The 72,089-nt window shown below is 40.7% G+C and overlaps 1 protein-coding gene across 1 annotated transcript; it reads left to right on the top strand.

The window, feature by feature from the left end:
- Nucleotides 1-47,800: 47,800 nt before the first annotated feature.
- On the top strand, nt 47,801-55,588 carry LOC113172081 (Krueppel-like factor 6). Its single transcript, XM_026374900.1, has 4 exons — nt 47,801-48,112; nt 50,265-50,838; nt 51,898-52,021; nt 52,680-55,588. Exons 1-4 carry the CDS (start codon nt 48,011-48,013, stop codon nt 52,729-52,731), a joined length of 852 nt encoding a protein of 283 aa, XP_026230685.1. The 5' UTR covers nt 47,801-48,010; the 3' UTR covers nt 52,732-55,588.
- The last annotated feature ends 16,501 nt before the right edge of the window (nt 55,589-72,089 follow it).

Raw genomic sequence — 72,089 nt, 5'->3', positions numbered from 1 at the left:
AGAAAAGCTGGTGGGTGGTGCTGATCCTCATAATTCGCACCTCAAGTGACGTGGATTGGCTTTGAAGTTGTTATTTCAAAGCTCCAATGCTGTTTGTCCATGCCAGGGGTCAAGGTTCAGAAATTGTTCATTTATACCCGTGTTTGAGTTTTGAGTTATGCACACACTAAAACGAGAGCACAAAAGCCTTTTATGAGCCACAGGTCTTAAAAATGAGACTTTATTTGTGCAAACAAAAGACGGAGGGCGGAGTCGAGGCTCCCAGCAATAAAGGACACTGTTTTATTACAAAAGACCAGGTGAATTATGTCAGACGTACTGTATAAATACATAATGTCATATTAGTGAAATGTAAAAGGTTCATATGTCCTGACTTTCGACAGTCAATAGACTTAAATATAATAATTAAGTATGGTGCTAACATTGATCTCTGGGGAACACCAGAAGATGTTTTAAAACTGTGAGAGTTTAATCAAAGTGAAATACTACACACATTGTTACTTGCATCCTTTTTCTAATGTATGCATTAACTGTGTCCTCCCACTGATATGCTAATGACCTGCTTTTCTTGTCATTCTCTACTTTCGACACTCATGTTGTTGTTGTTGTTGTTGTTGTTGTTGTTGGCTGACATGTCAGAGCAGATTTCAAGGCAAACTGATCTGTGCTTCTGTTCCCCTAGTGCAGAGGGTCCCTTTGCACTGTGGTGATCGCAACTCAAATGGACCTTTTGTTTTTTGCTTACAATGTGAGAAGGATTTCCCTTCTTTCAAAGCAGCAGCCCAGGTGCTCATCCACCGTGCCATCATACATGTTGCTACCCCTTTTCCATAAAAAAGTCTAAACCAGGGAAGGCATCTTTCAACCATGTCATATCTGTTAAAAGAATAAGCAAACAACAATAAAATCTGAAAAGATAAATTCACCTTTCAGTAGATTCGATAAGGCTAAGGTTTGACACTATGAATATGTTTGAGTCTGCACCAAAAAAGATATTGGTACTTAGTACACAATCTTAATTCCTCTTCAGGTCATTGACTCTTATATAATATCAATTTCAAGGGCAGTTTTGCTTCTCTCAAAATGGCAAATGAAAATTTTCCAAGGCCTGTTGAATCTCTGGTTTACACTGAGAAGGCAGGGCGATATAAATGCTAAGAGGGATTTTCCCTGCATGTGGGAGGTCACAAGTTCCAAGTCTTGCAACAGTCAATCTGTCCATTCACAGCCATGAAGTGTCTTTGTGTGAGACACTGAGCTTCTCCCTGAGAGCATCTCTGGATAAGACTGTCAGCTGAATGCCTGTGTCTTGTTAGCAAACAGCTTTACTGAGGTGTTTGTTGCTCCCACCTCCTCAGCTGGGGCCAATGCCCTTTTTTCTACTTTTTGCTCTTTTGCATATAATTCCCTGCGCTGGCAGCTGTAAAGTCAGTCACTGTAGAAGCAAGGCCCATCTGTGCATCCCGTGTTGAGGATATGACCAAACAAACAATAGCAGCAGTAAAGTGGCTTTTGACTGTGCCATATGTTTTCCATATTCATACTCTAAATCAACACTGCAAAGGAAATTCTGTTTTCGTTTGAGACGGCATGTTATGAAACAAAAGCACATGCTGAGGATAAAAATGCTACCACTGCTGAAAAATGTGCTATGAAGCAACCCCCTGCCTCCACATACGTCTTAGAAAAATGGAACTGGCTTTCACATGGTTTACATTCCACATAAGAACACAGGATTAAAGCAGGATTTCTTAATTCTTAGCAGGGGCAATTGCACCATTAAACTAATTTATTTGTTTATTTTTTTATCTCGATTCTTGACACATCAGCATTTGGCAAATAAACATTTTGCAAATTGCAAGAAGAATTATAAGAACTTTGAATGTAAAGGAAAAACCGCTGATAGAGCGTGTTCAGATATAAAGGCCTTTAAGGAGCCCTGTTCAAAGTTAGTCATGTCTATAAATAATGTATGCTCTATATGTAGGCCAGTGTAGGCCCAGTAATTAATACATCTTATGAACAGTCACAAAAGGAAATTCATTGTAGGGAAGAAGAGCTTTCACATTTTAAACTGGTACTTGTTACTTTAATAGTGTAAGAGTTTGCTGCTAGTCAATAATATGACAAAATGATAATTCATATTTAAAATCAAATGAATTCATATACTGTCAATGGAAACATAAGGTACGCCCCATAGTGTGGCTATCACTGATTTTTGTACTTGGGGCTTTGAAACACCAAGCCTACATTAAAGAACTAGAAGCACTTAAGTCTGACTCCTTCATTTCCGCAAGTCATCGTCATCTGGGCCTAAAAGTGGCGCTAGGAAAAACTTAGTAAACCAATAGTGGGTAGCCGACGGCATGTGTCATTTAAAAAGAGAACGCAGAAGAGGAGCTACCGTAGGACTGCAGATACAGTATGCACAGCGTAAACAAAGAAGCACTTGGTATTTGTACCAGACAGTTTTTAGCTACTTGAAAAGTTGTAAATGGGACAGGAGTCCATTTCTCTTGCTATTTAGTGGCTTCACTAACCAGGGGGTTTGAGAAATCTGTATTCTGTAAGGTCTTAAACCTTACACTGTAAATTTGGAGCTTTATAAATAAACTGCCACAGATTCACCTCATTGAATTGGCTGAAAATCAACTGAAGGAGGTTCGAGTAGTGCAAATGTCATGGGACATGTCCTCAAGCCATGAGCCTGTGCTGTAACTGTACAGTCGAAGCTACAAAACAAACATTTTGCAAACTGACATCCTGCAAAACTAAAAATGTAAGATGAGATTCCTGCCCCAGTTTTCAGTGAAACTCTTAGTTTGTACAAAGGTAGACAACATGGAGGTGGTTGTGTTGGTATTTGGGGTTGTGGGCCAAAGAGGGAGGCACCAAAGTGTATCTATGTGTGTGTGATAGGGCTCAGCCTAGAGGTGTCATATTTGGTGTCATTCCTGCACTGTTCTAACCTGCAGGAGGTGCATTATGTAACTGTGCATTCTCACATCACTCTGCTCGCTGAAAGAAAATTTCCACTCAATTTATGCCTGGGGTCTTCGGGGAAGAGCTTAGAGCAGAGGCCAACGTGCTTGTGCAATTGGAAAAGGGAAAAAATGCAGAAAACAGAGAAAGCCATGGGAGAGGAACAATAGACATGAGGGATCTGCAACAGTCTTTTTGTGGCCTCTCAAAGCAGATCAGATTATGTTATCTGTTATGTTGAAATAACCCTGCTGTTGAACAATACATGGCAAAAAGCCACGCTACACCCTGATACAACACTTAACACCATGTGACTCACCTCTGAGATGATTTAAATCTTTAGCTAATACATGTCTGGACACTACAGAGCCATTTAATACCCTACAACATTTCCTAAATGTTTTGTTTTGCTTCTCCGTCAGTGGTTTGTAATAAGGGCTGGTCGTTCCAAATCTGAAGCCAGTATCAGATACTGTTATTGGATTGGAATCCTTTTAAATCCCTCATGACCTAATGTGAAAACTAATACCCAGAAGGCTTCGAAAACTAAAACTCAGATTCTATCAAAACGGTTTGTCACATTTGTTGAGGTTAAATAATTTGTTTTAAAGGTTTCATTTGCTAATTCACACTAAACACCCGCTGTACAAATCACAGGATAACCAAACTACTATAAGTACAATTCAGCCCGAGGGGAAAATGAATGTCAGCACCAAATTTAATTAAAATCAATGCAATTGTTGTCTAAACAAATCACATTTATCATCTCAGTCAGGGAGATGTTGCTTTATTTTATAGAGATATAACAGCATTAACATCAGATCATCCTCTGCAGACTTTGAATAAGGACTTTTAAATTTTGAGGCAATCCATCTAAAAGTAGTAAGGTTACTCTGGACCGACTCACCAACTACAGACCTGCTGATAACGTGTTTTTTTTGTTTTTTTTTTTGGCTAAACAAAACATATTTTTCTAACTTCAAGCTTAAATTCAGTACGAATATAAAACTCTGACATGAAGCGATGCATTTTTATGTTGATGGTTTGTTCAAGATGAACAGAGAGTTCACCCCAGTGAAATTACAGTTTTCAGAACCATATTTCGATTCATTCTCCTCAGTGGATAGAAATCTAAAAATATACATCACAAGATTCATCAGCCCACTAATGCTGTCAAACTGTAACTTCAGATTGCATACTGGTATTTTCCCAACCCTGCAGCCAATTCCTGCCCCTAGAACCCTGAACCCCCATGTAGTCCAGAGTTGTACTTCTAACGTGCCAAATCCATGTGCAGACCGTGATCCTCTTTGTGCGTTAAGCTGAAAAAAGAACAAGATGATTCATTCTAAGTGATGACTCACTGACAAAGGATGATGATTGTGATCGTGATTGTGGTCATGGTATGGATACAGCCTATTAGGACAGTTCTCATTATACATCTCAGACAGACCTCGAAGTTTTACAGTACATCACACTTAACAAGCAGATGGCAACTGTGGCTAACAAGCAAAACATTACTACTGACAAACGTTGACACCAACACACAGATTCACTCCCTGTGTGTAACAGTTTGGAACTGTTGCACAAAGAATCACAAACGACACGAACATCTGGTAAAAGATTAAAACCTGGTATGGTCCTCAAGAGGAAATAAGTATAAATAAAGAAAGTAGTTCAGGCTATGTTTAATTTAATTTCTTACCTTCCCACACTAGTGACGTGGGCTTCGTGAGTGTGAGTCAAAGGTTTATAGGAGTCAGGAGGTAAACATCCAGAACGACTATGAAACCAAAACACAGAGGAGAAGAGAGCGAGGGCTCTTTGGGCAAAAGTTACATAACTTGTCCAGGCGTACAGCGGCACCAGTAATAAACACGCTCCATTTCCATCACATAGTTAAATTACAGAACTAATGACCCTGACCCACGCAGTAATAATCCTTCGTGATTTGCTGCTGGATATTTCTTTTGAAGATCAGTTACCGGTCAGATCCAGGTCTCTATAGATCTGTCATATCGGTTGTGTCTTTGATTTTTATCACAACTGACCTCCTGTTATAGGTAGCCTCATTCCTCCATGTACACTGTTGAACTTTATTCTCCTGACCTTTACTTTCAGCTTTGTGTAACTGAGACTGAAACACAGAGACATTCAATTTACAGTGCATACTGCATCTTACCACTTTACTGTGTTCCCGACTGGAGGGTAAAACAAGCAACTGGAAGATTTCATCTGAGGGTATTTAATTTTCATTATAACATGCTGTGAACATTTAATACAAAACATAGGTTTCAACAATTCATACAGTGTGAAAAAGTTTAGTTTGTTTATTGCTGAAATTATGAAGTTAACAGTTTAACAGCCACAAGAAAGTGTGAGACAGAAACGGAGAAGAGTCTGTCTATGTGAACATAAGGGACAGTGGTTCAGCTTCTGTCCGGGCTGCTTGCCTTTGTCATTTCCCCTGTAACTATCAATCCAAATTTTTCTCAGCTTATTCCACTACAGCTCATGGAAAGATATATTTTATGCTGAGCATTGCAGATGCAGTAGATGGGAACACAAGTATTAAGCAATTTGAAAATGTCCTTCAGAGTTTCATCAATCAATGTATTTGTCAAGTCAAATATGCGGGAATTTGTCTTGCAGCGCTGTCACGTAAGCAGACTGACAGTTTACGCACAGAAACTGACTGAAGACTTGACTGTGGGTGAGTCAGACATGGAAATACAGTAGATCACAAAGTGAGTGACACCTGAGCGGCTGCACATCTGGTTTTGGGAGTGAACCTCCTCCCCAGGCCACACATGGTTTTTATTGGGGCTACACACTACAGGGTTGACCCCTGCCTGTAAGGCGAAAACCCAAGACGGCAACTCCCCCCAGGCTCCACTTGACCCACTTTCATCCCTGGTAGTTGTTTTGGTTCTTTTTCCTTCTTTCTTTTTGGTTCAGCTGCAAACTCGGCTCGCTCTGGGTCATTTTAATGTCGAGCACAAACAGCATGGTGTAATACTGTTGATTTAATTCTAAGATTAGATTCAGATTACATGAGAAACCACGTAAATTTCAGTAAATAATGGTATTACTCTGCAACATGAGTCATGTTGTTAACCAGACCCAAGAAATGCAACGAAAATAAACTGACAAAAGTCTCATAGGAGCAGTTCTGCACTGCCACACTAGTCTCACCACATTAAAACAAGAGTTGAGACAATTTAAGCCAGTTAGTTATGGTCCGGTCTGGGGATTTGGTTGCGGTTGAATAACAGAGGACAAAGCTGAAAATGAATATGAAGTAAATAAAAAATAAATGTCTGTTATTTCTTTCTACTGCACTGCCTTGGTGTCATATCTCCTCCAGCTAATGCATTAACCTCAGGAAAATCTGAGGACATTTCTGCTTCTCATTTACTGTCTTGCACAAGAAAACCAAAAAAACATTGCTCTCATGGATAAACCAGTCATTTTTTATAAGTGTGAGAGGTAAAAACATATCCCTGCACAATTATGCCAAAGCACACGTCTTTTACAGCCAAAGATGTATGAGCAATTAGTCCCCCCTGCTGAGCTTCTAAAACCAGTGTGGCTGTTTGTACTTAACGTGCCAGTGTGTTAATGTATGACTCCTATTTGTCATAAGTGGAGTTTGTGTGGTCCTTCCAAGACGCTCCAACATAAGATATATAGCTCAGGATTGCACTTAGCATCCGCATTAAAGCACAGCTGAATGCACGTGACAGTGATTAATCCACTTGCTGTTTCACGTTTGACCTCAACATTAAACAAACACAATCACACTTGACATTTTTTTTCCAACCTGATTGTTCCAGTGCATTAATAGGTCGGCTGTAATTTTTCAACCTTTTTTAAGCCAGTGAATTATCCACCGCGATCATTTATCAGCTGAATATTTCCGTACGTGTAGGTGACACTTGCATGGTTTTTAACATACCGTACATTTTGGGGTGCACTGGAACGTTTGTGTCATTCATTGTGTTCCCCTCAACAATGAAGATACAACGTTTGGTTTATTACAGCATGTTCATTGAATTCCCAAGGCTGTTGTTTTTGTGTAAAGAAAGGAGACCACCCAAAACAATGAAATGCTCTGTTGAATCTGTCATCAAGCATAAGTCCACAAAACCTTCACATTCTTCTCTTGGATTTGTAATAATCAAGGTATGTAGGTCTTCAGATTCCTGCTCATGTAATTCTGTTTTTATTCAGGTTTAATCACATTTAAGTCAACCTAGAAAACATTTAGGCTATTGGCAATGCTGCTTCTTGCACCAACAAGTACAGTGCTCTCTGTGCGAAACATAAAATAATGCAGCATGCCTGGAGGTGAAGAGGATTCCCAAGTTCATCAAAGTATCCTACAGGGCAATGTCAGTGTGGATGTTCACCAGCTGTAATCAATTGTGTTTTATTTTTTTGGAGTTGTCCCTTTAGAAGTTACACCACAATGAAATGAGCACCGAGCTGTTCACACCACACGTCTGTCTATATATAGGAATATTACAGAATGAGAATGGTCTCTAATTCCTCCTGAATGTTGTGCACTTGTTTAAGGTTATTATTGCCAAAGGAAGTTCAACCAGTTAAGAAACCCAAAGGCTCACTTACTTTTTCCATCAGCACTTTGAATGTTTGATGGGTGTGTTCAGGAAAGACAGGATGGATTTCAATTGTTTGTGTTATCAGATTAATCACAGTGTTTGTCTGTTATATATAAGATGAATGAATAATCACAACTTCCCATAGTTACTCTTACAATTGTAAAACAGGAAGTCTGAAGCTGCTATTAACGTGTTTGTAAGTGTAACCTGAATGTGATGTTTTATACCAAGCTGTCAGTGCAGGATGTGTTTGATTTGAACTTGTTATTATGCAGGTGACTATAGTTTAACAGCATTAAACAACGATTTCCTTCAAATATTATTATTATTGTTAGAATTTTTTAAATTGTTATAAAACAGACTTTTCCATGGTTGACCCCAGGATATAATGAGGTAAAACTGAATAAGTTGAACTCTTTCTGCTTTATTGATGATATAATTATTAACTAATACTATAGATATTACTATTAGATATTCACCAACATCACTAAGAGCTGCATTATGTATGTTAACACTGGCAGCTGGAGCTGCCAAACAGAGAAGCCACAGAAATCCTGTTACATCATCAGTAAACTGTACACAGTGCAGACAGTACGCCCATGTTTGCCAACCCTGCTGCTCTGTGATGCTTAAGCTAAGACAAAAAGGATATGATAATGGGGAGTCCAGCTTTCTCTGGCTCGAGAGCTCACGTCCTGCTGTTCAAGACACCGTTTGGATATTAAGTGGTTTTAATGAACAACACCTCGTTTCACTCATATCTGTGTTTAGTAAATCATCTTTGGTTGAGGCCGAGTTAACGGAAGGCACCTACAACACTTGGTTAAGGGAATTGGTCTGGGACTAATTTCCCCAGTGCATCACTTCCTGCACAGACAGTAATGTAAATATTGGGACCAATATGAATGTGACAGTATTTTTTTTATTTTAACGTGCACTGACTCGTCATCCTGTGTGGACGCTCCACACTGCCCTCCCCACCCTCTCCTTCCTTCGCTGCTCTCCGTGGGAGCGAGCCCCCTCTCGAGCCCTTCACCCTGGCTCTGGGCCAGCTGCTATTTGGCTGTGGAGCATTATTTGGAATTCACACGTATTTCAAGGGGACGCGGCGGGGGCAATTTCTCAGCACGTTGGGGGGATGTTCTCACTGGTTGGGGAGAGGTTGCGAGGGGGGGTTGGGATAGCTTGGCCACTGGTAGCTCTCAGAGGGAGCGCTTGGCAAATCATAGATCTTAGTAGAAGGAAATTGCAGCACAGACACATTTGTGAATGTTCTGATTGTTACTAACTCACAACATGGCTTGGTGATCGTCAGAGGGGGTCTTTGACAGTCGGAGGGAGGAGTAAAGGGCATCTCAGGCTTTTATTCATCTTTCACTGGTTCGCAGACTAAAAGGGAAAGAATGATTTCATTTAGGACGGTGGGGACATTTTTCTGTGAGCACTGCCTGAAATTGTACAAGCCCCAGTGGGGAAACGAGGGGGACGACAATAGCTGCACAGTCTGACGGCTTCTCTGACAAAAGGATGTAGCGTGGATGGGAGCTTTGAGGCATGAATGCAATGCTTGTGTCATGTGTCAGATATGTTCCAAGATAGAAAATGGAAGTTGTTTAAAGCTCAGTGCTGGTTCGTTTCAGAAGACGACAGGCTGTGCAGCTACATTAGATATAAAAAATCATCACTGCTGTTGGTGTTGCAGTACAGCTTAAGACAGTCGTGTCTTTATACTGATCTTACTAGTCAAGTTTGATTCAAAAGGTTTTTGGCACATTTCAGTTGAATTTATGTGCAAAAAGCAACAGTAAAGAACATTTCTTACATGTTTTTGTCTTTTACATTTGTAAAACACTGTGTGTATAAACGCAGGTAGACTGTTGGAGGGACTGTAATGTCTGCTGTAGTGTTCTGTTCCCTATAGAATGAGCTAATATAACTGCTACTGGCTCCGACGGGTGCAAAGCACTGCTGGACAAATTATTACTGAGATCAAGAGACGAGAACATGACCCCCCTCTATGGGCACCTTGCCCTGGCTCCCTGTTGGGTTTTTGCATTGACTTAAAAATTCTACAACAGACTTTTAAAGCTTTTAATAGTCAAGTTCCAGAAATCATCACTTGTCTTCTCTCGACACCTTCTGTGTCTGTGCAATGAAAGACAGAAATGAACTCACTGACACCAAAATGAACAATAGACCCCCAAAATCCAAAGCAAGATAAGAAACGGTTTCTAAGTGGAATGAAGCCGTCTGGCTCCAGTGGTGAGGATGATGGACAGATGAGAGCACGAGCAGGAGGGATGAAGATGAAGGAGGCTGGTGGGAAGGACGGGGACTGAAGACGGATGTGTAGACAGACAGAAGGAGCGGAGCTGCTCTGTGAAGCCTCGCTGTGTCTTCCTGTAAGAATGCACCTCTGAACTGGACGACACGACACAGACAAAACAATCTGTGTGTCGCTGTGTATCCTCCCTGAATCTCACATGAGAACACAGATGATTACATGACACGTTACTGTGGCAGTAGATGTGCTCTCATCTGTGCAGGGCTGAGCAAGCTCTACTCAGCATGTCCTCCAAACACCAAACAAAAGCGTCTAAAGTGGCTAAACGGGGGCTGAAACCATGCAATTTTGATGAAATACATCTTCACGACCCAGTGCCTTCTTTTAGCAGCGCTCGGGGTGATTCTGTAGATGATACACTGTCAGCGTGGATGTGCGTGCACGTTGTGTCGTGGCACTAAGTCATTCTTTGGCTTGTTTTCTTCCTCCCCTCTGCCCCTTTTGAACGGTTCCACTGAAGCAATAGATCCATTGTGTTAAAAAGCAGGGCCGGATATGGGCCTCTTGTGTCAGCCAGTGCACAAGCCACATCCTTGTTTGTGTGTGTGTGGTAGCAGGTGGGTTTGTTGGTGACACAGCCACAAGAAAAGAAGCCTTGAGACATGTTTGTGTATTTTTCTTAATAAAGCACATAGCAACAGCATAATTTTCTGACACCTGAGAAACAGGAGTTGGTTTCAATTTAGGTCTGATTTAATAACAGATTTTCCATCAACTGCATGATAGCGAGCAGTAATAGGGATTTAGATAAATGTAGCTATCATCCAGAGCTATTATAGCTTACTGCCTTGTTCTTTGTTCTACTTTTTTTTTGCTGATTTAAATATGCCTCAAAGAATCCACTTCATGGGAAACATTTTTCAGTCTTTTCATAATTGTTTAATTAAGAAGAAGTGAAAGTCAATTTACTGTGAAGAGTATTTGTCAGCTCATCATACAAAGAACAATGAAAATGAAAATGTCACTTTCTATTTCTACTTAACTGCTTATTTGCTGTGTAACTTGTAGAAATTCCCATTTCTTGAACTAAAGGTACAATAGTACGGTTAATTATATGTAAATATTAGTGGTACTAATGTGGTAGCAGAGTACCAGTAGCAGTCTTTATGTAGGGAGCAACATCATGCACATATTTATCAGTCTTATCCAATTATTGTTGGATTAAACAGTGACCAGTGTATCTATGAATTGTCTTACAGCAAAGTAAACATGCTACTGTAGTACTGGTAAGATTAGAGGAACTACAGTGAGTAGCCCCAGTGATAGCCACAGTATGCAAAACTACTAAACTACTAAACTACAGCAGTAGTTTGAGTGGTGTTTGCAGTAACAGAGATTTCTTTGGGGTTTAGCAGAGTATCACAATAAGGACAGAAACTGATATTTGATTCCCAGTGGAGGGCAGGACACAGACTGTAGACAAACACTGCCGGTCTGGACAAACACTAACAGAGTGCTTTAATAAGATCTCCAAATAAAGCACACAACCATATAAGAGCCCTGCCCACACCTCAATAATGCAGCTATGCTATGGAAACACTGGCGTATTAACCTCAACCTCACAGAGACCCCCCCCTTCTCCTGCAGCCAGTCCACGTTGAATCAATGTTGAACACGTCCCGACCAGCACCCCATTCATTACTCGACATTATAAGTAACGTTATACCTCGGCTTTAAACATGGCCATCGACCTGGGGGCCAGTTAATGATAGAAAAATGATATCATTTGCAGCAATGTTCCTTTGTAAGCTGACCCAGAAAACCACACGGGGGTGTCTTCATCTTGACCACGTCGGCCATCGATTTCCACTGAGGATAATGACTTTTTATGTCTGTAATATATGAGGGGATGTTTGATGTAGGCTGATCTGTTTGCTCACTGTGGCCCGCTTTCATTGCCATTGTCAGGGGAGTCATACCATAGAAAGCTAGAAGCAATATATATCAGAAGACACTCTGTGGACATAGCTTGGGAGGTTTTCGTCTCTCATTTTACTGAGCGGCTTACATGTCTGGGGCACGGCTCTCTGCTAAACATTTACAGTGTTTGAGGCATAATGTACAATTTATTCTTGTTAATTGCAAAACATTGATTCCAAAGTTTGGTTTGTCTAGCATCATAATTGGAGCTACTGGGCGTGGGCTGCTAAAAAAATATATAATAAGAGGAGAGTTTGACTGTGTTTAATTACATTTCTGTAGTGAGTTTTGCAATTCAATCTTTTTTATACACAGGTAACCGTGAAAGTAAAATTACTGAACATAAAATCAGAAATAATTACGTTTTTGAATGGAGATTGTTTCATAATGTGTTTCATAGTTTCACATTAAATTCTAGCTTAATGAAGTGCTTTTGAAAAGGTGTAGGTAACCTTACAAACACGGATTTTGAATCTTTTTAACTGTTAATTTCAGGGTTATGTGTTTGATTATTCTCTTTGAAATGTGTGTGTACATATGTTTGAGTTCACACTTCACAATTTTAAAGTTAACTAGTTCATTGTCATAGTTCAGGTTTAAAAAATGGAACTAAGATATTCAACAGTTCACTTTCATTTCTCAGACATGCCCTACACGGCTGCATCTAAAACACAACTGACCTACACTCTGTATGATCCTTGAACACATCATACAAACACCAAATCACGTCTGATCTGCTGACGTTCACGTTCTTTAGTTCAAACTGATTTGTTTCTGTCTCTTAGCAAAATTGCACATTGATAAAAATAAGGATGGATTTGGTTCATCTGTGTCTGTGTGCTGTGACCTTTGACCAATTCAATTCAATGCAGTTTATTTATATAGCACCAAATCACAAGCAAAGGTCATCTCAGGTTCAAGACCTTTAAGAATACAACATATGGTGACCACCTGACTGATGGTTGACTGTAGTTTTGGTGATCTTTGGATTGAATGCTGTTGTACTTTTTTCAAGTTAGAGCTTTTACTAAATGGACTGATGTGTGAGTATATATCATGTATCAGTATTTGAAAATGTGTAAAGCATTATTATCTGCTGCTGTGGGATGAGAACGTGCTGAACATGAACCAGAGGACAAAACTATATTTAAGCCTTGAGAAATCTCAGACAATTGTCCTTCCAAAATTGCTTTTGACCCCGGTAATCTCCAATAATCAGATGGTTAGTACAGAGAAACTCGGCAGGGGCTGCAAAAGTTTCAGAGCCCTGGTGTTATCCATGCTGGTTTTAGTGACTAGTGCACCTAAATGGAACAGAACCATCATTAAAGTTTTCACACCCGTGTTTTCCTGCTGTGACAAGTCAACATATCTACTTGGACCTGCTATGAATATTTTTAAACTAGATCCAGAGAACGTCTGCTGTCTGGTTCATGTTGGCTGATGAGGCTTTTAGACACTGGTGCAGCCCAGAAGCATCCTTAAGGTCATGTGATGGCGCCCTGTATAAAGGAAGGCAGCCTGAGGAGAGAAACGAGCTCAAGCAGCATATGGATAATGACCTTGCAGTCTGGCTCAGCACCCACAATCTAACAAGAAAAAAAAAACATAGACCACCTGCCCCTCCCTCACATAGTTAATGGACGCATGGATTTTTCTCTTTTTTTGCCATCCAATTTATCTCATTCTTATTGGCATTACCCTTTTGCCTTGGTGATCCAGCAGGGAGGAGGGCAGGCCGAGCGAAATACGAGACAGTAATGAGATTTCGCAGACGTTGCACCATGTACAATTTCTGATGATCATATTACATTTAGTCGATAACCAACAGAATGTATTAAATCAAGGCTTCTCCGTGCAGCACTAGATCCAGTGGCATGATTACATGACCCACATTTTTATGTGCTTTGTTAAAGTGGAGATATACGCATTTGACCCTTTTTTTCTCCAATCAGCCATAAGATTAAACTGTCAGTAGAGCATCACTCAATGCTATCATCTCATCAATGAACATAATATGGTAAAGATGGAGAGAAACGACAGAAATATTTGAATTAAGTCGGATCCTAAAGGTGCCTTGTCATTTTCCTTTCACGTTTTCGTGGTCAAATTCCCTCCAACTCATGATCCCAGTGATGTCATTTAGATAAAAGAAGGGCAGGCATGAATACCTTTGCTGGCTACACATATTGCATGTGCCTAAACAAATATTGAAATGTTATCAACACAAGAATAATATTAGCTTTTATGTTATCTAATAAAGTGAGGCATGTATATTGCATTCTCAGTGGAAAGTGAAGCAGTCAGCTCCTGAGGGACAACACTATTTAAATTAAACAGAGCTCTTAATGGTGACCTTCATAATAAAATAATCATAAGAAACACAGGCTATATTCAGTGTCAGTGTTTTCTTTCTGTAGGTTCAGTTAATATATCTGAAGATTAAACACAAGTCTTCACTTGTTGGTGAAGCTCCAGCATCAGACCTACTTACCTCTTAATAATGTCTTTGTCTATTAAATATATTTGGGCCTCAATATGGCGTCTTTAAATTGACTGCTGATTTTTTATTGACATGGTTTTTAGGCAGCTATCAGTCGCCTACCAGACACACTGAAATAAGCAGGTAATATCTAGTGGCTTTTTACAGGCACATTAGTGTAATAATCCTGGAGTGCTGTGTATTGTTGAGTGGAGTGTTGTTCTGCTCATATTGCTCCCTGCTCTAATTTGACAAAACCACTTAGGCTCCTCCATGTTCAGTCATTTCCACTTGGCCTGGAGTGGATTTAAAGCCACTGGAAATTTAGTGTGTAGGGTGACATCATCTTGCTGCTTCTGTGTGTGCCTGTGTGTGTGTTCATGTTCTGTCTGAAAGATGTGAATTCATGTGTGAATACAATATGTGTGTGTGTGTGTGTTTTTTTTTTTTTTTTTTAGTGGAGCTGAGGCTCTTTTAGTGGCCAACTTCATGACATCATGACAGATTAGTTAATCATATCAAAATTTCATTGGGTGAGTCACATGAGTACTAAAACCTGCAGGGATTCCCACACTGAGAGAGCTAGTGTGTCATGTTTGGTTTAGATTTATGCTGTATTAGAAGCAGGCTCACTACAAAAGAAAGACATGTACAAAGTGCAGTGGAGACGGCTTAGATAGGACTACATGCTACATGGTAGTTTTCATGAATCCTTTTGATTTAACCTTTACACAGTGTAAAAAAAATAGATTCACACAGACAGGAGAAAGTTGAGAAAAGTTTAACTTTAAGCAAATATATTTTTTAATTGTGTTTAACACATGACGTAATGTAAGTTACAGTAAAAAGAACGACTTGTAAAAACAAATCGATGACATTATTGGTGAATCTGGCAGTGACGGAAACAACCAGTCATGATGTAGCATGTAAAAAACAACTCACCTTCACAGCTACAGTTTCAATAGAAGCCAGAGATTAGTCGTTGGTATCATGTCCCATAAGGCTGTTGGCGCCCAGAAAGGGATGCACTACCGTACCTGATCGTTAGTATCGGTGTTCTAAGGCTGTGTTATGTGTTTTTATTGTGGGTATCATCTCTGTTTATCTCTTATTTTTTCTTTGGGATGAAAAGTAGAAACACCAACTTCATCGACATAAAAGACGGTGAGATGTAAAGTGGCCTCGCTTCAGTTGCTGCTGTCAAACTGCTGTTGGTCTCCAAACACATTAGTTTATGTTGCCACCATGAGACCAATTCACTCTTAATTGGAAAGTGGATGTATTGAGCTCCATTACATCATATAACAACAGCAGTTATTGCTGGACTGTGTTAACGTGATTGAACATGGACTTGTTTTACTTTTATCTGACACTGAGACTTGGTTTTGGTGTTGAACCATGTGAATCAGTCAGGGTCCTTACATGTACACCTTTATTTTAGGTAGATAAACCTTTATTTCACTGCAGAGAGAACCCACCGACCAGGTCAGTGAGTTTAAAAACAGGTAGATAAACCTTTTAACACACTTCAGTCGGTCAGAAGCTGAAAGAAACCATTTCTGTGCTGTAGTCATCTCTCTATTACACTGTTATTACTTACTTTAACAGATATTTCTGTCTGAAGACTCCTCATTGGTTACAACAGCAATGCAACGTCCCACTGTTAGTAACGTTTCTTTGGCTGTGTCCGTCTTCACATCCCGCAGCACCGTTAATGCAAACAGAATAATCTAGGTAGCAGAATGTTTTTTAGACCAACCGTTGGGCATGTGGAGATGGAAGAAGCATCCATCTCCTATCCACACTCTATCCAACTGAATTTATTTGCACACCTGGTATGAAATCCACCTCTGTAGACGGTTATCATATTTACTGTGCTTCTGTCCCCCACAGATCGTAACAAAATCACTTCCTCTCATCTTATGTATTTTAAATCTCTTTCTGGATTTTGCCTCCATCCTGCTAACAATCCAATTTTACACCGACATTATTCTTACAAACACTTCTTTTGACAGCAGGGTATCTCAAACAAGTCGGAATATATTTCCATGAAATTTAGTGGTAGAAGTTACATGTTCTGCTGAAAAAGGAAATAAGCAACAGAAGTGATGTGTTAACGCTTTCTGTGCCTGAGAATCAGACACTGTACTCTGACGCTCATGTGGTAGCGTTTGTTTCAGTATAATTTATGGGTTTGAATTATTGGATGCTAAACGAACTAATCACGTGCTGAAATACTACAGTTTATTTTACTTTTATTGGATATCTTCATGGGGATCAGCTCCTCAAACAATGAACAAGTTAAACGTAACAGATTCAGAACATCTGATCTCTCTGGTCTGAGCTTCACTGGCATGAAAACAAACCCTTCACAATTTACACTCTGCAATGTCCTGACCCTGCATTACTTACTCTATCCAGCCGGCATCTGCTGCTCAGTGAGTCAGCTTCCTATCAGCTGGTGCGGCCCGAGTCACTCTGGCATCCAGGAAAGAGTGTTAGGCAGAGATCCCCCCCCTAAGCTTAGCAAGAACTGCTGATCTCATCCAGCTACAGTTTTGTTTCCAGTAACAGTGGAGATAGTGTGGTTCAGTTTCCCTGGGTGACTGCAAAAGCTGTGTGTGTGTGTGTGTGTGTGTGTGTGTGTGTGTGTGTGTGTGTGTGTGTGTGTGTGTGTGTTCACCCTCCCTGTTAAATTCATCCAACGTTAGCTGGGAGTGAAAGGAAGATAAGCTTCCATAGAAGTTTCACTAAAATTAATAGTCACGTCACAACTTGCATTACAGCTTGACATTTGTTTTGAAGTATTTACAGTTTCTAAAGCCCAAACCTGCTTTATTTCATTTTATCTTATCATTTTTATGTGCGTAAAGGCTGAATGCAGCACAGCCTCGCAAAGCTGCCTTTTACAAAAGGTACATGCTTAGTAAAAGGCTGAAAAGCTGTAGTACTCAACAGGTTCAAGGGATTGAAATGCCACAAGAGATTAATCAGCACTGTGAGAGGCAGAAGAAGAGTCTGTTCCAACAGATGCTTTAAAAAAAAGGGATTGTGTGAAATTATAATGCAAAAATTGAACAAATATTCCAAATCTAAGAGAGAAAAGAGGTACTCTGAGCTAAGGAGGCCACTAACCACAACACAGTTACAGGCATTTTCACCCTCGGTGACCAATAATCACGCCCCGATAAACACTGATTGAACAGAGTATCAGATACGATGGACGATGGCAGAAGAAAAAGACAAAGAAGAGCACGTTTGAAACCATTAAAGAAGAACTGCTGTGGTTGTACTGTGGATCAAACCAGGGGCTCTTTTAAAAAACCTCCAAACCAAAAAGCAGAATTTAGAATTAGAAATAGATCTTATTTATCCTGCTGAAGGTTTTAACACAGAGCATCTTGGACATAAAGGCAGTTCTTCACCATATAACCAGCACACAACTTGAAAATAGAGACTTAATTAAAGGGACAACAAACATCTGCAGCATGTGAAAGATAGAAAATGTGTGCGTAAACAAAACAGGGATGCCGTACAACAGCAATTCAGAAGCAGTGTTTCTGTGGTTTGCTGCTTAGTATTCTGGGTTGGCAGCGGAAAGAAATCCTCAGTGCCTTGTCCTGACTCTAACTCGGCTACACAGTAAGTTTCGTCATGTAACCATTAAGCTGTGCGGAGCCTCACAAACTGCCAGCAGTGAACAGCGATGTAAAACACCAGAGGCAGAGTGAGTCTGGGTCAGTGAGTCTCTCTCCATGCTGCAGTTACTATAAGCATGACTAAATCCCTACCAGAGAGATACCAACAGTGAGTCCCCTCAGCCCATCTTTGCAGCAACAACTCCCCAAAGGCTTCCACTCCTCACCCTGGGCTTCAGACATGTGTAATTAGGTATAAAATACAGCTGTGTGGAGGGAGGGGTGGGCTCAGGCCACTGTAATACTGAGCAGAGTCGGGTCTCAGGGCCGTAGAGCCTTGAGCTGCCAGCGCATAGAGACAATTAGGTCCAAATGAAAAATTGATTTCCACTCATACTGAATGGATGTTAAAACAAAGCACGTAATAAATACCATCTGGTGACAGGCAGGAGTGCTGGCCACAGCAGACGAAGCTCCTTGTTAGCCTCGGCAGCGCCAGCGTATCGATCGCTCACGGTGACAAAGGCAACTCTAAACGGGGCCAAGAAGATATATAATTCAATAAACATCTCACAGGGCCTGAGATTGTATGTGGCAACACGGGCACACGGGTGCCATCTTAATATGTTCTTGTTGGCCGGTCTGTTGGTAGCTTGTCGATGATTGATGGAGAGAACATGAAGTTTGCATGGATCAAAACACAGAGTTATCAGCAAGGTTGTGCTGGATTCTTGAAGCAGACGCTGGATTAAGGCACCAGTGTCTTTGGGGACATTTGTTTGAGTCTGATGAATATTATTATTATGTTTGTGTGTTTTGTTTCTTTGTGAATTAGTTCTGATTTAAATTCACAATGAATATTCTGTGTATTCTTCAGCACATTGTTTATGTATATTCAGTGCTAATATTTAGTGTCAATAGGCCTTTTTCCCACAGCAAACCTTTGACTTGTCATGATAAGAAATGTGTGTTCAACAGCATTAAGTGTGCAAAATAGTCCATGACAGTGAGCCAGCATGCCCAGTGAAACACAGGACCCTGAAACCAAAGCAGTTCATTAATAGCATTACTTACACCTGTGCTTTTCCAACTGTGGCATGTCAAAATGTGTTTCCCATACAGAACGTAAAGAAAGGTGACCTTTACAATGTGCAGTGAAAAGGTAGAAAGCTGGAGCAGACTCTCACAGGTGCTGCCAGTTAGTCTCATTAATTAGACCTCTGCTCAGGTAGAAAGTGGGAATGAGGTCGCCGTGTGCCAGAGGTGAGATGAAAAGATCCTAATCAGGCGAATAAGAGAAAACTGAGGGTTTAATCATGTTTCCAGGTGATTAATACAGGAACACATTTAAACAACAGTGGTGCTGAATGTCCAGGAATGTCTGATGTAGCCTGAATATCAGTGTAAGAGCAGGACAGAGAAGGTATTAAATGAATTTACCTTCATATAGCAGGTCAAGGTCTCCTGCAGTTAATAAAAAGACAGTTTGTTTTTTGAACAGTCATTTCTATTCTATGTGTAATGTTTAACTTAAAAAGCTCCTGTGATTGTGCAAATGCTCTGCTGGCGTGCTGTAAATTGAAGAGGGTCTTCCTTTAAGAATCCACCCTCCACTGAACCTGAGAAGGGATTTCTCTTTTCAAGTGATGCAGAAAAGTGTGATAGTCACTAATCTGGGTCTCGATTTACTGAGGTATACTACGTGCATACAAAAGCGTCTGAGCACAGATCTTCAGAGACAGATGGAGAGAGATAGAGGCAGAGAAACAGACAGATGGGAGGACGGAGACGGGGGGACACGATGGAGCAAGGAAGGAACAGACTAAAAGAAAGATTAAAGATGTGGTAGAGAAAGAGAGAAAAGCAATTAGACAGCAACGAGGAAAATTATAGTTCAAATGCTAATTACAAAATGGGCAGAAACATAATAATAAATAAATAAATAAATGTGGCCAGATTTGAAGCAAAGCATCTGAAAAGTCTGCATGACGACTAGTGAGAGATTCAACGACAATATTAATAAAGATAAATGTAACAAAACATTTCTATTTTAGGATTTTAATACACTCAAGTGAGTGCTGAAGTAATGTGTCTTCATGCTGGCACAATAATAGGTGAAGCAGAAATGAAAGACTACAAACACAGAGGAAAAGAAACTAATTAATACAGATGAGATAAAAATCCCACAAGCCTATGAAACGTCTCACCTCAAAACAAACACAGAACAGGAAGTACCGTCTTGTATCTAATTAAATATTTTGTTTCTTTGCTTGAATCTGCTCCACAGTGAAACCACACTCCTTTTTTTAAGCGTGTCTTTTTAGGGCAGAGCCTTTCATCAGGCCCTTTGAGGGTCCGTCCATTTTACTTGTAGTATTTGCTTTGTTTTCGTTGATTAATATTTGTGAAGCAAACAGCTCCTACACCTACTATTTTTAATTGTACTCTTTGAGACGGGAACTAAGACAAAACAGTTTGTTTTTACGGCGCGCTGCATTAAAAAGCTTTTTAAGAGCTAAAAAGGTAATGCACTTACACAAACATTCTCTCAGAGAAATAATCTCATTAGTTGAAGTAAATCTCAGTGGCCTGAGCCAAACAGCCGAACACTGTTTCTGGCTACTGTTTGACTGAAGCAAAGTGACAGACGCAGGAGCTACAGAGAAAAACAGGAAGGAAGCACTTGCCAAGTTGTGTTGCAACCAACTTTAAAAGGCAGTCAAGCCGTACTCCAAACTCCCAGAAACTGGATGAAATTGCAAGCATAAGCACAAACTTGGGCCACCATCACACGTGGGAGTGACACAATATCTGTATTTCTGGCATCCAGAGGTAGAAGTATCAGTGTGGCTAAAACCAGATGGAGTCTGCAGCCAGCAAACAAAGGATTTGCAATGTTACAATGACAGGATTTGTGCAAGTTTAACTGTCTCTCTTATCTTTTCAGATCGTCCCAGTTCTGAATAAAAATGTCAAAATGGGAGTCACTGTTTTTTTTCCCCAACAAATGCAGTTTGATTGGTGCAGATTAGGCTGCAACAGCCCTCTCTAATAAATCACCCATGTGTTTTACAGGACTGTGCTAATGCTACATGACATTGCTGCAAACATACAGTGATTATAAGTAATTTTGTTCTGTTTTAGCAAAACTAAATATCATAATTATTGTACATTTAACTGCATTCAGTTTTGTTTTTGCTGCAAAATCCTGGGGGTGTGATTATTAGTAGTAGAAGTGAAGCTCTACAAGCAGCAGGAGTCAACATTTCTTTCCTTTTAAAAGCAGCAGACTATTTGTTATATTGTGTGTATATATATATTTATTATTGTGGCTTCAACGTTTAGTTGAATCACAACTGTAGAAAAATAGTGCAACACATATTTCATCTTCAATTTGTGACATTTCCAGCTTTTGAGTTTTTATCATTGTCAGATTGATCAGCACTGATTCCTCTGATTGCCTTAGAGACACCTGACGTAACGGTCACAGGGGGTGAAGATGGGGTGTACATAACCCAATAAATTAGATCAGCTATCTGCCTCCAAACTATTTATGTGTCTGTGCATTTATTTGGATTTATTGGATATTTAATAACACATTTTATTAATTCTTGTGGGAGAAATGTGGGTGTAGTCAGCTTGAGAATGACATCAACTCAACCTCCTCCCTGCATGATTCTTAATTTTATGTGGCCAACACACAGTGGTCACTCACCAAAGCCCTCCAGAGGCTCCAGATGATTTGGATCACCTAATGATTAAGGGCCCACAGCTGTGAATTGGTGGGTGGGGCATGAATAACGACACCAAGTGTGAAGATGTGGACCCTGATGAAGAAGTTATATGAAGCTGACGTGTTTGAGCAACTTTCAGGTTCCTTGCTGCTAAAAATCAAGACTACAACAAGACTCCTCTGACCCCCTCTGTGGAGCTTCTCCCTGTGCTACATCTTTCCTAGTCACTTTTCTTTATATCTTTGTGGTAACTTTCATTAAGACACTATTGGAGCTTTGAGTTAGTTCAGTGTGTTTGACAAATATTTCTCATAATCACTCTATTCTTTGGCATTATCTATTTTGAGGCTTACTACCCCATCTCTTAAGCTCAGACATGTTTAGTCTAAAAAAAAAACTGCCATCTCCCTACGAACACTACACTTGTAATAGTTCATCCACATGTCATCTCATGGGAAGACAAATCCCCCATGATGAACCTGTATGGTTGGCGGAAGAAGCCAGGGATGCCCTCGGGACTAAAGGGAGTGATACCGAGTATAGAATAGCATGTCTGTGAGGGATTGACAGACAGGAGTGAGGGCCAAGAGGAAAAACCCCAACGAGTCTTTGTATGAAACCTGTTATTAACCTGAAAAAGAAACAGTTGCATTTCTCAATGCTTGAACATTAAATAAAGCAACGGAAGGAAAATACCCTTATGGACTGAATTTAATTCTTAACCTGCTCTGAGTCTTTAGTTCCACTTTCATATTTTTAAACCCTTTTGGTTTCAAGGTAGACTCACTTTTTCTGAATCACAGTGATCCTGCCAAGAGGAAACTCCTGCATGTGGCAATTTGAGGTTGTATATAGAGTTTTCTAAATTGCCAGGAAATGATCAAACACCAGAGAGCTCCAACCGCATGTGAATGCAGATCTCTAAGAAGTTAATTACAGTAGGTTGTGGGGGCATCATGGGAAAATGTCCCTAGTGATATTCAGCGGTTGTCTGCAACACACAAGACAATTGCATCCCATTATGGCTGCACTGAGATGTGTTTGAACTTGTAGTTTTGGCACCCGTACAGCCAGTGGGTGTGTGGTGTGGGGGAGTAGTGGATTCTTGCTAATTTCTGACTTGCATCATGTTAAAACAAAACAAAGGATTTCTTAAGAATTATGCTGTTTACAAAGAGTCTGTTTCATTTGCGCCTCTGTTCCAGACACTGTCTAATGGAAAAGTCATCAACAGAAGTCATGTTGTTGTGGGAGTGTCACTATGTCACCGACGTATCTGTATTGCTTGGAAGTTAGCTCAGTGCCATTAGAGTCAGTCTAAGTAATTGCAGATATTGGATATGACCAAAGGAGGAGTGATACTCCCAGGGCGATATTAGTACATTGTTCAATCCTCAGCCAGGAATCAATGGAAAACAGTTCTGCTATGCATCTTAACACAACATCCTTAAATAGCTTGTTCCACCCTCCCACAGAACAGTGTTGGTGTGGGAATAGTTAACAATGCGTTCATTTGATGTGCACTGATCAAAATGTATGAACTTCAGGGGCAACAGCACCAGAGGCAGGTTGAATCTCATGGGATACATTTGAAACAGGGTTTATCATCACGCTTTTTTACTTTCATATTTTTAATGCCTCCTAATTCATAAAAAGAAAGTTGCTCTGTATAGACATTTGGTGATTATTGTGTTTGTACAACATGTGAATGGGTGCAGTGGAAAGCAGCACATGTTGCTTCCATGAACTACACAAAAATCGTGTTTATGCTTTTATAACAAGTTGGGTTTTTTTTTTCGTTTTTTTTTTCACAACAGAGATGCAAAGAGTTAATTAGGGTAGATGGCGGATTTACAAAGGACTAGCCCATTCTCTTTCCCATAATGCTGCTTTGTCCAGTTCTTTAGTGTCTCATAACTAACTTCCAGTCGAGTACAATATGAACCCAGGTGCATCAATATTTGATGTCTCCAGCAAAGACGTGTTATATTAAGCTAAGACTTTCCCACAGGAGTCCAGTCAGTAAACAATCCTTTATAATTCACTTACCCAAACCCTAATGTTTTGGTGCCTAGCCCTGACTCCATAGTCTTTGTAGCTCGAACTCAAACCGACAACTGTAGTCGGGAATTTAAGACTATTATAAAAAGAAGCTATTATAACTGTATTGAAGTGAATTTAAAATACTGTATGGTTCCAAACCTCTGAAGTGCTGTCTGCCCATTGGCAGTGATACCAAACTTTACACTGCATGATGTTTGTTAAATAAATAAAAGTAGCACGAAGAATAAAAATTGGCAAACAGAACAGTTAAACCAAAGGTGGGAACTCAAACTGTTCATGAAATGCGGATGGGTTTGTGTATTCATTGGCAATTTACAGGTCATTCTGAAATTAAATATTCAGTGAATTCATCTGAGAGACAGATATGTGTCTAGAGGTCTTCAAGCCCCTATAGACCCAGTATTCACCCTGTCATCACTGCCAGCTACTTCTTGAACCAAAACCAAACATGACTGTCAGCTGATACAGGCTCAGTCAGCAGTGTGATTCAGTTCTTTTAAAAGCATGTACTGTTTGCCTATGAGGCCGTCACTCTTCTTTTAAAAGTGCATGTCTAACTGTGTTTACTGTCCGGTCAGAGAGGTTGTTACATTCCTGAAATCCACAAACTCAAAGGAGGTTCATGGAGTTGCGTTCTCACCAGATATTATTTAGACTTCCTTAGGATATAGTCAATGCATAGGCCTTATGTCTGGCAATAACTGAATAGATATTGATGTCGATCCAGATCTGAGGTTCCTGCCAGCAGAAATGATCTTTTTATAGTACTAATTATGAAACTGAGAACAATAAAGATGGAGGTTTAATCCAACTTCAGAGAGGAGGTTTGCAATCTGCAGAAATCAGTGTGGATAAAAAATAATAAATTATAAAAAAATAATTTATAAGAATCTTGTTGTGGAACAGTGGCAGAGAGATTTCTTTCTTTACTTCTGTTTTTCATCTACTGTGTTTTTCTGTGTGTGTGTTTGTGCATTTGTATAAAAGTCATGAATCAACTCTGGACAATTCTTTATTTTAATTATGTTCTTTAGTCTTGCAGCCTGTTCCTATTGCATCACCATTGTACCCATAATCAGAGTAAGGAATGTACTCTCAGGTATTATTAGAACATAGCTGGCAGCAAAAAACAAACATAAGTACAGACAATGTGGAAAAAAAAAAAAAGCTGCAGCTCAAACCCTGCCTGCAAATCTAAATTCCCTGCAGGACAACAGGTAACATACAACTGAATAGAACAAACAAACTGATTGGGGAATACATGCATGCACACACATCATCTCCCCTTCAAGCATGACTACGTGCATTCATAAGAGGGGGAGGCTGCAGGATGGTGAGAAGTGCTGACAGCACCGGCAGAAACGCCTGCAGCGCTCTGTACATGAATTAGCTTGCCTCACAAGTCTGCACAGGAGACCCGGCTCGCACTATCGCAGTCAGGACAACCCCCGAGGTGACAAGTTGATTTGTTTCACACAATTCAAATGACCTGTTTTACTTTATTCCCACTCACAAATGCACCCTCCACCATTCAGTGGTTTGTGTTTTTGATAAGAAGGCGATGAAGAGGTTTGATTTAGTTGCGTCCAATTTCATAACCGGTTCACCAGGTGTTCAGTATCATAGAGTCATTGGACACCAATAAAGGTGTGTAGTCTTGCATGGGTCCACCTCTGCCAATCTGCACCTGCAAATCTTGGAATCCAGAACCAGCCTGGATGCTTAACATTAATTATGCACGTGCAGTCACTCATCTGAAACTAATTCAGATAATATTTAAAAAAGGCTGGTCTTACGTTATCTGCTGCTCTTGTAATGTAGCTACTATTGCTTTCAGATGTGCACTTGCTCAGTCAGCAGCCATTTAGCTTGTTAACATGTTTATGTCATGCAAAGTGATTTGAGGATCTGTCCATATATCCAGGTCTGCAGTCTGGATTTAGTTCACTCTTACCTGTGAACAAATGTTTCTTGTTCCCTATTTAAATACATGTTTACTGACGGGCGCTCAGTCCTGTGCAGGACTGTTGTCCTTGTCACTTTGCAATGTGCCACTTGACAACATTGCTGTGCAGCAGTGTAGACGAACTGTTCTCACTCTGCAGTACTCAGACACTCATCTAATTGTGGCTAGTTGGAAAAGCTGAACATTTTTCAGGGGGAGTGAGAGCACAAGACGCCAAGTGCAACACTAAATCGGCCAAACAATAAAAGGGACAAAAGCAGATTGATTGTGACAGATCTTGTGCATGTCAGAGAAGCAGTGGCATGTCAGCTCTTGCACATTTTTTTCTCTCACAGTAACACCTCCTCTAGAGTTTCTCAGGGACAGGCATGCAGGCACTGACAAGCCCACATTACACCATCGCTAATAACAGAAGCTGGAATCAGGCCATGGGAAAAATAAATCTGTAACACTTTATTGTGGCTGTATTCCTGCCAGCCAGCATGTGCATGAAGTAATCATTCCAATGCTCATAAAGGGCATATCTGCTCTGGTCTCTCAATTATCTGCTGTAATACAATAGGGATTTACTATACAGCAGAGTTAGCAACAAGAAGTGCCACTGCTTAAATTGCTATTTAAAGCACCACCTACAAAAATTGCAACACTAGAAAATGAGGAAAATGTAGTGTCTTCTGATTTCAAACTAAATCTAACAGACCACTATAATTATTATACATTTTTACGCTTTTCATTAAAATTCAGAGTCTTGGATCTTATAGATATTTTTATTGTCATAAGATATAAATGACGAGCTCACCGCTGTGAATGAGAAAATGTGCTGACACTCTATTAAAACCCTGCTGGCTACTGTCACTTTGTTGTTCCATTATTAATCGTCCATGGAGCACCTCCAATATTTGTCTGGAGATGACATCATCTGCATCGCTGCTGTTCATGTTAATTAATATTCCAAATTTATATCAGAAACGTGTGACAGACATGTACAGCCATTTATTGTTGTTATGTTTCCCTGTCAGGTATAGTAGGTAGGTATCATCCCTGCAGACGGAGAGTCCGAGTCTTCAGGAACTTTTAGCTTAGATTCTTAAATTGCTCCACTATTTTAAAGTTCATCACTAAAGCATCGAATTCCAAAGCTGCCAACGCCTGATAAAATAAATCTCTTCTAATTATTGTTCAATAAGTGATGAAGATCACTGCGAGGGTTGTCGTAACTGACTTTAACCCATCTAGGCTAGCGAGCCAGCAGGCTAGTCTGGGAACTGCTTTGAAAGTTGGCATGAGATGAAGCAACCGACAGATAATGTTGGGCAAAGTGAGTCATCGGTATGAGAGTCGTCATGGTTCGTCTACCTGGAGCAATGCCTCGTTTGTTTGCCGTCAGTGCTGAGTACACATGCTTGTCACATTTCTGCGCCTCGAATCACAGGTGTTGAATGTGAATGACATAGCTGCTGCACCACTTCCACTGACTAAGAGTTTAGCTACTCACTGTAATCACCTTCCTGCAGGTGAACTCCACCCAGGTTTAGCAAAGGCTTTAGCTTTTATTGCTTCAGTGACACAGCACCTTGTCAGCGTCTACCTGCACCTTATCTCTCTAGCATGTCGACATACTGACACTGCTATGTACCAAGTCCTACTATCAGCCAGCGTCTATAAAATCTACCTTATGATCACGATGACGGGTCGAGACAGATGTCTCACTCCTTCATCTCTTGGATTCTCAGAACCTGTTATGTGTGTTTTTATAGGTATTCAAGGAACCCCATGCTGATTCTTAGTCCTAGTTATCAGTTCATAGAAGTTCTGTGTTTACCACAACTCTGGGCATGTTCCAGCGAGAGATGAAGTGCTGGGATGAAAAACAGAGGAGGATTTTAAAAGCACAATACATGCATGGAAAATTCTGAACATCCACCGTTCAGGACAAGTGTTGACATAACGTGAGGTGACGTCATCAACTCTCAAAACCACGAAACACTTTAGAACATGTTTTGTAATATTGGAAGAACTATTTCACCAATTTGGAGGATTTCTAAATCCTGAAAACCACAGCACTGATTAATTCTAACAATCCCTAAATGAATCATGTACCTTTTTATTTTCTTAACTAGCTGCACCTTGTGGCAACCTATACCCTTTAATCCTCTTTGTGCATTGTTTTATTAATATATATATATATTTGTTTAAACCCCATCTGAGGAACTTTCCCACGGTAGTACTACGGGGTAAGAATCCAGACTCAGTGTAGACCTTTACGATGCTAAAATGTATATTTTCAGATACTGACTATAATCTTCAAGGAAATATTGACCATCTGCATTCACCTCAGTGGCAAAACATGGGGAACTTTATACCTGTACTAGCATTATCATTGACAGCAGGTTACTATGAGCATAGCTGTGCACACTCTTCTTCGTCCTCGTCGTCGTACAACTTCAGTGGGGAAATAATCACTCTTGTATTGATATGATCAGCTGATCAGTCATCACAATAAGACTTTGCATCATTTGAGGACATTAAAAGCCAATAAGGTTGGGAACCACTAAAGGAGACACACTGGGATGTAAACGATGCTGATGCCGAGGTTCATGACTGAGCATGCTGACCTTCAGATTCTGGAGAGATTCTTCTTTTTTATTTTAGACAGTAATATGTGTTGTCTGCTGAATTATTGAGAGGTTCCATGAATCCCGGTGCTCGTGTGCATGCAGGTACATTCATTATTATTAAATGAAGGACTTTGTGTGTCATTGTGAATGAATCCCTGACCCTTGTGTTTCCTGAACTGTCTTCACATAATGAAATAAAATTAATCATAATGAAGTAAGTAGTGATTTATGTGTAAAGTCTGGTGAAATCTGTGAAGTAAAAAAAAAAACAAAAAACCTTGATGAGTAAATTCTACTGTAACAAGGAAAAAGGGGGAAAAGGTAGAAAATCACCAATTAAATCACCACATTTAAAAATACATCGTTTTTCACTGATTACACTCTGTTCTCCAGTATTACTACTGATTACAAGATCCTTGTTGTTCATGGATGTACAAACGTGCCTTCGTGTAACTGTGTGTGGGCCCATGCATGTTTCTGTGCACGTGTGCATCTGATTCTTAATTGGTCCATGCTGGCAAAGGCACCTGTAAGAGATCCATCTGCTCCACAGGCAGAGGGGCCAAGCGCTGCAGCATCTCCCGCACAGATGGACCTCACAGCGGGTGACAGTCCATGCAAACCCCCTGGCCCTCCACCAACGAATGGTGTATCACAGTGGGAATGTCGTTACGCATCAATCCCAATAAAGGCTTGGCCTGCCTCAGAGGTGACATTTAGATGTTGTGTATCGTTGGGTCAGAGAGTTTTCTTTGTGTGTTTGCTTTGCTGATGGAGGAATGAGCCTCTATTGCCAATAAATCTTCTTTTTTCTTTCATTGTGGGAGGTTGTGACTGTGAGTAATTCTGTGTCTGCATGCATGTCAGAAGCAGAAAATGATCAATTATTCATAAACCAGGCACAAAGCACATGTAGTGTAACTTCTCTTATCTGAAGCACACATGATTGTCCAGAAATCTCTCTGTCACTTTAACAATACAACACGTAGTAAGGGCACGTCGCTGTCACAATTAGTTAAAACGACAAAGCAGTTACAAGAATAAAATCCACTGTACTTCTGATTAGGGAAGAAAATTCTTCACAAACCACAGAAATAATATGTAACATGCTGTTTGTATGTGGAAAAATGTCTTTCAGCTCCATAGTTGTCACACCCACACTAAATCTCACACATCAAGCTGTAAACACATTTTGTGTTTTTCTACACATTAAGTGTAGAACAAATGTGTAACTGTAAAATAATTTTCTTTCACCTTTTATTGTGTCTTAATCAGCTGTAAACCAACAGTGTGCTGTAAACCTTAGCCCTGCTGACTCCACGTCATACCAGAAATCTTCTTTTGTCTTTTTGGTTTCTATCATTCCACCTGCAAACTGGAAATAATAATAAAAAAATAAAATAAAATAAATATCCAAGTTTTTGTTGCACTTGCCTGAGGTGGAAAAGTTGGTGCATGGATAAGAGGGAACTGCAGTGGTAACAGATTTCATAAATAAATCATGACACCCAACAAACATGTCACTTCCACCGGAGCTTCCTCACTGCAGAGAAATGAAGTGGCAAAAACATTAGATGTGTGTGAAATGATATGGAGACTCGGTATGAATACCACGTTCTACATCATTTTGCACAATTTGAGGTTTGACTCGTGCTCTTTTAATCACATCATCTTGTTTTGTCACCGTCTTCTGCAGTGACATAATAAAACTCAGCTGAAAAAAGCCAGCAGCTCTTTTTGATGAGTCAACTTCTCAACTCTCCATTCTACTGGATGAAAATGATTGACTTGCTTTCTTAAAATTCAATCTTACTAATGACTAATTAGCAATTTTCATGCTACTGTACCTGAAGGTGTTGTCCTCTTTTTTTTTTTTTTTTTTTTATTTAAGCTTAGCTGCTTCTCCAAACCTCCAGCCCCTGGACCAAGCTAACAGTGCTGGAGCAGTCCTTCCACTGAATACTCTCGTAGAGTGCAGACCATTTACCATTTAAAGAAGATAGCAGAGCAAATATAGTGATATAACACAACACACTCCCAGAACTGCAGATGCACGAGGGGCCATACTGCACTACTATAACTCACAATACTGACAGAAGTCATAGGGATTTGACAATATCCTCAGTATTTGTGTTTAGCATGGCTCAAACACCAAGTGAAGACTCCCATAATCTGCCTTATGAAACATTTGGATAGTGTTTGGCACCTCACCGCTTGCCTAATGATTTGTTTTTAACAAAAGCTAATTGCTCACACAGTAATCCTCACTCATAAATCACTCCATATGCTTCCTAACTGAGCTCCGATCAGTGCAATCAGCTTAATAATCATGGACATTGTTTTTTAAAAAGCATGTCACATAGTTAGGAGGAGGATCACATCATCAACCGTGAAAATAACACACGTCTTACTTTCAGATTACATGGTGCTGAGCTGTAGAAGAGTCAGTCCAGTGCTGACAGACCAATCCACTGAAAAGAAGCTTATTTACCCAACTCCTCTGACTAACTGTACACGATAAACAATGTGGAAAATGTAATTGCAATCTCCATTTTGCTGTTGATGGACAAAAGCCGCAGATCTAGAAACTCCATTGCAATGTTTATTATTTCGTTGGCTCCTATCTTAGGTGGAGGCTTGTTTCAAAGCGTAATGCAACTCCACGTCTGTGTATATTTTTATCATGGGTGGCCCCTGTGAAGATCAAATCCCAGTTCTGACATTATTGCGTCTGCTAATTAAAGGAGTAAATCACCCCACAACAAAAATCCAGTCATTCAGTGTCTACCCACCTCACTGTCAGTCACAGCTCCACTGAAGCTTTTAGCGTGGATGTTGGCCTACACAGTACTTTCGTCTTAGCCCGATCCCAAATCACTTTTTACAAGAAGACATTAATAATTCTACTGTCAGTCATTTCTGCACTATACAGTGAAGTGGATACAGATTTTTCATATTTACCTTATTATCTACTGTGTCTTCATACACATGAGGTGAGGAAAATGTAAGGGATAATGAGGTGAAGGCTGAGTTGTTTCACCCACAAATAACACAGTGGTGAGTGGAACTAAGCTGCTATTTATTTTTCCATTTCAACAATCTACAAGCTGCAAACTGAAGACAAACCTTGAGATTGCTGCAGTATTGTAAGTATATTTATTATTTTGCAGCTGGTCTTTAGAGTGAAGTAAGAAAGTGTCAGAGAGGCCACTGAAACACACAAGGACACACATCTATAAGGAGCAAATTAAAAATACATGTGGTGCAAGTGAGGGAGTGAGTGAATGAGTCGTCTCCTGTTATGTAACACAGCACTGTTCTGCAAGACATTGAGTAACTGCATGCCTGGCGTCAGAGTTCAGGCTCAAGACTTTCTGCTGGAGTAAGACTCTGGAGGAATGTCTGAGTGTGTGTGTGTGTGTGTGTGTGTGTGTGTGTGTGTGTGTGTGTGTGTGTGTGTGTGTGTGTGTCAGTGATTTAGTTTAGTCTTCAGTGTCCAGTATGATCGAACAATCAGACAGAAAAGAAAGAGGAAAAGAAAGAGAGAGCAGACTTTGTAAAGCCACACAAGAATAAATGCCAAAACCAGAAAGAGAAAAACAGACTTAAAAAAAACAAAGAGCAAGTGACAAGAAAGCGAGAGAGAGAGAGAGAGAGAGAGAGAGAGTGTGTGTGTGTGTGTGTGTGTGTGTGTTTGTGTGTTATGTAACGTTGTCCTCAAGAAGATGTGCCAAAACTCTGCTTAGCTTGCTTCACTACTACGACAGATTTTCTCATGGAACAGATTAAACGGCGCTCAAGCGGGAAACCAGCAGATGTATGATGGATCCCAGCTTTTCCAGCTCATACAAACTGTAGTACAACACCTCAGTGAGCTGTGTGTATACTGCCTGAGGACACTGAGGTGTACGAGTAGACCACGGCAGGTAACGGCGTGTCTTCGGCACGCTCTGATGAAATGTAAAAGGGTCCTCACTTAGCTGAGATTTAACACCGTTTGGCCTCTTTTTGAATTAATTCACTGCTGGACTTCAGCCATTTGGGCGCTTATGGAGTGAATTACTGTATGAATGGACGTAGCTTCCTTTTATGTGATTTTGATTGTGATTTTGTTGTGTCAGCACAAGTCTATTCTCGTAGTCACATTTCAAAGAAAATTAAGCCTCTTACTCAGTTTCCAAGAAAACAAACCACACAGACTAGCATGTCTGGATTTGCAAGTAATTAAGGATGAACTTTCCGTTTACACAACAGTAGAATATATTTTTTTAAGTAAAATATCATTTCACAAGGTCTAAAGGGTCTATATGCATGAGAGTCTCCCAACATTTAACGCAAATTCAACCAATCAATCGTGAATTCTGTGTAACCTCAAGTTTTCTGCATATTTGACCCACACTCTGTACTGTCCCTGAACGCCTCACACATTTAGAGCATCAGAGCTGTAGAGGAACAAGAAGAGAAGAAACATTTGATTTCTGGGATATTGATGGCAAAGAAGACTCCCACAATCCCCTTGTGTACTCGGGTTTAACTGTTTTGCACTACATACAAACTAAAGTCTTCAATTAACACAAACACCTGAAACGGCTGAAACATGGAGACAACACTGACACATCACAGTGACAGCAGCTGTTGCATCTAGATTTATGGCAAGTGATGAAAGAATCAAAGATAAATTAGAACAAACAAGCATGGTTAGCGGTAACATTCATATAAATCACTAAGATGATTTATACATGTTATCGTGGCAGACTGTGTGTGTGCACGCACACGTTCCGTAGAAACACTCAGAACAATGAGGTTTGTTCTCATTGGAACTAATTTCCTTTGATTTTTAACGAATTATACAAAAAGATCACAACTTTTTTTTGCAATTATCACTTGCTCGCACAGTTTCATTGCAGAACAACGGTTAGAAACATGCAATGTTTTGATGAGCTGCAGGAAAACGTAAACATTTCAGGCTGCAACAATCTCAAGGAACTGATGGATTATACCAAAGAAAATCAAACCAGCATCAACACGGATCCTTCTGGAGCAAATATTTGCTGACTTGATTGAGATATCAAGAGGATGTCACAGATATTTCAATAGATGAGGAGGATAATAGACAGAACCAGATGATAAAACCATTGCACAGAGGAAGGTTGGAGCTAATGTCATCAGTCTGCACGTTAAAGTAAAGAAAAACATCAGTCCAGCCTGGAATATCAACAGGAAATTATTACTCAAATCGTTTGAGGCATAGCTTGAATAAATCATAACAATTTCCCTTAAACATGAAATTGTACCTACATGAGGTTTAAGTAACATCTTATCTCTATTTAAAAGCTGCCCTGAACCTTCACACGCTGCCCGATCATGTCAGCCAGTCATGTGTGCTTTATTCTTTTCCACTAACAACTCAGCTCTGCTGTTTTACTTCCTAATTGGGCTCTGAAGGATAATGGCCTGTTTGTTTGTTTGTTTGTGTGTGAGTGTGAGCGATCAAGAGCCTGTGTGTGTGTGTGTGTGTGTGTGTGTGTGTGTGTGTGTGTGTGTGTGTGTGTGTTTGAGATGGCCACTTTCCTCAATGTTAATGTCAAGCGAGTGAGGCAGATCTATGGCAGGTGTGAGAACAGCTTGAGGCTCGTGTCATTAGCCCGCCACCGGTGTGTCACTCTGTCCTGTGTCGATCCAACCTGGCACCATCCATCCACCACATGCCGCACACACACTCTTTTATTAAAGTCTGTATTTGCTGTAAAACGATTTAGCGTGGATGAGCGCTGCTCTCTGTTTGTGACTGTTAAACTGATTATGAAGGAACCTGAGGCGCACTCCACGAGAAGCTGCCTTCATTTTGTTTTAAGCTGAGATTCATCCAGGCTTTTTCCCAGCTGCCCTGAAATGTGAATCACACATGCATTTCAAGTGACTATTGTTTTACTAGCTCACCTGTAGATGTCATGTGACGTGTTCACCGTCCTAACTACATCTCCATCGGACGGCTGGTTGCATAAAGTTAGGATAAAGACAAACGTGCTTTGTTCTGAGCAGCAGTCGTTGCAGTGTGTCATCTCAAGCGTTTGACACTTTTCGATGTGTGAGAGTCAACATGAGTAAAGGCTTCATTGTGGACGAGGCAGAGAATTGGGACAAAGTGACAGACTGCCCCGGTAAGCCTTTGGCACCGTCATTACACTGCATTGTGGGTAACACGGCATGACTTGACCACAGGAGTCGGAAAATGAATTTTCCACCTGGGGCACACGGCTCTGGGCTGATTAACAAGGTAAATGTTACTCGATACTAATTAACACTTACTGCTGCTGATTAATGAGCATTTAAGGCACCATAAATGTTTAATTCTTGTTGGATGCAGTAAACGGAAACCCCTCCAGCATGAAGTACTTGGTGGTCTATAATCACTTGGCTTCAACTCTGAAATTTAGTGAAAAATGAGATTTCTCAGTCAGTATTTTACATTTCATCACGCTGAGGAGCTGAAACAGAGCTAGCTGGGAGCTAATGACAAGCCAACTTTCCTTCACTTCACTTAGCGCCAGACCTGTTACTGACGACTGTTGCCTGTCAGTTATCCATTATACTGTACAGCTGACAGAAATAGTTTCAGGCCGTCTTATGCAGGGAAGCTTCGCTGAGAGCACAACCTTATTTTCAAATTCTTGCTTGTCATTCATAAAGTTATATATAATCCAACCTGACTCCTGCTTCTCTTGTGGTTTGCTGCTGCAAGCAATAATTGGGAGAAGCATGTACTTTAGTTTACGACTATTACTGATGTAAGAAAATACTAAAATATTACAACAAACAAATTAATGATATGAAAGCTCAGCAGTGGAGAAGTGGAAATGTAAGTCAGCCCCCAGTTTAAGAGTTTTCTATATAAATCGACACATTTTTGTTCATTTCTTGACCACTTCACATAAAAGTTGTTGAAGATGCATCAAAGTTGATTCTCACATTTGCTCTTCAGCCTGTTTAGATTCAATGGAAAATATCAAATACGTCAAACTCCTAACACTAATCAGTGCTTTTGGTTCTGCAGAGGTTTTATTGTGTTCATATCAAACATCAATCTGGAAATCAGAGATTTAGCCTAATGCCTCCTAAAACTCATTATGACATTTGTTACCTTGCTGCAGTGATGTAAAAGTCCAGGGTGTGTCAGTGCGCCACTGCTGGGTGTGCAGACTTCTGTCCACACCCTAACACACTAATTAGTGATGTAGAGCGGTTTAAGGTAAAACAGATTTGAAACACTGAACCAAAAATATTGGTATTAGTTCACAGTTAGCTCAGGAAGTTACAAACTTTCTATTGCGTGTGTTTGAAGAAACGATGCGTGCATGAAATTCGCAGTGTGTCATTATAATAAGTGCATTGTTGCAATGTTAATATAACTCCTAGTGCTGTTTAGGTCCTTGTAGTATTATTTATACCATGGGGCTGAACTTGCAGTATGCAGGAAAATGTATTTAAAATGATGCACAATTTTCTGCAGATATGTTATGATAAACTGTATGAACTGAACTTGTACTGACTAAGTGCTGAATTGAGCAACTTACTCAACAACGGCGTTGTTTAATTAGTGAAGTGTTGCAACTGTGTTCACACGTTCCCGGTGTGTAGTGGAAGTAAGGTTCAGCAGGTTCGTGTCTGTACAGCAAAGGGTATTTGTTGGACTGGGTGGCTGTGGGGAGTGCCCTGCTGCCACACTGGTTGCCCCAGTACACACTGGCCACACACAGACGTGCAAATGCAAGCGCGCACACACACACACAGAGCGACCTACTCATAAGCCTATGATCACAGAGTTCATTGTCACTGCGAGCCAGGGTGGCACAAAACAAAAAAATGGCTGCCATTCTTGTCAGAGATCAAACATGCACAAACAGACATACACACTAAATGCTCCCACATGCAGCTGCATTGACATACCAGCCCACATACTGACAAACACACACACAATCCCCAGAGCCTAATATAGAGTCCATTACTGTGGAATGCCACAGTGTTTTCCTCTAAACACGAGATGTACTCAGACTTCACTGGGCCTGACTGGTGTGAGTCACACAGGACTCCAACAAACCAACATGATTGCCTGGTTACCAGCGTGGCTGCAGCAAGTACATGTTTAGAGGACTGAGTGACTCACAAATGCCCAAGATTACCCTGACATTAAAAACCCACAGCTTGTGTAAATACAGCTCTATTATTCCTGCTGAGCTCTCTCATTCACTGTTTGCAGTGGAGTGATTCATACAGTTGGACCACGTGATCAGAAGAGTGCTGCTGCTCTCAGGGGGGGATTCCCCACTGAAATGGACTGCCGGGTTGTCATTCTGCAAAAGCTCTTCCTGTAATTTTTGTTGAGATTATCACTTACAAGCTCAAGAAAAACATGACTGGATGACATTGAGTTGCACTTATAAAGAAGGCGGCTTGAAGTTTTCATAAAATGCACTACTTTCTAGAACGATGTGAAAAACATCTCATGAGTCGCAGGGTTTTTTCTCTTGTCATCATTAACATGTTTTTCTTTGAATTACCTCAAACCTAAAATAGGACTGTGCAGTATGTTGCCCTTACTGAGTTTACATTGACCAGGTTTAAGGTTTAGTTTAGTTAATGACTCAAACTGTGCATAAAGAAATTCAGTGACTGGAGATATAGTTTCTTTGGTGACGCAAATTTTAAATACAAGGTCTCAAAGCTCACACCTGGTTTGCTTGGTCCAGAGCTTCAAACTTTTTAGTTTGATGTGAAAGAGAGCTTGGACCAAGATCCGAACAAGAGAACCTGAATTTTGTCAAACTCAAGCTGAGCCATGGTTCAGTTCATTACTGGTGTGAAAACACTTTCTGGATGATTCAAACCACTTACAGGAAGTTGATGCAAGCTATAGTCACCCTTTAAACAATAGAAGGAAAGGAATTAAAAATGAGCTGCAGGAGCACCTGGCGAGAGGAGGAAGACATGCAGACTGCATATCAGCTTACGATCCTGCATAAGAACGCAGAAATGTGTATGGTTTTCTGAGATAATTAGCGGGGATAAGAGAAGACAGAAGTGCAACACAACTTAATCAAATGCACACAAACATGGGCCTTGGTTCCAACTTTCAGCTGTGAAAATGTCTCTAGATTAAAAGAAGCCAAACCAGCTAATTCTGGATTGAGGGGGTGAAAATTAAACCAGATTTGAATCATTAATAAGTGCATGAACAGGCCACTCATCCGTACCAAGAGAAATATGTTCCAAATAATAGAGGTTAAATATTGCATTGGAAGGCTAATTTGCAATTTATTGGACTATATTTCAGAGAGGTGAAACCACAGGGGTACTTTCTGATTCACAAAAAAATTATGAATCAAGCTGTGGTGCAAACAAGCTCTCAGAGGGAGCAGTCCGTCAGCTATTAGTCTTCTTCCTCACCAACTACAAGCGCAAATTGCTTCAGCTTTAGAAGCTGGCAGCGTCATGCCCCGCCATCCTTGCGTCGTTATATCTTTTTTTTAAAGAAAAACCTAAATGCAGTGCACTGGCAGACTTTGTATTACAAAGTGTAAATTAATTGTGCAAATGGGTTGGAAAGCTTCCACAACAAATAGCTATTATGAGACTATAATGTGATTTAAGCATCATTTGCAAAACCATGACAGGCGCAAAGAGGATTTTTTTTTCCAGTCTTGGCACATTCTTAGGGAATTCCACGACTTGTTGGCCATGCTGCTGATCAGACCTTTCATATATTAATGAAACTGAGCCTGATTTCCCCAAAGATGATGCTGCTGTGTGGCCAACGTTGCATTTACAGCAAAGTACTAATTACCATAATGTTACCATATTATTATTTGACTTTTGGAAATAGTGAGAACATTTTTATTTTGTAAGATTTCAAGTAGAAGTTTCTGCTGCGCTTCTTTTTCAGTTTATCTTGGTTGGTTCCTCGACAAGCCTTCTTTTCTCTCTGCATGACTCAGACAGGATGTGGAATGCCACTGATCGGGTGGAAGAATCCCCTCGGAGTGGAGAGGAAGGGGGTGGGAATGGGGGTGGATTCCAAGTCTGGGTTACAGTGGGAAGGAAGAGGTCACGTTCCTGTTAGCTTGTATTATGGGATGGCAGGCACAGTGGAGATCTGGATGGGGGGGGGCGTGCTCGGGTGCTGTGGGGTCATTCACTCCTATCATCACATTCACAGCTGCTGGGGATGGGTTGAGTGGGAGGACGCGGGGAAAAACACTCCCATGATGTACACTCCTCAAGCATGCTGGACTTGGAGTTGAATGGGGACAATGAGGTGGATCCTGTTGAATGTAGCTGAGTGAAACATTGTAGTGTGGCTTCCCGGCATGAATGAATTAAAGCAATGAGTTAAAAGGGGAACATCGATGCCCAGCCAAATGTCCCAGCATAAACAAAGAGGAAGATAAAACCTGCACTGTTAAATAGATCTGACTGGATCTCACATCACCAAAACATGTGAATCATTTCAGCCCTTAAAAGAAGTCTTAGCAAGCAGAGCAGAAAAAAAACAACAATTTGAACAAGCTGAGACTGGATGAAACTGGAGCAGAATAGAAATTATCGACATGTTTTCTGACTGTATCTCAGCTGCAGGGACCTTTAACTATCTTTCCACCCTCTCCTGCATCTGTGCACGGTTTCCATATCCTTAGCTGAACTGTCAAATGTTTGTATCCAAAACCTGTTATCCCTATCAGATCATCTGTGTCCTCTGCATTTCCCATTTGTGGGGATAACTTCAGTTTCCTTCCTCTCATGAACAACAGGATGTGTGCTACTTGGACCGTACGTGCAAGTCTTTGTAACTTACAAATCCATAGTGCTGGTGACTTCATTTCCATTTTCCTTCACCCAGCGGAAACAGATTTGTTGAAAATGGATGATCAGTAAACATACTATCGTCACTGCAGTGATGTTAATGTCAGATTAAACTGCTGCAATAGTAGATTGTAAGGTAAAGACTTTAGCATTTTAGGAACATTCATGCTTTTGTATAACACAAATCATTATGGACAAGTAGTATTTTTTACATTACTGGATTAACAGACCCTGTACATGTCTCATCATTGGTGCAGTTTAGTCATCTCATCTTTTTGCTGCTTTGTCAGTTCAAGGTTCTGATGATTCGACTCATTAATTCAACACGCTCTATGTGCAGGTCTAATAATGGAGATGAGAAAGCAAATTGACCCTGCCTTTGAAAACTCTGGCTTTGCACTGTGGAGATGATGGCCGCTCAGCTTCATTGCAGCACATCGTACACTTAACTGGTGTGATTATGACTGGACACTGCTTAATATGCTGGCAGGAAGTAACTGAAAGGACAATGGAAGGTTTTTGACAGCATGTGAGAGCTGCAAAAAAATAAGCTCTAAAACCAGCAGCAATGTATCAGAGGGAATATTTTATTTGTTTTCAGCATCAATATGGGAAAAGTTTAACTGCTTCAGGTGAATCATTCAATAACACTGTGAAAAGTGTTCATTTTCCAACCAAGAACCCAAGTTACACCTCAGTAATAATTGTTGATAAGTTAGTGTTTTCATTTTGTGCGATCAATCACAGTCTGAGGTGTAAATGCATCGACTTACGTCTCACATATATCTCACTTTGGAGCAAAGCTGCTTTCTTATTCCACCAAGGATCAGCATTCAATTTATCTCTCTCCCTCGCTGCGATTCAACAGAGGTGATAAATCTCCAGAGCTAAAGCAAAGCTAAAGTTACTGACCTCAGCGCTCACTGATGATAACAGCTGTGCTCCCCTAAACTGAAATCGATACTTTATCTTTTACATTTTTTACATCTCACACATTTAGCTGGACGCAATTATGTGGAACGAATGGTTCACTGTCTCGTTCCAAGATGGTGAATTGTTCAATTTTACTTTATTGGGGTAATAAATTCTTCGGTTTCCATGGGTTCTGGGTTAATATCTAAAAACAAAAACACAACCCCATGCAAACAAGCAGAAAGCATTGGAAGATTCAATATAGCCAAAGAGACTTTCACTGCTGCTGTTTGGATCTTCACAGGGGTCAAACTGTGGTGCTGTGATGATTCTCTGTTCCCTGTAACCCTTTGGTCACCCTGCCACTCATATATCCTCAACAGCAGCAGAGTGTTCAGCGTGGGGATGCTTTTCCCAGTGGGCCAAACCAGAGAAATTCATATCGACACACTTCACGGTTTATTGGTCAAGGTAAAGTGGAAGCTTCTGTTTCCACAGAGCTACAAGTCATGAGATGAAGATGACTCATCGTCAGCTGTGACCAGGCACTAAACACTAAACACTACTCATTCTGGCCACTGTTGATTTCTTCGGTAAATGGCTCTTGGATTACAGGTTTACACACACTCTCACAAACACCTAGAGTGGAACAGAGCTTGAAAGGAACCCATGCATAGGTGAACAGGTAAACCTACCCTTCCACAGTAAATGCATGCGTGATTGCACACACCTGCTCTAGAATACCAGACATTAGCAGCTGCAGCACATATTTTCTCTGCTCATCCACAGTATAGAAACTGTACAGTGTAATCAGTACATAAACAGCCATCAACTGTATCAAAGGCTTATTCATTATTTGCAATGAGCCTGTGTCTTCACGTAGCCTCTTAGAATCCCAGCCTCTTTCACCAAGCCATTTTAGGACATGCACTGGAACTGAACCTATCAAGAGGTTACTCAGAGGAGCTGTATGAGCGAGCACAAATGTCCAAGACAGTCAGACCAGACATTAAACGGACATTACCCTACCAGCTCCATCAGTGCACAGTCCAAGTAATGTTCAATTGAGCCCATATACAGCAGGTAACAGTCTGGAGAAGTCACAGTGAGTTAATGGGCGTTCCCTTTCAGTCTACCCACCAGCACAACACTAGAAAATATGTGAAATATTTAACATTCTTTCTGGTTTTGTCTGGTTTTATGCCTTCAAGAAGACATGGTTACATAAATAGAGCATTGTTTCGAACCATGCCACTAGCTGTGCTTCATTGTGCTGTAAATACAAAACTAGGATTTCTGCAGTGTAGTTTTGGTGTCACGTTGTGCCCACAACGCTCTACCCACAGACCACCAGGCACAAACCAAACGGATTATTTCCCCAAGTGAGAACATGTCGGACGCAGAAAACCTCCTTTTTTGGTCCTACATTTGTAAAAAGTGAAAACAACTCTAGAACACACATTGTGGAGCCCAATTTCTTTTACTACATGTTGTTGGAAGTGGGATGCTACTGTATCAGTGCTAAAGATTCTGGCTATGACACCACATGGTAGCTGTGACAAAACTGTCTTGTACAAGTTGATTTCACCACTACACTGTAGACTGATGCAACCTAGCAGGTCACTTCATTGGCCAATCAGTATGTAAAAGCAGTTTTCCCTCATCAAAGTCAGAATGGGCACACAAATGAGCCACATTTAGGACCTGAGTACACATTTTACTGCTGCCCACCAATACCTTGTGGCTGCCTGGGGACACGTGGATCTTATTCTTTTGTTAAAAGCAGCTACTGGCTGTTTAAAAAGTCATAAGGGGTTGCCAGATGACATCATACTGCAATTAGCACATCAATACATTTGTTACACCACTTCTGTTTTTTCCCAAGCTTGTAGAAAGCGGAGTATAAAGCACTGGATCCAACAAAAAAGCTCACTCAGTATTAACTAAACTACTTAATCAAATGCTCTGAGACCAACTGGTCTCTGAGCTCTTTTTTTAACTTGTGCATCTTAAAGATTGGTGATAAACACACAATTCATTCCTCAAGGCCACCGAACACTGTTTCAATTTGCACCATTTACATTTACAAGTGAACTATTTTGCCAGGATAATTAAGTTATTCATAAGAAATCCATTTTGCTGTGTCAAAGTCTCCTTTAAAAGGAGGTAGTTTTTCCTTATTTTACTGACCTGAAACACATCAGTATTTTCATAAAAAGTGTTTCATGCTGTCACATCCTGCTTTTAAGAAATGATGTCACCAGCAACAAATTTACCAACACAGTGCAATACATCACTTAAAAGCATTCCATACGTACAGGCACTCACCCTCTCTGTACATTTATCTGTCTCTTACTGGATGTCATTCCTTAGATTGCTGTTTTAGTGCTCCACAATGCAATGTTCCAGAAAAAGGTTAACATGCTGGAGTCAGGTCATCCGAAGCTGCACTCAGATGACGTCTTCCTCAGATCAGATGAACTGCAGTCATGACTCATCTAATGTACAGCTGATAGATGTGGGAAATATGTTGAAATTGACCTGGCTTTGCGTTCATAGTTCTCTTTTGTGAAATCTACGTTCTTAGTGACCAAATTGTCACAAACACGCAAACATTACTATTACTACATATTATTACTTCTCTGCATGAATTTGTTTTAAATGTGAACCGATCTTCATCTAATTCAGGAGCATTAACAAATATAATGTGCCTAAAATAATAAAAGAAAATTCTGATATTTTATGTCTTTATTGAGAACAACCATAAAAACCTCATAGTGCAAGTGAAAAAAGTATGTGAACCCTTAGAATAATGAGCTCCAAACCTACTGGAATCTTGCCTTAATTGTTCACCCAGATCTTGTATTGATGATGGGACTGCACAAAGTCTTCTGCAGCCCATCCCAAACACTCTCAATGGTGTTAAATGGCTGGACTCTGTGGTGGCGAATCCATGTCTGAAAATGATGTGTCCTGCTCCCTGAACCACTCTTTCACAATTTGAGCCCAATGAATCCTGACATTGTCATCTCGGAATATGCCCATGCCATCAGGGAAGAAAAAATCCATTAATAGAATAACTAGTCACAAGTTGCTGAACCTGGACCTGACCAACTGCAGCAACCCCAGATCATAGCACTGCCCCCACAGGCTTGTACAGTAGGCACTAGACATGATGGGTGCATCACTTCACCCGCCTCTCTTCTTACCCTGATGCTCCATCACTCTGGAACAGGGTCAATCTGGACTCATCAGACCACATGACCTTCTTCCATTGGACAGTTTTAGTAGTTTCATCTCCTTAGATGTTGTCTTTGTTTGATTCATGCTAATAATTTGACCCTTGAAACCGATTAATATGACATGACAACAGAAAATGGTTGTTTAAGAAATGAGAAGTTACTCACTGCATCAGTTAGGGTTCAATAACTTGTTGCCAGCTGAAACATCATCATCCATGCAGTAATTATCCAATGGGAGGCTCGTACCTATTTGCTTAGTTAAATCAATGTGGTGACTTGTTTTTGGACAGTGTATAAGTAGATATAATATAAAGGAGCAGTCTTAGATGTTTACATCTACAATGCTGTAATGTCATGTACTGTATGGGATCTACTGCTAGACCACGTAAAGCAATAAAAATAAATAGCTGATCTCTTTCAAGATACTGGATTTAACCTAAACCTCTGTCACATTAAATATATAAATATACTTTGTAAAAATCAAAAGTCTTTATTTGTTTGTGCTTTGAACAGAGATTTCACTCAGGATCTGTGCAGATTTCTTTTACAGATATTACTCATCCAGTGAAAGTGAACTGCTTCCTCGTGTTCGGCTCTCGGCTTCATATCCACTCAGGTCATCCAATAAACTGTATCTGCACAGTTCTGTCGGGACTTTAAGAGCAGCAGTCGACGAAGGGCAGAACATGCCTCAATCAGTTTTCAAGCAGCATTCTTGTCATATTTATCTTCCAGTGACTGAGGTCTTATGATTCTGATTCATCTTCAGTACATCAAAACCCAAGACTACTCAGACATGTGATGTAATGAACCAATTACATTACCTCTGCTTGTTTTCTCTGCACAGTCGTATCCTGTTTACATACTGTACTTTTCTTCGCTCTGAATATCTTTGCATTTTGATTAGATTCAAGTGACAGGCAGTTGGGGTGAGCAACAGTGAATATGTTAGCAAAATCAACTCACAATCAACTCATACATCCAAATGCTAATCCAACCAAATGGCATACATTTGTGACAATAAATCAAAAACATAGACACAACATGCACAGCTTCCAAGGCATTGTCACTCGTTATATTGTGCTATCTGACATTTCTTTTTTAATGGCAGCAACTAAACTTTTCAGCCTAATTGCGACTGTTTTTCTAATCAGACACCAAACCCTGTTTGCAAATTAAGAACTGGCCATTATCTGCTGTGCACAGAATTTTAGGGCAGCTAATTAAAAGTGAGTGACCGTGTTTTGTCATGCTTTCCAAATGCAGCATTTTAAAGAGTGTGTGTGTGTGCGCGCGTGTGTGTGTTGGATGAAAAACAGCAACGGTTTGTTTTCTCTGCCTGATCCCTGACATTGTCTGTGGTTACGCTTTTACAAAAGTACTGACTCTGTGGCCTGTGTATGTCCTGTGCTGGCGGCGTAGGTGGTTTACAGATGTGGTATAAATATTTAAGTTGTGGCTGCTGCTGCTGCTGTGTCAGATTCACACCGTAGCATCTATTTCATGCAGAATCTTGAACTAAGCTAATCTTAGCCTCAATAAACAAAATTATATTAAATAATCTCTGAAGTCGATGTGCAGTAAATCTTGATCTTCCGGTGATGCTGTGTTATTACATGTTATTAAATACATGTTTCTGAGTTGGGCAAGTAACTGTTAAACACACATAATGGACAAGTCATCACACATGCAGTAAAACTACACAGAACCAGTACCTGACTAGTATAGAACAATGCTCCTCGTCTACATGCTGTTTATGCTCATTATTTTGTTGCTATGGATTCAGTCTGTCACAGACCAGCATCCCGTGTGCATCACCACCAACATCAGTCAGTGCTACATAGCAACTGCATCGGTTCTATACAGGCTTATGACTCATGCTATCTTTCCATCAGAGCATGATGACCTCAACTACCTCAAACATTAAAATGTGCATAGATTTAATTCAATGAGGCTGGTGCATGTATGCTAAATAAAGAGTGAACTGCTGTATGTTAATGAACAAAAGTGTCACTTTAGAAATGTATGGTGAGGAACAAGCTGCATTTTCTAAGTACCACTGGTAAAGAAACTCACTGACATGAGTTTCAAATCAGGAACTCATGTAAAAAAGCCGCTGTAGTAATGAAAATGAAAATCAGCCTGGATGTTTGTCAGCATATTGCATATAAATTAGACATTTATATAGAAAATTATGGAAAACAAAATCCCAATCCTAATCTTATACTGCATATAAATTCAAAGCAGAACTAGGTTTATGCAATTAAGTACACAGAACATCTACTTGGATGTCCCACACTGTTTTAAGTGTTAGCATTATACCTGCTATAAATACACACAAACACTGTAAAGACTAAACTGTTGGCACTACGCCACGTGCACATAGCGTGGGGAGGAGCAGAGGAGAAGCTTCACATACTTCTGATTGTGTGATTATCTATTTCTCCAGCCTTGTGCACATTAGTTGGTGTCAAATCAGTTACCACTGCATAACGAGAAGAAATCACTACTGCATGCAGATAAACTGTTTTTACAAACGGGAAATCAGTAATTATAATAACTCTCACATGACATACGCCGGTATCATGTCCCCATTAATTAATATATGCTAAAAATCAAACTACATACCATATGCCAGTGTGTTACAGAACGCTCATCACTCAATACGTCCACCTCCTCTTGGACTCTCTGTGTGTGAAGAGAAGTATTTACAGTAATTTAATTTAATACTGAAGGTACACAGACTACGTGCTTTGATATAAATACTCTGTTGTACTGCTACACTGCTTCTAAGGACAACAATGAATCATCGCCGCTGTAAGGAAGCATGACTCTTCCCTTCTGTTTTCTATCATGTGTGTCACAACAGAGATCAGTCCATGTGCACCAAGTCCCTAAACCCCGTGCACTCATGACAAAATGTGATGCTGCTGAGTGCTTCAAATATGCCCACAGCTGAGATCTCAACAAAAGGGACTCCGTTGTGGAGGCGCTCTACTGGGCTGATGGGTCAAACAATGCGGCTCTGTTCCAAATGTGTTGTTTGTCACATCGCCTGCCTTTAACTGATCAATGCTGCTGTTGTTCTGCTCGTCTTTAACTTTATCCCACATCTTAGGCTACTGGAAATGGAGGTATACTTAGATGTAGTGTTTGTTAGGCAGGGAAGCAGAAACTTAACCTCTCATTTAACAAAATAAAAGCTCTGTATTTTATTCTAAGAGTGGAATAATCAACCGTGAGATTTTTACAAAGCAGATTCATGTTACAAGAGCACGTCAAGGCTGTAAATCTCTTCTTATAGCAACATGTGGGCCATTTACCTACATCTACCTCATCAATATCCATGATTCTTTGATCACAGCAACACAAGAATAGTCTGTTTTAAATGGCTCTCAACCAGAAAGGCAGCATTTTTGGAAACGGGCCGCTGTGTCCTCATCACATGTCATTGTAGAATAGTGAGAGATAGATGAAGGATGTTGTATCAGCATGCACTGTGGGTGGCCCGCGCTTTTCTTTTCAACCTCTTCTTTCCTGCTTGTAAAGGAAACAAGTAACCGGGCAATGTGGTTTCATGATTGTCATCAAGAATAGTAAACACGCTCTGTTACTAGAGAAGTAGGCTCTGTTTTGCAGAAGGAGAGCCACAGGTGACTGAGATTCAAACTCACACACACAGAGTACATTATCTGAACCCCTGTCTCCAATGATGCGCCTCAAGCTGTGGACACTATAATGACCTGCACAGTATAATCGTCTTTATGCCAACTCTCTATAAGTTGATGGCGTATTAAACTGTCTATATGGTCACATAAAGACTCGTTGTGCTCCAGGAACTCTGGACAGCGATGGAAAGATTTATTTCACCAAGCACAGAAATCGTCACCAGTTCCGCTGAGTTGCAGGAGACTCAGACTGACTCTCAGCGGTTTGCGCTCAACAGACAACAGGGATTGTGAATCAGTTTCTCTTTCATTGCAGCCATCCACGCGTGGCGTTCACGATTCAAGTCACCAAGATAAAACAAGTCAGTGGTTTATATGTGATGGAATAAAAACAGTGACATGTGTCTGTTGAGGCACATTCAACCCGGGCGCATCTCGTGTCGCGGCTCCGGAGAAGCTGAGCTCCACATCAGACTCAGTAGAAAAACTGACTTCCTCATTTTCTTACGAGAGCAGTCTGGCTTATATAGCTCTCTAAAAATAGCGCTGATCTGGACCAATGGGAGCTGGAGAGGCTTCGAACCGCGCACCAACCACAACAGACAGAATGAATCAGCGCTGGCGCAGCATTGGCCAGAGGTGGTCTGGTAGGCGGGAGCTGCGCTGCTCACAGCCCATTGGCAGACGTGCAGAAACGTAATGTAATCACATGGGGGTGGGTTTGTCTGTAATTTTGAATCGGGGGGGAAGTTTACAGTTCGCTGACGGATTTTTGGAGAGTTCACTGTTGTGCGCTCTCGGTGCGTCACATGCTCTAAACCTCCACTGGAAGCGCACGACTCTCGGTTATTATACATGCAAATACAGCCAAGAGTCCAGCTCCTCTCTGAACACAGAAGAATCGTTTTGTCTACAAGCTTGAAATCGCTCCTACGTGTGGCTACATCTTCGGAGGGAAATGGATGTCATCCCTATGTGTAGTATCTTCCAGGAGCTCCAAATTGTGCACGACACTGGCTACTTTTCAGCGTTACCATCTCTGGAGGAGTACTGGCAGCAGGTAACAGTGCGGCGCCTCTACCTGTGTCCACAGCTTGACAGATCAGCGGGTCGGGGTTGGTCTGATTGTTTTACAGAAGTGGAAGTTCTGTGCGCTATTTCGTAAAAGTTGCAGTGCACTGACAGCTGCGTGTGGACGTGCATGTGTCAAAGTTGTTTACTCAACCCCACGTCTAGTTTAGCACAAGGTACTAAATGAATTTCCCTGTTAAAAGTCGACTTGCATGCGTTGACAGAGGAAGTGATGCAAGTTCCCTCAGTGACAGATCCCGATCATATCATGTTTATTCATATTTCTGTTCATTGTGCTTCAGTGTTGCTTGTGACGGGGACTTTTTTTTGTGGTTCATTACTTAACATTGATCCACTTTTCTTATTCTACTTTTGAACTGACGTGTAGTTGTCTCTGTTTTTGGATGTTGTAGTGCGGCTTCTTTCTTTTTTATAGGTCCACTACTTAAAATATTGCTGCAGGTATTTTCGGTTCATACTTGCAGGTTGTAAAACCACAAACATCGGTTTGTGATTAATTTAAAAATAAAACACTGTGTTGCAACTTTAGCAGACTGAATGAGGTGCCGTGCGTCTTTGCGCGGATCTCCTCCTCCCTCTCAGCTTGCTCTCGGTTGCTCTGTCACGCAAACACACACACACACACACACACACACACACGCACACACACACACGCACGAAAGAGAGAGAGAGAGAGTGACAGACAGATAGAAAGAAAGAGACTGATTTCTATTCCAGTTTGGCCCAGGAGCTCCCTGGATGACAGAACAGTGGAGTTTTAGACGTCGCACCGAGCGGGTCTTGTTCGGGTTGGACGTGAAATGAATTGGCGACATGCTTCACTCCTCTATCTCCCTGCATATCAGATATCTTCGGGCTTCGGGCCAAGTCGCCCTCTCAGGCATTTAAAACTCGCCTGGGATTCATGCAGCACTGCTGACGAGAAACATTTGCCTTGAATGCTTTCTCTCTCTCTCTCTCTCTCTCTCATTCCCAAGTTACTACGTTCCCACAATTTTCCTATTTTAGACGAAAAGTGCGTCTGTGAAGTTTTTTCATACCCTGTAATTTCCTATGATATAATTTCCTGTGGCTAAGTGGATCTTTGATATGTTTTCTTAACACGTTTTGCAATGTGACTGCAGTCATAATGTCGTTTAGTTCCTTACTGTTACTTGAATGTTCAGGTCTCTAACACTCATCATCATGTGGGTCTACACACTTCAGAAGTCTTCAGTGTTGTAGCTCTTCAGGATGAAAGTCCCTCTGAACTGTCAGTGGCCAAGGAGCCTTTTCCTCGTCACTGCTTTTTAAGTTTTTGAGATGACTGAAGAGTTCAAATAAAAAATAATAGGGGTTCTAAAAGGGTTTCTAAAAATTAGGAAATGGCCTCAGCATTTGTCACATATACAGCACATATGTGGCCTGTGCTCAGTGACTTGAGCGGGTTGAGGAAGTGCTCTCTCACTTCCTTTTCAAAGAAAATAAGCCCACAATCCACAGCGGCTCTTGCAGTATTCATGCCGGGCTTTTTATGGACCCCCGTGCACCAGACCCCCCTCCTCTCAGTCCCTGGTGTGCTATGTTATTTCTAGTGATGCCTCAGAATGCATTATTAAATTCACATTATGTTGAATAATTGAAGGATTTAAAAGATCTACAAGCACTTCCCTAACCCAATGGCGGGGGGGGGGGGCTCTGTAGCATATGTAAATTTCATGACAAGCCCTAACACACACCTCCACACACTCACGCACGCAAACGCAACTATGCATGCATCTCAGGCTAAAAGCATGAGGACTTGCACGCTGCCAAAAGGAAATGCTGTGCTTGTAATCTTCCCTGATACGGCCTTAGAGGGCACCCCGGGACGTGCTTGTCTATCCTTTGCATAAGACATTGTGTCTTGACTCATTCCTGCAGGCAGGAAGGAAGCGGAGCCAGTCATGTTGTGGTGTCACAGCGTTTCCCCTCATGCTGGTGCCGCTAAGAACGAACACAGTGTGTCGACGAGCACCAGAGTTTGTTTCCCATTAAAAACAAATGTCTTTTTTTGGTGTTTTGGGACTCTCCAGTTGGAGACGGGCCTCAGGCTCTGTGCACCCATGAACTCACTGCTATCTCGTCTTCCCTCCACACAGACATGCCTTGAGCTGGAGAGGTACCTCCAGAGTGAGCCCTATGTCTCAGCCACGGACCTCAAATTTGAGAACCAGGAGGACCTGTGGAGCAAGTTGATGCTCGCCTGTGGGGACAAGTCAAACGAGCCAGACCCAAAGATTCCCCACATCAAGGAGGAGGAAGACAATCAGCACCTTGATGCCGGCGGCTTCAATTCTGACGCCAGCAGCGAGGCCTCGGACAGCTCAGAGGAGCTCTCCCCTACCCTCGACTTCTCCTCCAGTTCTTTGACTGACATTCTGGGAGAGGGTGGAGAAGACCTGGGCTCTGCCATCATCAGCACGCCGCCATCCTCCCCTGAGCTGGGCAAGGAAGGCTCTGTAGCCCATGCATGGAGTGGGATTCAGACTGTGCTCCACTCGCCTGGGAAAATAAGGACTGGGGGCATAGAGAGGAATCCGGAGAGGTCAGGGCTGACCAGTGGGGAGGCGTCGCCTGATGGGAGGAGGCGAGTGCACAGGTGTCACTTCAACGGCTGCAGGAAGGTGTACACCAAGAGCTCGCACCTCAAAGCACACCAGCGCACGCACACAGGTAAAGACGACTGCCTCCCAGATGTTTTAATCGCTGACATGCAAATGTTCATGTAATGAGTGTGAACTCACTGAGGTGGAGGAGGAGGGATCCTGCTCTGCCAAGTCCAACATACTCAAATCATCAGAGTGAAAAGCTCCTGAAAGTGCAAGTTAAATGGACCCAGGTGTCGATTTTCAGCCCAAAGTGCTGAAAACACTCCCACATACTTTGAATAGTTTGTCAGGAGGAATGTCCTCAACTGTGACCTAATTCACACAGAGGAACGTGACTTCATGCAGACAGACACAAAGACAGAAAGGGGGAGGGATGTTCTTTTGGAGCTGAGCGACACCCGGAGCATATGGAGCCTGAAAACAAATCAATAGTTCTCAGATTTCACCATGGGAAAAGACCCAGTCTCACCCGTATGTAAGTCAAAAAACAAAAAAAATAATAATCTGGGAACCTGACATTTGCAGTGTTTTGTTTGGGGTCCAAATGTGAGCAGTTTCCCTTGTCACCTTTGACCTCTGCCAAGCTGTTTACAGCTGTGCTGCCCATTAGCAGAGGAAGTCACATTTCTAGCATTCCTCCCTGACCATGTTAGCCACATGCGTAATGGCCCATTAGGAACAGTCTTCATTTTTTTCCCTGCAGTTCTCCCCGATTACATAAGTCGTCTACTCAAGCAGTTCCTTAAAGCCTCATACCACAGCTCTCAAGACCCACAAGGCACAGGCTTGTTTTTCAGTCCACAGTCAATCCAATCTGCTTAGTACCTGCTGAGGCTGTGAAGTATTTTAAACACCACATATCTGAGAAATCACATTTTAAACATGGCATATATTCTGCTGTTTGTATTTATGGCTCAGGATTACTACATTCATGTATAATTATGAAGTTCTGTAGAAGTACGAAAAGAGGAACTCGTCACCAAGCCTGCAAAGTCATGAAGACAATTTTAGAAATCTACACTCTCAGATTGTGAAATAGATTTTGAAACTTTGATTAAAAAAAAACACCTTCTTCTTCTTCTCTGATAAATGTTAACCTGGTGATTCCTGGTAATTGTTGCAGGTGAGAAGCCCTACAGGTGTTCATGGGAGGGCTGTGAGTGGCGCTTTGCACGGAGTGATGAACTCACCAGACACTTCAGGAAGCACACTGGAGCCAAGCCATTCAAATGCAGTCACTGCGACAGGTGAGAGTGCCGGAAAATCCTCAAATGTTCATGTTGATTTCTTGCTACTCTTAGTAACTAACAAAAACCACGGAATTTCCCGTGAGCTAATTGGTTCATTAAAATCACACATTTGGAGGAAGGATGAATGAGAGTCGAGGATGTTCTGAGGAATGAGGTCGAGGTCAAGGGTCTGAATGAAAAGACAATTAAGAGTAAATGGATGAGCAAAGGGTCATTTGGTGATCGTTGGTGACTGGAGGCCAGAAAATGTCATGACAAGGATGGCATCATCTCTATGAGCCAGTGTCTCTGTCACCCCCCATGTATTGATGGATAACGGCATTAGACAAATAACAAAACCTCATGAGAGGGAGGAGTGGCCTTTCTCCATGAACCCAATGCCTCATAGAGTTTTATACAGACAAAACTGTGAGAGCAGTTCAGTTCAGGCTCCTAGTTGGAGACAAGACAGCATGACAGACACAATAGCTCATCATTTGGCAACAAGATAGGAGAAGCAACTGTAAATGCAACATCAGTCTCTTTTTCTACAGGGACATTTTTCCTAGAACAGATCTTAGAGCAGCAAATGGAAAAGTAGACGTTCAGACATGGGTGTTGGATGAAATTATCTTCAGTCCAACAGCTGAATCTTTTCTCTTTCTTCCGTTCTCAGGTGTTTCTCCCGTTCTGACCACCTGGCACTGCACATGAAGAGGCACATCTAAGATGGCCTCCATGTCGACAGCTCTGAGGGATGATTCTGGTTGATTGTCCTGACCTGTGGGGGATCAGCGAGGCCGGTGTGTCCTGGGAGCATTAACAGGAGCACCGCCGTGTTCCAGGCAGTGGAAAAACATGAAGCAACGCAGGCTATTATTTGCACCATACTTAGTGCCTCCAACACCTCGCTGTGGAGATTGCTCTTGGAAGGCTTTTTACGGAGGAGCGGGAGGGCGGGGACAGACTTAAGAAAAATTTAAAAGTGGGAAAAATCTGGTGTGTCTGGGAAGAGACTCTTCTGTATGGTGTTCAACGCTTTTTTTTTCCTGGAGGATTGTGGCACTCCTGCGGGTTGCCGTTCCTCCAATGACAGTGTGTTTGCCTGTGCGCATGGGGACTGTGAGTGCCTGCGACTGGATGCCTGTGCTGGCTTTATGGAGCGGATGGAGCTTGCACTGTGGAACTGCGAGTGAATGACATGGAAGGGGGGGGGATGTTGTGCGAGAGAGGTTCTTTCTGTGGCGTGGGGGGAGGGGGGTATCTGTTGTCTCACTGAGAATGAATGCAAGCAAAACCCGTTCTGTCTGTGCTGTTTAAGTCTGTTGACTGTGGAGGGGAGTAGGGGGGTTGTGTGACGGAGCTCATGTGTGGGAGAGCGCCCCCTTTGTGGCCGGAGGTGGAACTACAGCTCCCTGTTAAAAATCGGGAGGTCGTTTTGTTTAGTGCAGCTATTAAATGTGCAATGTATTACTTAGCCTGTCTCGAAACATACACGCTATAAAGCTCATTTTGTTGTCCACTGTGGAAACTCTGTAACTTTAAAAAAAAAATACAGTTGTTAACAAACAGTTATTGCCATTATAACAGAAGTTGCATGGGATCTGGGGATGTGTTGCTCACCTGTTGCTTATAGGACAACAAAATTCCATTCGAGAGCAGCTACCTTCATATTACTCTATATCATAGTATTGTATAAAACACATAAGGCAGTCATTTTGTTTCCTTTCTTAATTTTCTTGCTAAGTTGGGGATTCCACACTTGCTTCAAAACTGTCTCGATCATGGGATTTTCGTTTTCTTCTCTTTGGTTCTATCTGTAAATGCACTGTTGACCTTACTGATGCCTTATGTAAGTGGCCTTGTCCTGTTATATAGATCACTCTCACACCGACACAAACACACACCGACGGGGGTTGCGAATGCAGTAGTGCGTTATTGAATAGCTTTATATAGGCTCTGATACATACTGTCGCACCTTTGCCCTTTTGTCTTGCGACAGACTCCTAAACTCCTGAATAATAAATAAAAATAACTCTCAGCTTCATGATAACTGCCATTTTTGCATTTCTGTGCATTCTTTGTTGATATATCCAAATAAAATCAGAGATTTCTCCAAAAGGACGTGGGTCTGAGACAGAATTGTGGCACACTTGGAAGAGCAATTCAGTTTTGTAATGGTTTACTACTATGTAGTATAAGATTAAACTTCAAACGGACTGTAACTTAAAGTCAAAGGTACAGATTCTTGGAAACGTGTTCTCGTGAAGCGTGGCATGCTCAGCCAACAAGGCTGTGGAAAATTAAGATTTACTGCTAAAACAACATTTACATTGGGGACATTTATATCAGTTAATGTGTTAAAAGTGTAAAGTCTTTTTCTTTTTTTTAAGAAAGGATGTGTCCTTTTCGAGTGATGACAACATTCTCAATCATGAGTCTATTTTGATGTTGTATGTGTCATTAAGACGCGCCCTCAGGGTGAGTCAGTGTCTTTACTCAGTCCTGGTTTAAACAACCTGTGATCTGACTAAACAGTACCAAAACTGGTGAAACCAGTTCAGCTGAGCTGTGCTGCAGGTGTAGAAGTTTCTGTCTGTTTCTGCAGGTGACCTGAGATGAGACTAGGATCAGATGTATGTCTGTACAACTTCATTTTTTGCATGGTTTAACTTCAGTTACAGGACTTCAACACGCTCCTCTGTGGGTTGATGCATTTTTCTAATCACTCAGATTTGCTGAAATCTCTTTATTAATAAACTCCATCACCATTTTTCCTATTTCTAGAGAACATTTAGAAGCCACAATGTCAATGTTTTGTCAAAAGTGTTAGAGAAAGACCTTGTCTACTGTTTGAGAATGGCTGAGTTAAGGTCTGTCACTCAGTAGTCAACGTCACAGGCAACCCTGGTTATAATTCAACAACTTTGTAACGTGAACCTGGTCGACATTAAAGCAATGTTTCTTTTTACACTGAGAAATGTCAAGAAGATGCAAAGATTATGTACAATGTAAAGTAAGAGGAAGCTTCTATTTTGAAAGGGTATGGGACCAAACACAAGTGCAGTGTGTTGTTGTTTCTAAAGATGAACCAATAAATGCAGGAGGCTGAAGAATTATTGTAAAATAGGCACTCCATTCTTCTTCATCTGCTTCTGTGACATGTTTGTTTCTAACCAAGAAAGGTAGAGAAAATGTACATTTTTAAAAGGTATCAATACCTGTGGCCTATCATCTTTCAAGAAAAAAAAAACACTTTTCTTCAGACGTGAATTGTTCTGGACACTTGAAATGTCATTATCTGGCACTTTGCATTCTTGTGCCAGCTAAGTGTTGATTTTTAATTTTGTTTTTTTTCTGCCATGTGACTTTTTTTTTTTTTTTTCAACATATCAGACCTGCGAGTACCCCCTATCTTTAGCTAGAGAATCTTTATTGGATAAATACGGATAAAATATGAGGCTCTATTTTTGTTTGTTTTATGGCATAACAAGAATTTTTCATTTGAAATTGTTTTGTAAAATAGTTTCTGTATGAATGTATTTTTTAATGGAAAAGCGATAAAAAGAATTTATTGGATCTACATGTGGTTTCTGTTGTGTGTTTGTGGGACATTCAGGCGCTTCCCAAAGGAGAGACATAGAGGTCAAAGGTCATGATCAGCTACAGAATGGCACAATACCAGCAGACATTCACTGACTAGAATTAGCATTATAATTACTTCTTAAAACCTTGACATTAAAGTGCTATTTTCTATAATATATAATCTATTAAAGAGGAACATGCATCGATGTGGAGCTTATTTGAGCACTTATTTATAGTAAATACATATACCTGTCATTAACTTCCCAGTAGACAACATAAAGACAGTGTTTCACATGATAGAAGTGATACTTACTGTTAACAGTGTTGACCTTCAATGAGGGATTTTTACTGATTCTCTAAGGCTTATTGTTCTCCAGACATGTGAAAGTAAGACCAATGCTGTAATAAACTTGATTTATCCTTTAAATACCATCATCCAATGATCCAGAGTGTCCCTGTAGGAGTAGCTGGGATACTTACGGGGAGGGACAAATCTATTTATTCGTATATAGATGCACAATCAGACTGTTGGAATGGAAAGCTGGGTCATAAACAACATTTGGTAAAATGTACATTGTGAGGACAATCTGTTTCTCCTGCTCCAGCCAAGAGTGCAGAGTTTTCATCGTACTCTCCGAGAAAGTTATGCAAATTAAGTTGTGCCACAAACAAATCCCAGATAAGAGCTTCGTACACTACACATACAAATAGCCTCTTCATCTCCGATTGCAAGCACAAAGTGCTCCAGCTTTAACACTGCTCCACTGAGACAGTCACGCTCCGTGCCCGAAAGCCCCTAAATAATTCAAGTATCTTTCAGAAGATATATTTATTGGTATTTTAATTCAAATTTCCAGAAGTTAAAAAAAATGATGAATCAAGTAAAGAAAGGAAATAAGACTGTGAGAAATAGATTATATAAAGAACATGTTTTCAATCTCAGACCAGGAGGGCTGTTTTTTTTATGTCTTTTAAATAATCTCTTATATCCAGAAATTATTGAAACAAAATGAGTGTGATACAAAAAGAGTACATTTATTTAGTTTCACGTGCAAAAAGTGACTTTGAATGCAAATATATGTGAATCTTTCAGGATCGTTATCAAAGCACTGTAATTCCTCTGTAAATAGAAAATTAGAACAGGAGAGGCAAAGACCAAAAGGTCCACATCAACTCATCAACCACCTAGGAGTGGTCACGCAACCTGCATGGAGAGGTTATTTACACACCATGTTTCCACCCAGAGCTTACATAGCCTGTTGCTGCTGTATTGGGTGTGAGAATTCTCCGAAAACCTGAACATTTGCAAATCAAGTAGAAAGACAGGAATAGGAATGGTACTAGTGTTCTGTAACAGCTTGTTGTTGTCATTTCAGTAGTTTTAAAAGTGCTATTAAAATGCATGTCTTTTTCTATTTACATATATATGAGGACATGGAAAATAACAAGTTTATTTATGGTGCCATATGGGCGTTGCGTACATCTTGGCCTGAATGCCTTGTCAGAGCCTGCTCTCCATGCAGGCTGTGACAACATCTAGGTGGTTCATGTGGAACACCTTGTGTATTTGGTATAGGCGTTACAAATGCACATGAAGAAATACACCCCGCACCACCTAACAAGTGTTTATGTAGAAACATAATTAAGACTAATAGGAATAATTGCAGCTTATTTTTGTACAGTGCAGCTCTGACAAAGCTTTTAAAAGCCAGAGGAGTATTTCTAAATGTTGTGGCCACAGCTAAACACAGAATGCAGCACAAACAAAGGGCATGATTTACACCCACCTGTAAAAGTATCAGAGTGATAATGATATTTGAAACTAAATTAGCTACTTGAACACCTGCACGTATTTAATTAGGAATGACCAATTGGACATGTACTACAATATTTACTGAAATAATCACTAGAGAATAACTTTAATGATTGGGCTCCATGTAGCATGATTAAGTGGAAGTACATGAAAAAAGGTGATAGGAAAAGATTCTCTGGGGGTTTGATGGAAAATCTGAAGGTAGATGATGGAATGAGTCTGTTACATTTCCCAGAATAATGTGAATTCCTTGATGGTGGTGAAGAGATGGGCGGAAGGGTCCGAATGACACAATGACAACGTGTAGACGTGTAGCGCAGCAGCTGCTGCTTGTTCCATTCACTGTAGCATGTGTAGAAAGATAATTGGCCAGAGAAGATGAGACGGCATGAGAACAAAATGAAAGCGATGGAGGAGGTTATCGAGGGAAGACGTGTCAGAAATTCACCAACAGAAGAAAAACAAGACAGAACATAAGAATACGTTTTATACGTTTTATCACTAAACAGTCCATTTAAAAGATATTAAGCATTTAGAAAAAGTCAACTGGCCTTTTAAACAAGAAATAACTTCCAGCACCACAACAACTCTACTGCTTCAATAACTCAACTTCTCCACCACAAATAACAAATATTCTTTATAAATAAACTAAATTATTCTCCAAATTTGAAGCCTTCATGTAGTTTACAATCAGCAGACTTATTCAATACCATCTTAAAACACCCAGGTTGTACTGTACGTATCATCAGGGGGCAGGTCCAGTGGAATTCAAACCTTCTACTCTCTTCTTATTTTCTTCTTAAGTTATCTCCCTTCCTGCTGAACAGACTAAACAACCCTATAGACCATCTGTGCAATCAGCTTGTTATGACCCATCAATTTGGTTTGTTGTTAGGAGACCTATAGCAGCTCCACTGACGTGAAGGAAGCAAAAAAGGAAGTCTGATGAAGTTGGGGGGGGGGGTGGACGGATGGACCAACAAAACAAAACGTAATCTGCTGTTTGTTTCCCATTTGAACTGTGACTGTTCCATAACCTTAATGAATCTTTGTTACTGTAACCATGATGATGAAGGTCTAGTGAAGTAGCGGCTGCTAATCTACAGGGTTTATGTTGGAGAACTTGTCGGGTTGAAGCTCTGGAGAAGAGAATTCAATGAATGTATTCATATTCAGATTTATCAGTGAGGTGAATGAGAGCATTCAAGGTCGACCAGGAGAACAGGCTCTTCCCCACAGCAAGGTTTCATGCACAGGCACATATGTATAGACACCTACACCCACACCCACCCACACACATACACCCCTCCTCCTCTTCAGAGCTCATATGTCCTGTTGGCCCTTGGGGAGCTGCTTGATAATCCAAAAGGAAAGTGGAGTTCAACAAGCGTACATGGGGATGGTCTGTGAAGCCCCCCCCCCCCCCCCCCTACACTGACGTTCTCACTCTAACGCCTCTAAAGTCTCTTATTTTGCTCATGATATAATTACTAAAGAAGAAAAATGTGTTTAGCAACACCATTCTCTTCTAGGTGAAGTCACCAAATACGACTGACTGCTGAAACAGAAAGCAGTCAGTTCATCTAATGACGACATCCATCCTCCGGGATCCGAGTGCCAAAGCAGTTCTAAAGACCTAGACGCTACACTGAGTCTGAGGCTGTCCAGCAGGCATTTGAGTGACAGTGATGTGTGGGTGGAGGCCAGGTTGTGACTGAAATCACAATGACGCAACTCTAACTTTATCAACTTTCATTTTCATATTGTACTTACTGTATCTAGGATGCGTAGGCTGTGCATAATTTTGCATGACTCATACAAGCGTCTCCTTATCTGCCATCTCCACGGTTTAGACTTTGTGTTTCTGAAGACAACAACAGATTTGAACTGATTTGATTGTTGGTTGTCCACCGTTTATATTTCACCCCAACATATTTACACTTGGAGTACAGTATGTTGTCCAGTACTACACCGTTAAGTTAAAATACATATTGGTTGGATGTAAAAATGCTGAGGGTTCATTCTTCCTCTATATAGCTTTTCCAAATGCTGTGTACACAGACGGTGTTCAGGAGGTCTGGAGGTTTGAGGGGGCTGTAAATCTGGCTAGACTTTGGGGACAGCGCCTGATGGATGGCCATTCCTCAGCCTTCCTCCCCCTCTGAACACCCACTCATTCTCCCATTCCTCTGCTCTCTCCTCCCCTATTTGATGAACAAGCTCATTACTATGGCATACTGATAAAAGTAGGCCATTATCTTCCCACAGTGCACTTTGAACTCTGACAGAGAAATCTACTCATTGTCTCTTAGTTCTGGTTATTTAATGCAGTCACGGCACGGCGGAGTAGGTGGCTGTCTGCCAGACTTGTCAGTGTCCTCATCTAAATACTGCTGAGGCCACATTCGCAGAATTCTAGCTCGCCAGTGAACCGAGTCTATCTCTATTTCTGTCCTGTGGTGACGCTGTTCTCAACAGAGGGGAAGTTTGTCCTCTTTGCTGGGTTTCAGGAAGACCAGCAGTAAATTCTAATTTCAGAGATGATACTGTTCTTTTATTTAAGCATGATGTGGTCATGTTCCCTGTTTACTCATCTGTTGGTCAACACCTTCCCCTCCCCTTACTTGGAAGGCTTTTTATTGCTACTACAGGAAGTGTTGAGTTTCATTATGAAAGCACCTACAAGTGAAAGTAAGGGAATCCGTGAATGAGAACAATACGTCACTGTAAAAGAGAAAGTAATAGAAGAGAAACAGAGAGTGGAGAGGAACAGCTGAATTAATGCAGAACTGACCCTGTTGGCCAGTGTTGGACAGGAAATTATTTTTGCCTTAACTTATTAGTGTGTTCATTTATACAAACACAGCATGTTGAGAGAGATTTAATCATTTCATCAAACCTCACATACATCGACTTTTCTTGGCAACTACTGCACGTACTATAGAGTAGTTTTATATTTTCACAGCGACCCAATTATATTAGATCTTGTGACTTGTGTTTGTCACAGTAAGAACGTATTGAACGTATGTATTAGTTTTACAGGACACTCACATGCTACATTTCACAGCAGTATACAAATGACATTCTCTAGAGTATAATTAAATCCTGCTTTGGGGTTAAGTTAAAGTAACGTGTGTAACTTAAACACACTCAAACAGTTTTATGAAGTTGTTGTTTTACACAGATTGTGATACTTGCTAATTATTATTTGTTTGTTTTTCTTAGTTTGAATCATGCATCAAATTAAAAACTACAAATACATCATTGCAGCATGACGAACCAGCGTTACACACCCGTCTTGTTGAATCACTAACCAGACACATGGATTACTACGAAACTGCAAGGGTGCTTTTTTGATTTGTCATTAACCATTTACATTATGCTATGATAATGTTGATGTGTAATTGTTTTATTATGTGTATTGATGTAAACAGTATAAGATTCATTTTAAAAATGCTTTTGACTCATCTAAAGATAATGGATTCTTAAACTGCACAAACTTTTTCAAAGTCCTTTTACATGTCAGATATGAATCTTCTCTGACTCTTAGACATTTTAAATCTTGCACAGTTTGTTGTTTGTCTCCATTCACTGAAACATCAGGTGGATCTCGCCCTCAGACTGAGCCAGTCAGCAAGTTTAGACCCGGCTGCAGAGAATTTCAGTGCAGTCTTTACTGACAAAGTGACCTTGTTGACAGTCAAGTTTTTCCAAACATCACCGGTATAAATCAGGCTGAATGTCAGCTGACAACCCAGAGCTGCAACATGTTTGACTACAAATAAAATGAAGCACAGAACGAAGATGAGATGAGATTTACTCATAAAAATAAGGCAGTAAGGAATTTATGTTGGAGGAAACTCGGTGGGTTTTTTATGACTGTTTGTGTGCAAGACGTGGCAACAATCTCACAATGTGAAATTATAGCACAGTAAGAAACCTCATGAAACAGCTTTAGTGGAATTTTCAACGAAGAACTTTTTTATAAAGTGTAAAACTTGCTTCAATTATTTTTGTCAATGTACTTTTCAAAATAAAAGTGTTTTCAATGTCGAATTAACTGATGAGCTTTGCTATGAAACAAGAATAAAAAATAATAATAATAATTATTAACAACACTGCCCACAGAACATGAACTTTCCTGATGATCCAAACACAGAAATGTTTTAGGACTGCGGTAACAACCTGACTGTACCGATTTTCTGTTAAACGATGTTCAGAGTATTTTGGCAACACAGTGCGTCCCTGAAGCCAGAGCAGCTGTTTGATCCACATTTGGCAGCAGGGTCCTTAAAGTAGTGAGTGAGTATCAATGAAGTGATTGTACATGTTTAGTTTTCAGCACTTTCACTTATCAAGGAAACATACTTTTGGTTTTGGTCTGAGAAACGACAAAAATAAAATAAAATCAGAGGCTTTTCAACCAGATAAAAGACGGGTCAGAGAGGGAAAAGCCAAAAAAACAAACAAACTTCTAAAATATATTAGAGTTTTACTCACTGAATATGAGCTTCTGTTGCTACTGGAGGTTATTGATGATCAACAGTTTCTCTATGGGAGTATGGGAAGTTTTTTTATACCAAGTAAAGCACAAATACACCTAAGTAAGTTGTACTAACACAGCTCAGTGAGTCATTTACACTTGAGGCCAGTTCATGCTTTCTACATCAGAGTTCCTAAGCATGTTTTTGTAGCGCACGTTGCAAAGCGTACGTATGGATGTACAGTACTTGTCCGTCTGAGGGCAAAAACCACAAATTTACCATAAGCTCCTTGAAGGATAAGTTGTGGTTTATGCTTATGTGGATCCCATCCACTGCAGAAGTGACACTCTGGTGACTGAGTCCTTCGCGCTCAGCTCAGGTGAAACTCAGTTCACCTTTTGAATGTAGAAAAATTGAAAACGCAACACCCCATGAGTCTTCATCAAGGTCGCAGCAACTTTCGTCTGCTCTTATAATCCATAAACACATCCCATACCACCGCCTCCACCCCTTCCCCCCCAAAAAAAGCACACACATAAAGGAAAAACGTACTCGCACACACCTCGCACCTCTTTCCCTGAAGGTTTGCAGAGCCCTGTTTGAATTCACCTATCACCATGACAACTACTCTCTCTTTACCGACTGTGCCCGTGGGAGGTTTTCGCCCAGCCTTTTCTAATTTCACACTGTGTGGATATCTCCATTCAGTAATTACAATCCCATCCATTCTCATTTTCCCTGTCCAGACAATGTGCCCTGGATATACACAAAAAAATCTCTTGCCTCCACACACACACAAAGTATACGCACCCCCTGTGTTCACGGACACACACAGAGAGATAGAGGGAGAGAGACAGATGTGAACTGTCACAACTACAAATTCATCTCCAAAGTTCAAACTGACTCTCAAAATCCAATTAAAAGCCAACTTCCAGCCTGTAAAGTTGGGTCGTACAGACGCGACAACAAATAACCAAGAACAGATACAAGTGGAAAGAAGCAGAGGAGGCTGCACGACGAGGTGCAGACGAAGATTTCAAACTGAATCTTCATCTGTTTTATTAAAATTCAACTGTGATAACTCTGTAGTGTGAAGATTATGATGCTTCCCATGATTATCAGCATTTATAATCTACTGTAGCTCTCTAACTACTGTACATTTGAGAGGACTTGATATTTACTTTAATACAATATTACAGACATATGCAATGTTTTTTATTTTATTTACTGTGATGTATACGGAGCCATGAAAGTTAGTCAATCCCAGAATGCAACGCACCAGGCTGCACAGCAGCTGATGAACAGAGTAATGCATGAACATTGTCACCGTTATCAGCTGTATTCCCACCGAGCATGTCTATAACACACATTACATAAGAAGTCTGAGGTGGTAATAGGTTTCTCCTCCAGGTGATTTCTCAGTGTTTGCTTTCATATATAGATCAGTTTAAAGAGAGTGTTTTTATCTGAATGTAGAATTTGACTCACTCTTCTAAACACGCAATAAATTTCAAGAGTACAATTTGGAATATTCTCATTTGCTGTAAACAACAACTGCAACAGTGCTGCACCAAAATGAGCCTTAAACCCAAAAACTGCAAAAACAAACAAACAAACTAAGCACTAAGGTGTCAAACCTCCTGCCTCAGATAAATACCACTTATCAAACTGTTTAAAATCTAACCTGCAGCACACGTACTGTATGTGTATTAGTAAAAAGCCTCTCAAACATTGAAGCAGTATTAAAGTATTCATTGTCTAGCACCAAATAGATTCAACTCATACATGGCCATTTGAATGTAGCCATTACTGAACACGTAAATTGGATTTTTTAAAGAGCCAGAAAACCGTCTACATGAAAAAAGATGATGAGAAAAGTTTTTAAAATCTTATTTGAAGTTCATCTTTGCATCGCTGACAAACACTGGAGCACAGGAGGCCTCTATTGTGAAGCACGATGAGATCAGAACATTGCAATGTCATTATTTATCTGTTTATTTATCGTCCCTATCAGCCTCGTTTCTCATTAGTGTTGATACTGTACATATTTTATTCTTTCTGGCCATGTGTTACACGGTCTGTCTGTTTGCCACCTGTATTCCTCTTTTCAACTGAATGTCCGTGTCACGTTGACATATTTAAATACCAGCTCATTGTCACTGACTTCACCAACGAGCCGTCTTCCTCATTTTGAATAACAAAAGGGGGGCGGATGTGACCTTATCAGCTTATTTTCTCAAGATCCACTCGCTTCTTGTTTACAACTCAGCTCGGCTGTTCTCAGGACTCCCGGGGGACTCGCGCTGCTACAAACCGCTGTGCTGGATGTAAACATTATCCCGGCTTAACTTGTGTTTACCCCATAACTCTTTAAAGGCATCACTGTGTCCCTGCTGCTTAAGCAGATATCAGCACCAGTATCATATCATCCTGTACAGCAAGTGGAGGTGGAGCTCAGGAGGAGCACAACATGATATTAAATGCTGGTTATTAATCAATCCAAGAAGCTTTAGCATGTAGATTTATGGACCATGCAGATAACTGTGAAACAATATGATGATGATTGACAGGTTTTTGTGAATGAATCAGAAACGCTGCCAGGATATTACATTTACTCCAAACAACAGTAAACTACAGCTCAGAGTACAGATCATATGTTTTAGCAAATTCCCAAAGAGACTAAACATCACTGAACAGCTGTAAACTAGTTCATCTCTACCTGGGTTCTAAGACGAGTGTCACTGATTGAATTATCAATTAGCACACAGTTAGTCACAGTTACCACTAAACCACTGTAATGTTATTCATTCTAACTCACCTTGATTTGTTTCAGCACTATTTCAGAAACAGTGCCAAGGTGACTGGTCTTGTCTGTTGTCCCCATCGCTGTTTTGTGGTAGTTTGTTTTGCACTGTGTGCAGCATCGTAGACTGACATGTTTACCCTGCTTTCCTGCACAACATCAATTTCATCAATCAGCAGTAACTTTTGCAGACGTCCCACCAGTCAGCAGCCAATCATACACATCACACTTACATTCACAACTATAGGCGTCAACAATTAACCTAACATCTTTAAACAGTGGTAGGAAGCTGGAGCATCCAGAGAGAACCCACACAGACGAGGGGGAAAACATGCAAACAGCTCCCTGATACAGTGTCCATGTAATGATGCTCAAGCCCATTTGTTAATAGAGCAGGTATTTGATTCTTAAGGCAGCGTTATAGGGTGTCTAATAGATATATGATAATGTTAGACGTACTTTAAAATGTACAGTTGGAGAAACACTTTGAAAAGTTTCTGTGTATATTGATTGTTAATAGATTTCATAGACAGTTTATGTGAGTAAATATATACAGTATTTACATCTTTGGAGCAACATCAGGGTCAAGAGCTGCGACATGATTATCTCCCCACACGACACGTAAAAAATTAATTGTTCTTGAAAGCCTGCCACATTTTGACATGCCTCCCACTGCTGATTCTCCAAATATTTGGTCAGCCCCCCCCCCCCCCCCCCCCCCCAAACCTCCGAACCAAATCAATGTAAACAACATGTCATTTTCATACCTTTTGATCACTGAGCTATTCTGAGTGAACCTCCCGAGGTTTTGCAGCTTGGGGCGTGAGGTGCAGAGGCAATGCTCCTGTGGAATGATAAGCTCCGTTTTTTTACCCTCTCCTTTCCCCTTTTTACTTGGAAGGACTGAAGTTTTGAAAAAGAATAATAAAAAACTGTCAATTAATTGGCAAGAGAAGTGCACTATGGAGGAATAAAAAAAAACTACAAAGTGACTCCACCAGGGAAATATGAAAAGCTACACTGTAAGCACATACAGACATGCAGAAGGGCTTTAAGGGCATTCTCCTGTTGCAGAACAATCCCTAGTCGACTACTTTTATTCTTTCATTGTTCAATTTTTCATTTTTTTTCAGTGCAACACAGAAAGATACTGAATGTCTTAATGCTACAGTAAAGCTCCGTCTGAAGAAGTTAACTTCGAGCGATGCAGGTTTTTAGCTGATGGAGTCCAAGCAGACATGACTTCACCAGCAGTTCCAAATCATTTTCATGGTTCTTTGTTTAAAAAAGGCTGAAAGATAGGCAGCACACATAAGTTACGCTATTAAGAAAGCAATTATTAAGTAATACTTCGAAGTGCAGTATTTTAAACGCTCTTATCTATGATTCAGAAGATGTAGTCGCTGACATCCACAATGGGTTGTTTATAGTCCACCAGAACTGGAAGATGTTAACCCAGCTCTTTTCTGTAGCTATATCAATAGTTTGCTTTTCACTCATGTGAGTGGTCACATCTATTGTCTGTGTTTAATGGCGTTTCCCTGGCAGTGACTCTGAAACTGGAGTTCAACCCAGTTAAGCAGTTCAGTGGAATTTGGAGGTTTGACAGTGATGAGTGATGCACCACAAATCACCCAGTAATTAAACAGCGCTTGAAGATTAAGGTAATGACCTTCATCTTCATCTCTGTACCAGCAGGTGGCGGTAGTCGGTATTTGGCATTTATAAAGAAAAAGCAGAAGAAGACCTAGGACTGCAGAAATAGAAACTACAAAACAGCAAATGGCAGCGTTTGCTTACTATTTTCACACCAGTCTCTCTCACCCCAGATGGTTTCAAACAAATTCTAATTGAGAATATGTCTGATAAGAAGTTGTAAATGACACCAGGGTCAATTTCTCTTCTTGTGCAGTGACTTGCTGCTAAACAACCAAACATAGCTGATTCTCTAACCTACGAGTCCACCACCAATTATATATAATAAATTGGCTTAAAAGCGATAGATGGGGGTTCAGGTAGAAATCAGCCGGGCAGACGTTCCTGGACAGTCCAACACTGGCTGATGGACCGACCGTGGGCTTTATGTAGAAATAAGGACGTATGAAAGGAAAAGATCATCTTGAGTGTTTCTGACGATGGCGGCTCAACTTGGGAACTGTTTGAGTTTGAGTTTGTTTCTACTGTGCTCAGATCAGGGGAATCAAATGTGTCACATTTCATCAAGGTATGATGGTGTTGCTGTTCTTCGCAGGAGCTTTGGGACGTCCTTCAAGATGGAGGACCAGACCAGAATAACTTTAGGGTCAAGTGAGGACAGAGGAGAGAGAAACAATCAGAGGGTGTAGGCTATTTTGGGAGCTGGAGACTTGCCCATTTTGTTGCATGCAAATCGCCCACGCAGAACCAAACCTGGCTGTAATTTAGTGGTCTGACTTAAGAATTATGGATCAGCTTTTGGCAATGAACAATATTTGCCAGTGATTATCAGTGTAATTTTGCAGTTTTTGTGCATTTGTGGTAAAACTCAACATCTGGACTGTCAAACGTGCTGTTTTAAAACAATGTGCAGGCTGAATGCAGCTTTTCAAGGCTGAGAGTTGTTCAATATAATTAGAAACTGGAAGTCTGCTATGCTTTAATTACAATTACAATTACAATTTAACATTTTGCACATCAGAAAAAGAAACTGGGTTTGAAGTTTGGAGAACATGTGACACGATACCCTTGCATTTATATTGTTAAATTACCATCAGTACAAATCAGTCAGTAATTATGTGATGTTTAAAAATGTGTTTCGCTCATTTGCTGCAGTGTAAAAGAAGTGTCAGTATTTGGTTGTAGTCACATATTTGCCGTCACACACTCCGTCAAAACCTTGACATACACACGGGAGTACTCATTCATGCACAAATGTACAAACACATAAATCACTCACATTAGCAGCGCACAAGGAAAAAGCCTTTTCACATTGTTCCTTTCTTTGATAGAATGGCACAAGCCATCACATGGTGGAGGACACATTTCCCTCATGCTAATAATATGCTATCATTGGGCCGAACCACAAATGCACTGCTCATGGCCGTAATCTTGTTGTCAGCTGTGGATGACGTGCAGGCACTCAAAGCCATTTGGCATGTAGGGCTGAGATCCCACAGCCTCAGCTTAATTGGATTTTGAAATGTGGTGTGTGTGTGTGTGTGTGTGTGTGTGTGTGTGTGTGTGTGTGTGTGTGTGTGTGTGTGTGTGTGTTCATCTGTGGGTGTATGCACATATGCATTGGTATTTCTTCACATCTGAGTGTTTTCATGTGTCTGGATGTGTATGTGCACTCACATCTGACATATAAAACATATTCCTGTCAGGTGAAAGCCTAAATTACATCTGTTCAGCAGTGGAGAAAAAAAGCTTTCATCTTAAACAGCTTGTGTTTTGATTTTATCTGATTGGTTTTAAAAGGGTGAAATCAGTTCAGTGCAATTTTCAGTTGAAGTACTAGATATTCCACAACATACAGGTATCAACATTTAGGATAACTATAACTGTGGCATATAAATGCATCTCCTTGATTCTACCTTCAACTACGCCTCATTACAAAGAGTAATAATGGACATTGTTTGGACTTTAATGCATTCTTTGTAATGTTGGACAAAATTAACTCATCTTTTCTATGAATACCTTTGTGACACAGAACCAGAAAACCGTCTGATGTGACACAACAAGAGCTCTCGCCCTCTCCCACCTACTTAGCTTTTATATTCCAACAGCTGTGTCAATGGAAGCAGATACAGCCGAAAGTATTGTTAGAAACTCATTTGACTGGTGTGTGATAAAGTTATATTTATCAGTGCAGGTGGTGATTGAGTGAATCAAATGTTTTCCTCAAGTTTAATGTGTGTAGCTGTGTGTGCTTGTGGTCTAAAAACCCAAATTAGCCAAAGTAGTCACTTATTGCACATTAAACTATGTGCAGATGCAGCCTAGCTGCTAACTATACCACACAGAGGTTTTTACCTCATATTACTTGTTATCACTAATCACGCAAATGATGATACATAATTCTAAATGTATAATGTATTTTTTAAGTAGTAATGTTGGAGTTGCATGTTTTTGAAATTAAAATCTGAACCTGCAAATTAGACAAGAATCATGGAAAGTCACCCGGAATTCAAAGTATGTTCAAGTCCAAATTAATATTTACAATATTTGAGTGAAAGCATGAAATCAGTAGAAATTGAAAGAGGCTGGCACACCAGAAGCAACGTGTGTTTTCACTTTGCAATTCCCCATGTGCATGTGTTCACTCTTGCATGCATGTGAGTTCATAAACCCTAAAATGAAAGGTATGAGATAGCTGGGTGGAAGCTTGCCAGTGTGTGAGATAGAAGTGGACGCTTCACTGCCTCTCGGAGAGACAAGGGAGCCGGCGTCTCGTCTGTATTCACCCAAACAGTGTTACCCAGCCTCTCTGGAATTCACCATCCCCTGTTGACTCTAAACAGAAAAGTGTGTAAGGGAACCTACGGCAAGAGTTAAACTGGTGACAGGCTTTCAGACTGTGATCATTTACAGTGTGGAGGAAATGACTGTTTTCCTACTGCTGTGGGATAGAAGATTGGATAGCTTGTGAAAAATTGAGCAGTGACTAGGCAAGAGAAGTAATATACCACTTATTAAGTAAAGGAAATGCATTTTTAGGGAGAAAATAGGGTCGCATAGGCACGCAGGTGTCTGCAGACTTAGTGAACGTCAAAGAAAGAGAAACGGGTACATTCACACAAGTTTTCGATCTACAAACCGTTATAGAAATAAATATGTATTTGAAAACTTGGAAAAAAATAAAGAGTAAAAGAAGAAGCGTTGTGTGGAAAGTGTCACAGTGGCTGTAGATGTGGAAATTAATTCAGCACAAAGTTCTGTAAAGAACAAAGAGAGATGCACAAACCCAGAAGTTCCCACATACCCTGTACAACGTCCCAGAAAGCTGCTTTTCACAGTAGCAGAGAGACAGCTGAAAAGTTTTTAATTTGGGATCGTTCACAGTGAAAAGAAAGAGGTCATGCATGGTGAAGAGCAAATTTAATTTTCATCTGAAAAAACTAAGAGCAATTCTAGATATAAAAGCAAGACAGTGCAAAAGCAGGTAGAGTAGAAACATTAAGAGAATAGAATAGGTTCAAGATTTCCATTTACTAATAACGGCTAATAGTAGAAATTAATAGTTATTGTTCAAATCGAATCAGCACCTGATTTCCCATGGATCAATACAAACAACAGCTTTCTCCATGTGTCTATATTGTGGTGACAGTTGTTGCAATACAACATTTACTTAATTCCAGAAATGACAATCCATTATAACAGAATTGCTAAAATTATGTAAATTCTAAAATTCTGTAAAGTAAGTACAGTTGTATTGAGTTTCTTTTTGTTATCAGTCAATAATGAATTGTCTTTAAAGTGACCAGAGAACAGAGATCTAAAGAGTGCAAACAAAGGAAGCTGTTGTCTTTATTTGTGTTACACGATCCACCTGTGTTCTCTACAACAGGCTTCATAACAGAAACATGCTTTAGAGACAGGAAGTGATGGATTACAGGCAACAAGCTGCTGTGACTGAACAGTGCAGGGGTGCTGGAAGCATAATGCTGGTGGTCATCAGCTGCTACATAGCCTCATCAGCTTCTCACCAACACAACATTTAGTGAAGACAATGATTTTGGCGCCCACCAGCCTCCTCACTGCCGGTCTCCTTAGACCATGATGGTGTTTTCATAGCTGTAGCTGTTTAAACTTAACCACTAATAAGAATCGTTTTTGCAGTTTTGACAACCAACCTATTTATTTTCTTTTATTTATTTTCCTCTTTGTCCCTCTGCTGTGAGCGAGTGACTTTTGTTCTCTCAAGCAACAGTCTCGTCTTCCTGTGAAGACATCCTGCAGACTTCCTGCAAACAGACAGTTGTTAATAGAATAATAGTTTAGAAGCTAATAAAGTTTTGAAGCTCCATTTTCTCCTGATTCAATCTGCAGAGAAAGTACTGAAAGATAGGAAGTGGCAGAGATAGGACTGTAGATGGATAGAAGGATAAGGGAAAGGAGGGAGACAGACTTTTCCTGACTTTTCCCAGGAGCCATCTGTCTTTGTTTGAAGAGTATGACTGCTGTCAGGTTCCTGTGATAGAGACGTAAACAAACAGGAGGATCACAGCTTCTTATCTCTGCTCATTTCTCCTCACTAACAAGACAAACACCAGCAATCCTGCCATGTTGACTGTGTTGGATGGGGGGGGGGTCTGTGTGTGGCTGGTGTCTGTGTTGCTGTGTGCAGTACAGTAAAGCTTGACCGCAAAGATGCAAATCCAGAGAAAACCATCCACGAGGCTGCTGGTACAGCTCCTGCTGGAAGAATATGTTGGATGTTCTGTGAAAATCTCATCGCATTACACCCTGCTGCCTAAGATGGGACACAGGGTGACCAAACATTTTCTTTCTGGAACAGGAAGCTCTGACACCGACAGTACCAGGCAATCAGAAATATTAGACCGTCTCTGATAGGTCAGATTGTTGAACCTCGACATAAATCACATACTGTATCTTTAATTAAGCTGTGCCAGAGACCGTCTGTCCAGGGTGTACCTCACCTCAGTGACATCCAGACATGCCATCGCTTCGGCAAACAAAAGTGTATTTTGACGTTCATATGAAAGGACAATAGCAGTTTTATATATATTGTATATGTGCAACATGTGTTTCTGACCTGATGTCAAAACTGTATCATCAGTGTCTTTTAAGATGGTGACACTTCACCAACAATACAACTACAGTGATATTGAACAGGCCAACAGACAGTTGGTACATATCAGACTTTATCATTAACGTATATACACATATGCACCTGGGTTTATTTATATTTTTAATGAGTTTTCAGTCTGCCTCAGCTCTGCTCGCTCACTGTAAAATCGCACGGAGAGACATCATCTGCAATTCAAATGAGCAATTTACTGATGAGTTAACAGAGCTAAAAAGTCGTAATACAGTCAAGTAATGACTTAAATTCAATTTACATTCAGTGTTTTTACAAAGCGGGGGACAGTTGGAACTTTGTAAAAATAATCTCTTAAGCAAACACACTCTTACAAGCGCACAGAAACATGAACATGTTGCTCTGAATCTGAGATAATTGGGGAGATATGGGGGGAAATGTCTTTGGTGCTGAGCCTAATTAGGGAGAGAACATTTCCATAGCTGCCAAGCAGCAGACAAACCAAAGGTAAAGAATCAGCGGCTTCATTATAATGTGATAACACAGAGTTCATCTGGTGGAAGAGGAGCAGTAGGGTCGACCCAGACAGCCAAAGACCAGGAACGCCGGCGTGAAACCTCTTTTACAGACATAAACTTATA

This window comes from Anabas testudineus, chromosome 17 (genome assembly GCF_900324465.2).
Source record: "Anabas testudineus chromosome 17, fAnaTes1.2, whole genome shotgun sequence".
NCBI lineage: Eukaryota > Metazoa > Chordata > Actinopteri > Anabantiformes > Anabantidae > Anabas > Anabas testudineus.
Note: the sequence above shows the minus strand (reverse complement) of the source record. Positions and strands in the feature narration are given on the sequence as shown.

What these genes read in the sequence shown, in the direction of transcription:
- LOC113172081 (XM_026374900.1), top strand. Translation starts at nt 48,011, where the DNA reads ATGGATGTCATCCCTATGTGTAGTATCTTCCAGGAGCTCCAAATTGTG. An exon ending in ACACCAGCGCACGCACACAG is followed by an intron (nt 50,839 to 51,897) that starts GTAAAGACGACT and finishes TAATTGTTGCAG; the next exon opens with GTGAGAAGCCCTACAGGTGT. An exon ending in AAATGCAGTCACTGCGACAG is followed by an intron (nt 52,022 to 52,679) that starts GTGAGAGTGCCG and finishes TTCCGTTCTCAG; the next exon opens with GTGTTTCTCCCGTTCTGACC.